General features: G+C 40.6%; 7 protein-coding genes and 1 long non-coding RNA gene across 10 annotated transcripts in view; 5 read left to right on the plus strand and 3 right to left on the minus strand.

Annotated features, from left to right (window-relative positions):
• The window catches only part of elof1 (ELF1 homolog, elongation factor 1), a 2,723-nt gene extending 2,157 nt beyond the window's left edge, over positions 1 to 566 (minus strand). Inside the window, exon 1 of one of the 2 annotated variants that reach the window (XM_031748355.2) lies at positions 478 to 566. The gene's annotated coding sequence lies outside the window, so the exon portion shown is untranslated. The remainder of the gene's footprint in view (positions 1 to 477) is intronic. The other variant, XM_039611495.1, reaches the window with a different exon arrangement.
• Positions 567 to 2,685: 2,119 nt separating this feature from the next.
• tmem205 (transmembrane protein 205) lies at positions 2,686 to 5,720 on the plus strand. The gene is made up of 4 exons (XM_031748318.2): positions 2,686 to 2,803; positions 4,196 to 4,303; positions 4,392 to 4,555; positions 4,681 to 5,720. The coding sequence occupies exons 2-4, from the start codon at positions 4,204 to 4,206 to the stop codon at positions 4,981 to 4,983; spliced, it is 567 nt and encodes a 188-aa protein (XP_031604178.1). The 5' UTR covers positions 2,686 to 2,803; positions 4,196 to 4,203; the 3' UTR covers positions 4,984 to 5,720.
• Positions 5,721 to 7,903: 2,183 nt separating this feature from the next.
• On the plus strand, positions 7,904 to 21,663 carry rab3db (RAB3D, member RAS oncogene family, b). Of its 2 annotated transcripts, none has more exons than XM_031748327.2 (5): positions 7,904 to 8,266; positions 10,579 to 10,841; positions 15,843 to 15,961; positions 18,809 to 18,933; positions 19,091 to 21,663. In XM_031748327.2, the coding sequence occupies exons 2-5, from the start codon at positions 10,596 to 10,598 to the stop codon at positions 19,276 to 19,278; spliced, it is 678 nt and encodes a 225-aa protein (XP_031604187.2). In that variant the 5' UTR covers positions 7,904 to 8,266; positions 10,579 to 10,595; the 3' UTR covers positions 19,279 to 21,663. The 2 variants fall into 2 exon arrangements, with proteins under 2 accessions (XP_031604187.2, XP_031604188.2); XM_031748328.2 differs by having other exon boundaries at positions 7,906 to 8,266; positions 10,605 to 10,841.
• An 840-nt stretch (positions 21,664 to 22,503) lies between these two features.
• On the plus strand, positions 22,504 to 28,584 carry epor (erythropoietin receptor). The gene is made up of 8 exons (XM_031748366.2): positions 22,504 to 22,815; positions 22,919 to 23,054; positions 23,268 to 23,434; positions 23,775 to 23,926; positions 24,016 to 24,172; positions 24,336 to 24,423; positions 24,556 to 24,643; positions 24,768 to 28,584. The coding sequence occupies exons 1-8, from the start codon at positions 22,713 to 22,715 to the stop codon at positions 25,509 to 25,511; spliced, it is 1,635 nt and encodes a 544-aa protein (XP_031604226.2). The 5' UTR covers positions 22,504 to 22,712; the 3' UTR covers positions 25,512 to 28,584.
• swsap1 (SWIM-type zinc finger 7 associated protein 1) lies at positions 28,361 to 30,973 on the minus strand. The gene is made up of 2 exons (XM_031748367.2): positions 30,412 to 30,973; positions 28,361 to 29,261 (listed from the first exon to the last, which is right to left on the minus strand). The coding sequence occupies exons 1-2, from the start codon at positions 30,679 to 30,681 to the stop codon at positions 28,701 to 28,703; spliced, it is 831 nt and encodes a 276-aa protein (XP_031604227.2). The 5' UTR covers positions 30,682 to 30,973; the 3' UTR covers positions 28,361 to 28,700.
• A 40-nt stretch (positions 30,974 to 31,013) lies between these two features.
• znf653 (zinc finger protein 653) lies at positions 31,014 to 38,683 on the plus strand. The gene is made up of 10 exons (XM_031748365.2): positions 31,014 to 31,328; positions 31,765 to 31,805; positions 33,093 to 33,410; positions 33,518 to 34,044; positions 34,131 to 34,308; positions 35,264 to 35,348; positions 35,476 to 35,587; positions 35,666 to 35,780; positions 35,864 to 35,963; positions 36,177 to 38,683. The coding sequence occupies exons 1-10, from the start codon at positions 31,024 to 31,026 to the stop codon at positions 36,352 to 36,354; spliced, it is 1,959 nt and encodes a 652-aa protein (XP_031604225.2). The 5' UTR covers positions 31,014 to 31,023; the 3' UTR covers positions 36,355 to 38,683.
• Positions 38,684 to 46,046: 7,363 nt separating this feature from the next.
• On the plus strand, positions 46,047 to 52,154 carry tspan35 (tetraspanin 35). The gene is made up of 8 exons (XM_039610661.1): positions 46,047 to 46,301; positions 48,133 to 48,210; positions 48,635 to 48,850; positions 51,305 to 51,379; positions 51,471 to 51,578; positions 51,667 to 51,786; positions 51,886 to 51,978; positions 52,085 to 52,154. The coding sequence occupies exons 2-8, from the start codon at positions 48,154 to 48,156 to the stop codon at positions 52,142 to 52,144; spliced, it is 729 nt and encodes a 242-aa protein (XP_039466595.1). The 5' UTR covers positions 46,047 to 46,301; positions 48,133 to 48,153; the 3' UTR covers positions 52,145 to 52,154.
• A 14,531-nt stretch (positions 52,155 to 66,685) lies between these two features.
• LOC120439968 lies at positions 66,686 to 69,941 on the minus strand. The gene is made up of 3 exons (XR_005612885.1): positions 69,121 to 69,941; positions 66,899 to 67,017; positions 66,686 to 66,824 (listed from the first exon to the last, which is right to left on the minus strand). It is a non-coding gene; the product is annotated as an uncharacterized LOC120439968 (long non-coding RNA).
• Positions 69,942 to 70,088: the final 147 nt, after the last annotated feature.

Raw genomic sequence — 70,088 nt, forward strand, 5'->3', positions numbered from 1 at the left:
CACATATTCTACTAAACAGAGACGGCTCTAACCCATCACTCACACAGCTTACTGTTAACACAGCAGACAATCCCAGCACGCAGCTGCTTATCAGTAAAAGTTTATTTTCCAAAACAATGACTGCCGCGAGATGTGGGTTACTTAAAATGTCTTAGAAACGATAACCAACGCTGTTGCCCTTGTGTAAACAAAACCTGAAATGTGTTTTATTATAGTCATAGCTTCGAGGTGTGGACACTCCTCCAAAGAGCTAAAATAATAACCGACGGGATGCGGAGATGCTCGCTCTATAAACGCCAGAAAGCTACCGCTATATGTTAGCAGCTAACGCGCTAACATGCTGCTGTCGTGTATGAGGATTCTAACTGACGCAAAAGTTGCCTTCCGAAACAACCTAGAAGGTAATCGGCAAACACGAAGTGCGCTTCTCTGCACTCTGCTTTTGACATTTGAGCGCCAACGTGACGGTTGTCTTACCAACGAGATGTCTTTCGGCAGAGGATGCTCCGCTCTTCAACTTGGTACAGATGCAGCGTCTCACTGAGAACGCTTCTAATTGGTTAGGTGGGAGTTAAGTCAGGCTTTTGATTGGCTGTCTTCTGAGGGTCCAATAGTGGATCTGCCTCCAGATTGATAAACAAGCTGATACTGTAGATTAGGGACGTCAAACGTAAGCCCCGGACTCAACAACCGGGCCAACAAAGGACTCTGGAGTGCTTTGTAAAATGTGAAGGAGGGCTGAAATTTTGGACTTGTACCTGTATTTTCGTAAATTTTACAGCTTTCCTTCCTGATAAAGACACCCCACCGTGACCATTAAAACCACACCAACGTAATTAAATAATAGATCAATACTTAAATGGCAGAAAAGTTGTTTATTATCATTATTATTATTATTATTATTATTATTATTATTATTTAATCTACTCTAGAAATGTTGGGTCCACAGTATAAAAATGACATTTTACATGAATTAGAAATACTTTCAGTTTTACAAAGGACCACCTAGGCTATAAGAAATTAGCAGATTTTTGTTTGCAGTTTAATCCCAACTACAATCATGCTCGCAGATTTCTTTCAATCACTTTCAATCACTACTGTTTATAGGGTTGAGGGAAACCTTCAGTCAGCTGAGGCTGAAGAAGTCACTTGGATGAGTTACGAAACGTTTTTCCCACTTAAAACGCTACCTACAGATGAACAGAATCAACTACAGCAATTTCTCCGTCATGTAGAAAAATGTCTAAATTGCACTTCTTTTTCTGATATTAGGATATCCCCGTGATTAAAGCTTTTGTAATAGAAAGAGGAGTTTCATTGGTCGAGATGATAGTGGGCCGTATGCGGTAAAATGAGTTTGACATCACATATGTAGACTACAGTAGATTACATGCACAGGCTTCTTCATATAGTTCCGTATATGAATCGGTAAAGTAACTTTTCACTTACCTAGAACATGATATTAACTGTGTGGCGCTGCTGGGATTTGCACCCAGCGTCTCCTCTGTGCATTTTAACCCCCTATGCCACAGCACCTTCTACAGATTACTTTACACTGGTCTCCTGGTGCTGAAAAGTGTCCTTTAATAAAAGTAGGTTTACTTCATTTAAAATATACTCTAGTAAAAAGCACTCCAGTACTCATGAAAGCACTCCAATCGAAATGTACTCTGAGTAAACATTACACATTACATCCTCCAAAGGGTGTTGAACACTACTGCAAAGAAAATGTGAAAATATGTAAGAAGTTTTAATAACGCCTGACCATATCACTAATAAATTAGAGGTTGCTAATGTGGTTACTAAAGAGTGCATAATCATTAAATTCTGTATGAGCCACAGCAAAGCTTGTGTCCAAACTGACAGTAAATCCTTTCCCTGTATAAAATCGCTTGTCTTCTGTGGAAATAACTGATTATCGTTATCAAATATTTACCTTCCTGTCTCAAATTCGTTTAAAAATTATTTAAGGTGCAACGTTTTCAAAAGGCTTAGCATTAGGTCGCAAAGGACAAACTCTCAGATCAAACTGCTTCACAAATCGTCCAACATAATAGCCCTAATAGTGTTACACAGAAAACTGGGGAACACACACCCTCAAACACCCACTCAATCAAGCTGCATAAATTACTATTCAATTTTACAGAAAGAACAAAACAGAAAGTCAACATCTTCTCTGTTATCATAACCTACTGATCATATTGATCCATACATCAGTGCATAAAGTATATTTCGTCCACTATAATTTTGATATGTGAACTGTAAAAGGAAGATTCTGTTATTTCTAGCTTCCAAAGTTGCAAAAGAATGATTATACACGCACTGTACACATCAGATAGTAAATCTTCAATCCACGATGGCCTTTAATAATTATTCTATGAATAAATAAATAAATCAGTCAATTCAAAAATATATAAAACACAACTGATACATCTATATTGTAGTGCAAGTTCAGTAACTGCTACATTTATTTTTAAACTGACGTTTTTTGAGCCAGCCAAAAACCTGCAGCGTACGCTGGTCCAATCATCCTCCCAACATCTGCAGGGCACACTTGTGTAGCGGGTAAGTACAGGGGAGGGGCCCTGAATGTAAACATCACAGGGGAACCAATGATAAACACGCATATCATAAAATGTTGATTTTCATAGACTACCATTGGCTCGTCTTCTGTGGAGGGGCGGGGCCTGTAGGCAAGATAAGTAGACAGAGGAAGTGCCTGATGACCCGCTGAAACTTAGAGTCCATTGACATTATTAGTTGGTCCTTTTCATTCGGAATAACGCAGAGGAAAGGAAAACAGGTAAGTGCAGGTTTGTGTAACAAGTAGTAAGCGCTTGTACCTGTCACAGTGAGGTCCAAAACGAAGCCAGCACCGCCGCTGATATAAAACTTATGCAACTGTTTGTTAGCTCCGAGGCTAAACCTGGCTAGCTTGACATAACGTTAGACTTTTGCCTGCTGTTATCGGAGGACATGCTGCCTGCTTCTCTGCCGTGTTGTGTTCTTTATCGACGTCTTTTAAGGAATTTTTGCATTCGGGCTGCTCATTTGTCAGTATACTCTGATATGTATTTTTCGTGCTCTGCCTCTCCTGCCATATCTTAATCTGTGGACTTTATCAGGGCTGCTGCATATTGGAGAACCACCCTGAAATGACACATTTATCTCTCTGTCGCCATTTTATTATCACGGATGAATATTTGGACTCCTCCAGAACCTTGGACTCTATAGCTCAAAAGAAGAAAACCTAACAATATATTATAAAATGAATGCGACGCCCAGTTGTATGTTTATACATTCGCTTTCAATGAGTCATACTTTCTTAGAATATTTATTTATTTTAAGTGGTCTTGAGCAATAGTTCTCCAGAAACTGTTGCTCAGTATTATTGAAGCAGTGAGGGATTATCTTGACAAAGAACAGTACAAAAGACAGCCAATATCCACAGAGGAGCTGTGAATGTCCTTGGAGAAGTCTGGAAAACTATTCCTGAAGACTACTTAAAGAAATGACTAGAGAATTCAGACTTTTTTGAAGAATAAAATATTGACTTTCAAGCTTGTTAGAATTGTACAGACTCTGTTTTTGCATTATTTCTTTAATGATTTCCATGTTTCAATAAAGCACTGCACCCATTTCCCATTTTCCAAGCAATATGTAAAGAAAGTAGGGGTGATGCAACATTTTTGCACAGTACTGCAAGAGATTTGCTTGTAAAACACTCTGGCTGTGGAACACTGTATATTGATTTCCATAAGCTGCGTCTACATTTGTGATCATATATGGGACCTATATAATCATATGAGCATGCGTCTGTGACTGCTTTCATACAGCAGAAATCCTAAATAAGACTTTAGATTTATGTTATTGGAATTGTGTCTTTTCTGTTTTATTATCTCAGTCAAATGCAAACTTGGTTTGTAGCACAGCGAAAGGCTCTAATACATTTTTTTTTTTTTTTTTAATATAAATTTTAATAAAATCAGAAGGAAAAAAATTAAGTCTTTGCGATTTTCCCAACACTGTGTTAGTTTTTTGTTGCCAGGACCTCATTTGAACAAGGGTGGAGTGTTATATTATCTTTAGCACTGAGTAGCAGACGGTTAAAATACTAGAATTTCACTCATAAAACCTGAAAAACAAACACCTTGGCTGGACTGTCTCACACAGCATGTCTTGTCTTTTTTGAAAGGTGACACCATGGTGACGGAGGGGGAGCCAACAGATTTTGTCAAAGTGTTGCACCTCCTGGTTCTCTCTTTCACCTGGGGCATGCAGCTCTGGGTTTCCTTCATTGCAGGTAAGTGGGCTACAGAGCAACGAGGCACAGCTTCAACAAAATGCACGCGTTCCTGTTTTGACACTGTGTTTAACATCTGTGCCTGCAGGCTTTGTGTTGATTCGGCAGGTAACTCGGCACACCTTCGGCCTGGTGCAGAGTAAGCTTTTCCCGGTGTACTTCTACTGTGTGCTGGGAAGTAACTTTGTCAGCCTGGCTGTGTATGCTGTGTACCACCCCAGAGAGTTGCTGGACTGGCATGAAAGTGTACAGGTGAAATATCACACGCTGCTAGGAATGAAAAAACTGAGCACTTTTGATTGGGGGGAAAAAAGAAAATTAAACATTTTGTGAGTGAATCATCATCGAGCTGCAAGCTTTCCCTTTTCATCTTGCAGATGCTTCTGTTCTTCGTGGCGCTGATCACTGCAGGTCTGAACGCCCAGTGGTTTGGCCCAGAGACCACTGAGCTGATGTTCCTGATGAGGGAGGTAGAGAAGGAGCACAACCTTGGGGAAGAGATCGGCCTGGGCAGCCAGAAAGAGGCTTACGCCAAGCTCAAAGAGCAGGATCCCAAGTACAAAGCCTACAGGAGCAAGTTTGGCAGTTACCATGGGTTGTCCAGCCTCTGCAACCTGATAGGATTCCTCTGCACCACGACTAATTTGGTCTACACAGCTTTGAATTTAGCCACCATTTAAAGACAATGTTTTAGTTATTAAAGAACCAAAACGCCGTGCACACTTTTGTACTTTGTTATCTAACAGTCTTTCTGGTTCAGAACACTGATAAATGTGCAGGATTTGTTGGTTCTTTTATCACTTTATGATACAGTAGGGTTAGGGCACACACTCATACGACTTGGATGGGAAGTACTGTAGTTTATGAAAGTCATCTCGCCAACTGTTTCTCTATCATATCAGTGTTGAGTATGAAGTGTGAATCATAAATAGCAGTATTTGTGACATTTTGCAAATGTAATTACAGAGAATTCTGCATCACTTTATCTGCCCCAAGTGTCCTTATGTGCAAGAACTATCTCCAGTGAGCATGCAGAACTCATCATGTGCTGTTCACTGCTGTCAGTTAAGCACTCTTAACCTTTTTAATTACAAAATGGTTTTTTTAAAATCTTGTATAATTTAATTTTTTTTTTCGTATGTTTTTTTTTTTTTTTTTTTTGTGTATGTAGTTTTATTTCTCAGAAAGCAAAAGCAAAGAAAAGTACCAAGTGACATGGAAGTAATGCACGTCTCTCCCCAGTAGGGGGCGATATTTGGACAAAGCTTTCAGATCCATCGTAGCACACAACATAAATGCTGCATTTCATGTGCACCATGACTTTCTTGATCTTGTAGTGCATTTTAAATTTGCCACCACTGTTTAATGAACACTATGACTGGATGATTAAAGTGTTGTTTTGATTCTTCCATTTGGATCAACTGAGTGATGTCAAAGTCTTTCTGGTGTTTGGCCTAGTGATACGAGCTTTAAAAGCAAACGCTTGTTTCAAAGAATTGGTTTAGAAAGAAGTGGTCCTGTAATCCTTGTGGATGAATAAAGCCAGGCCAAACAGACAGCGCCTGCTTTTGGAATAAGCAGGTTTTAATTAAATTCTCGGTGACGCATGTCAGGTTTTGAGGAGAGCAGCCTTGGATGCGGGGAACCGAGCTTTGCTGGCCAACTACAGGATAAGTGAGGCACCGTTGCTATTAGAATATGAGCACTAATGGACTCTAGTGAAATCATTTCAATAAAAAAAGCATAGGCTAGAGGCTGAAAGTAAATGAATTACCTTTTCCCCAATGCAATTAATGTTGGTCCTTTTAAGGCTGTGATCAGGTTTTTAATGTTTTCTTCCAACCCAATGAAAACAGGATTGTATAAACTGGCAGAATTGCTTTTGAACAAACAGTTTTATCTTACTAAAACACTGATGTGCCATGCAGTCACGTCACAAAATAAACAAGGAAGTTAGTCGAAGAGTCTTGAGGAAACAGCGCAGCTACACATGCCACCCTTTAGAAGAGTGTAAGAGCTTTACCTGCCCATCAGGTTATCTGCTGCAGTGGAATCAGGAAATAAACCTTTTCCAACCAGGGAACAAATTTATCCACTCATCTCTTCAATATTTCTCATGCAGTTACAGAGCTGTTAGTGATCACCTCAAAAACTGTATAATGGTATAAGAATTCTTTGTATAAGGAAAAAAGGTGGACACTGAGAATATGAATGAACACACGATGTTAAAAACAGCCAAAATTCCTCAACTCTGGCTGTGCAAAATAAAACAAAAGGAAGCTGAGAAACAAAAGGAATTGTTGGGGCCTTCTAGCAGACAGGTCCAACCATTCCTCCCTCATTCCTGAGCCACACAAGGAAATGAGTCTGTATTTGTTTCCGAGAAAGTAAGAGTCTCTGCAGCAGTCGCTATTCTGAAAACTCCTGCTTGTGGGGGACTATCATTTGGAGTTGTGATGGCACTGCAGTGCAGCCCTGCAGTAATATAGTGTGTTAAATTAATTATGAGTCTGGAAGTCTCAAGCTGCTTTATTCCATCATGTCTTGTGGGGAAATTGGTCCAATTTGCAATTGTCTGATTTCAGTGATGGATAATGCACCTATGCATCATAAAACACTGAGCTCCTAATAGAACCATCTGTCAAAGGATTCTGCTGCTCACTTTGATACAAGCATTAAGGGCCAGGTCTCACACACCTTCACCTTAGACATGATCAAGTTTTCTGCAGTGTGCACCAGAGAAACAAAACAAGCAAAGCTCCACGTCTTAACTGAGATTTTGTGATAATAGCTGCTGCTGGACATTTTTCCTGATGCCAGTGTTTGCACCATTTAGGCTCTCTTCTAATGTTGAGTATCTATCCTTATACTTAACAGGTTCATTTGTATATAAGGTAAAAGCGCCAATCACAGGAGAAAAAAGGGATGGTAACCTAGACAGGCTGTGATTGTTTGGAAGAATGAATCTTGGTTACAGTGAATACTACATGGTGAACGTTTGGCTCCCCCACCCCCACTATACCTTGACAAGTCAGTCTGGCACTGAGTATAGAACCACAAAGTATCATTTTACTGGCACCAATTGAACAAAATACAACAGTAAGCTTTAAGCCTGACCACAAATAAAGCAAATAAAGATTTGCTTGTTATCCATCCATAGTAGGCTCTTCCTGTACTCCTTTAAAGGTGCTTGTACAGGGATTTATTCATTAAACAAAGAGGAGTTAGCTGTTTACACCCTCAGTTCTAATCTCCATACGTGCAACAGCTGGGGCAGAGTGATGTTATCATCCAACTCTCTGGGGAAAAGAAAAATAACCTAAGTCTTTCACAAAAAAAGGAAACAATTCTTGTAAACATCACAGCGTTACACAGTGAACTGGGGGGTGTTGCCATGTTAATACAGCCCTGCCTATAGTGAAAACATAGGAGTAAATATAATATAATATAATATAATATAATATAATATAATATAATATAATATAATATAATATTCTGAACTAACTATTGAGTCGTTCACGTCTGCGTAAGGATATTAGAAATTGCTTGTGTTGTTTATTCAGGGTGTGTGTGGCTCTCGCGCGTGCACTTGCGCACGCACGCTGGACAGCCCTCTCTCCTCCTCGCGCTGGTGGCAGACCTACACGGTTCGTGGCGTTCAGGGTGCTTGAGTGTCCGCACCAACTCTGTCACAGCAAGAGCCGCGGCTTCAGCCCCAGCTGTCCACAAACCGAGAGCAGGTTGTAGTCCGCGAACAGCGAAGCGAAGGAAAAGAAAAGTAGTTGTTGAGGAAGGGAAACAGGTCGGCTACTGCGGGTGCTGCTGCCGCTGGGGAGGGTTATTTCAGGTGCACTTTGTTAGCACACTTTGATAGGTCGTTTGCTCCGCATATTACCGGACGGAAGATACCAGAAGTAGAAAGGGAACCGAGTTGGACGTTTCCTTTCTTCCGCAAAAAAAGAGGTACGTTTCTCGCTTTCTCAGCTGTTTTCCTGCACAGTGTTTCCTTCATGTCCGACTACTAACTGGGAACCTTTACTAAAACTTCAATGTTTCCTGCTTTCTGGATAATAGGCTTATCCCTACAGAGTAATAATACACACTCTCGTTTTGCAGGAAATATGTTGACATAGACTAAGCTGTTATCTGTTTTGTTTTGTTTTGTTTTGTTTTGTTTTGTTTTCACCCAGTATCGAGATAGTACTGAAGCCTAAGCCTGAATTTTCCATCTGTGTTTGTGTCTCGGTCCTGCTCCTAATGAGAGAACAGATGTGCTGCTGCCAACTAATCGATAATGGTCATTTCCTGTTGGTTCAGGCAGTCTGCTGCCTCTGGCTCAGCAAACAATGCCAGCTGAGGGATCTGGCCGCACTGCCATCAGGCTCTATATACCATAATGGCCTCTATTTGTTTTACTGGGGATAATGACGCTCCTTTGTGCAATAAAGGAGCTCCCATTCTCATCCACTCTGCAGCTCCCTGAATGGCCAGTTTCACTTCATGGAGGATGGCTGGTCTGTGGTATGAGAGCAGGTGCTTGTCTTAGTCTTCCCAGCTGCTCACTGAGACCTGGTCCTGTGGTGATGTTTGAATAAGATGCTTTTATTTCCTTATATTGTTCTACGAAAAGAAGGCTTTATAACTGTCCTGCCTTACAATTGTCTTTTTAAAAAAAAAAAAAAAAGCTAATTTGCATACCCAGAAGTAACTTGACTCTGCAGAACTGAGCAACACCACAACAGGAAAAGCACTTTAAATTCTTGTAATCTCTACAACATGTAATGAACAAGTTTTAAAGTTTCAGTTTCTTAAAATTTTAAGAAACGTCAGCAAGCCTATGTGAGTCTGCTTCTGCCTGCAGGCGTTCTACGCTGCACAGTAAACACAAAGGACAAGTGACACGGTGTACTGCAGCCTTAAGCCGAGCTCAGTAGAGTGGAAGTTAAGACAGTTAAGAAACATCGCTTTAAGGTGATTGAATCAATGCTATGTGATTTCTGAACAGAAAAATGTACCTCAAGTTGCACAGGCATCATGTGATTCAGGGTTTCAGAGCCAGCATCCTGAGAGATTAGAAAGAATTGGGAGACATGGTGTGGGGCCCAGGACCTTTAATACCCAGAAACACATTTTTCCATTTAAAAGGATCGTGAGAGGGTATAGCAGGTGTGCCTAGGGCTCACATTCAGCAGGAAAGAAAACTTGTTTTACTTTCACACAGTTTTACAATACAAAACCCACAGAGGCCATTTAAAATGCTCAACTGAAGTGAGGCTTAAAGTCTGGATTAAAGTCTCCATCTAAACTGCAGCTGCTTTAAAAAGGTGGTCTTACACTTATATACAGACAGAGTTCTTAACAAGTGAAACACACAGACTTGTCCTCTTATGCCCTGTATGGCAATTATTCTGACAGTACAGAGTGAATACTCTCTTTCCTCCTCATTTTGTTTTCTTTAGCTCTCGTGGTAGTGAGATAGATATCTGTGTCGAGCTCTGGAGACCTCCATCTGGCCAGTTAAAAGCTGAGCGTACTGACTGCCTTGACCGCTAATGGGTCTTGCGGGCAGCTGAGTCGAAGTCTGGTCTCCACGGAGACGGGTCTGACCAGAGAGAGGCACGGCTGAGCTGCAACGATTGATCTGCTGTGTGTGTGTGTCTGTTTGAAAGGACACACATGGCCAGCTCTCTGCCCTCCTCCTCCCTGTGTTTGGTTGACTGACAATAAAAGGTTTGATGGCAGGTAATCTCACACCTGCCCCAGAAGAGATTACACTGAGATTAATGGTTATAATGAAGCGATTGGACAGATGGCAGGACGTCTTGTACTTTAATTTAAATGAAATTTTCAGGTTTTTAGTGTCTGTATAAATGACAAATTTTACCTCCATGTCAGAACATACATCAAATGAAAATATATACAATCAGCAATTTCGTTTAGTTAAGTCACAACATCATCAAGTCAACTTCTAGTTGAAGAAGTCATTCAGCGTGCGAACATGCCAATCACTTCCTCCTCTCTGCTTCTTTAAATTAATGATGATTTCTGCTTTTCCTCAGTAGAAATCTGCAAACTAAACATTTTTCTATGTGTGTGAGAGCTGTAAACAGAGGTGTTAAGTTTGTGTGTTGATTGTCTGTCCATGCAGCTGCTGCTTTGCTAGTTGTAACCACTAACCAGTGTGAGGGATGTGATAATGCAGTTGTGATGCTGTTAGATGATTTTGGTAGGATGTTTCCAGTAACTGCTTTAGTTTATCCTGATTTTTCACATAGACTTTGCCCTCTTCTAAATGCTCCAGATGGCATCAACTGAGTCGCGGCTCCAGCAGCAGCCCTCGCAGAAGGATGCGGCCGACCAGAACTTTGACTACATGTTCAAGCTGCTGATCATTGGCAACAGCAGCGTGGGGAAAACTTCCTTCTTGTTCCGCTATGCGGACGACTCCTTCACCTCCGCTTTCGTCAGCACCGTGGGCATCGACTTCAAGGTCAAGACTGTCTTCCGCAATGACAAGAGGATCAAGTTGCAGATCTGGGTGGGTAGATTCGAGATAAATGAGAAGTTCTCTCTGCCAAGCTACAGCATCAGTTCATTCTGCCTTTTTGTTTGCCAGAATGAACAGGAGCTTCATGTGTACTCTGTGATAAGCTGTTGTAAATCAGAGTGGATGCTCCATACTTCTAAAGATGTTATTGCTTTAGAACATGTTAAGTCTTTCACCTCTTACTGAACAGAAATGTTAAAAATACCTTTTTCTCAAACTGTGGTTTGGCAGTTGCGCAAGTGTAACCTGTGAATTGTGTAAATGTAAAAAGCATGACTTCCTCATGTTTTATACGCATTCATACTTCCTATCCATTATCAGGCATCTGCTAAGTGTCAACATTTGTTTAAAGGAGATGGATGGTGGTGCTTACTACAGCTTTAGTTGTAGTTGTAAGCCAGGTTTGCCTGTTTTACCTTAGATCTAGTGGTACTGTGTCTTTAAGAAAAGTTATAGTATGAATGTTTTTTGACACTTTTTTGACCACCTTTTGTATCGGTATGGTGAACGTGTTAGCCTAGAACAGGGACATCAGACTCATTTTACATAGTGGGCCACATTTTGATTTTACGTGGGCTGGACAAGTGGATCTGCCTTTTCTGTCAGTTTAACTACACATTTACATACATGCAATTTCAACAGTATTTCTTAGGTTTTCTACATGCTAAAGAAATGCTCCTGTGGTAAATGAAAAAAATCTGTCCGTACGATTTGGACTTAAGCTGTAAGAGGTAAATGTGTAAAATTACAGAAAAAGTTCTGGTAGCTCAATCTCCAGACTGTGCTGCATTTATAAAACAGAAAGTTTCTGTTAATTAACAGAAAAAATTTCCAAAGCTGTCTAGTGGGCTGGATTGTCTTTCCCGGGTCAATTCTGGCCCCCGGGCCTTATGTTTGACATCACTGCCCAAGCAGATACAATTTCTACTAAATCTTAAGATAAATTTCTGGATACTTAGCTGCTGTTCACATGACTGTTCACTAGCTTTAACTAACTTTATCTGCTGATTACAGTGTCACCTGGATGCCAAGGTGGAAAAGTGTTCTCTATCATGGGTTATGATGTCCTCTTCATTTAAATATAAAATGTGTTTTGACAAAAAACATCAAATTCTAAAAGGCAGGTCCACTTTGAAAACTTGGGACTGCCTCTTGTTCAGTGGTAGCAGAACTGTGGGCACAAATTCCTTCCTCTTTTGCTTCCAAGGTTGAGAAAGTAAGATGTATTCATTGTTTAATTGCTGTACATTTCACGTAGACACTGACGCAATACATTGTGTGCAGCATTTATAGCAGGCAAGGTGCTGTGATGGTGTTGTTTGTAAGTTAAACACCATCTGAAACAGTACAGTAGCTCCACAGTCACATTAGCACATAATGCTTCCTTGTTGTTGAAGTCTTCAGGTGTTGATTCAGCTATTTTTCTGAGCTACAGTTTGTAGTATTGTTGCGTGTTGCGTTCAACAGTTGATGTTGTTGCTGTACTTCACACCACTGTTCCTCTTTGCTAACTCATTTTGTCATGCATGTTTATCACACAAGATCATGATTTTGGAGAATTTGCTATCAATGCTTTTCATGAATTTGTGGCTTCTTTGACGGGCAAGCAGACATTACTTTCCCTAATAGTCATACAGTTAAGATAAAAATATCAAAACACACATAATTAGATTGTGAACAGTTGGATTATTATGAAAAAAACTGTTAAGCCTTACATTAATTGTATAATGTCTACTGTGGGTCAGCACTATAGACTATAACTAAAAGATGTACTGTAGAGCGGACGCAAACTCCGGAAAGGTCTGAAAAGTGAAGTCGGTGAGATTGTCTTTAAATAGAGCTGCTCAATTGTGGAAAAAAATCATAATTATTTTGTTCAGCATTAAGGTCTCGAATCTTTAACACAATAACTCTACATCTGAAAACTTTTTGTTGACCAAAGTCTATCTTTCTGTCGTCTTGGCCATAATCGTTAGAAGTTCTAATTGTAATTTAATTTAAATGTAATTGCACAAACCTGGCTTTCAGGAACTACCGCCGTAGTTGCAAAAAGAAGTCTCTGAAAGAATAACCCTGCTTCTCGCTTGATTTATGACCTCAGGAAACACTTTCCCAATGAGTTTTCCACCTCACTTATTAACTTCAACACAACATTATGCTTGTTTGTTAAATTACAGTTTATTTAGGGTAAATTACATGAAAAAGCATTTTGACAGGTCGCTACTATATGAGGATCCAGTGTCCTCAGCCGGATCCACTCCTCGGCGTAACGACAGCCAAAATAGAGTTGGGGCTTCAAAAGGATCCCCGCTTTTTAAACTCTATGGTAAAATCTGGTTAAGTCACTCAAATTTATCTGCAACATGGTGACAGGATGGCATGGGTGGATTACTAGTTTTTAAAAAATTGATGGGTAGTTGCATTAAGGGAAATCTGGGATTCAGTGTTGGACCAGTGCCGGGGCAAAAAAGTTAGAATATGTCAAGCCCTGTTGTTTCACCCCAGTTTCTTTTTGTTCTTCTTTTAAACTCCCACCTTCAGAGAACTATAATGGGTACCTTTAAATGCCTGTTCCAGTTTTTGAAACGATACTTTTACACCTTTTTAGAGTTAGCAGTGGAGAAACAGCAGGAATCAGCTTCTATGATTGATCAGTCCCACTGACAGCTTTACTAACAAAGTGAACTTTGGAATGGGCTTTCATATTGTAATATAAGGTGTATCCTGGCATCTCGCCCTCCCTCACACTATGCTACAAATCCTGTCTATATACATTGTTTAGGCTGATCAAACAGATGATTCATTCAAACCAACAATCTGTGAGCCACTGTATGATCCACAAACAGTGACCCGAGTGAATCAGCAGCTGAGAGGAGCCCACACCAAAACACACAGTCATCTAGCTGACTAAAACTGTGTCTCTTATAAATGACATGCAGTGTTAGTGGTGTTAGTCTAACAGCTGATGAGGAGGGAGGGAAAAAAACTGCAGTCACTAACTTGACTGTGTACTTTGTATTCAATAATTAGAGGACATTGTTATGGGGTCCTACAGAAGCAGCCTTGAAGTACTGATGGTGCTGTTGGATGACAAAGAAACCTGGTATTTCCTAGGCTCAGGAAGCAGAGGAAGTTCCTTATCAGCATCTGACTGAGTCATAGCGAAGATCGACTGTAAACTCAGTAGTGTATTTAAAGGGTGTGGGAGCAGCAGGCATGTCTTAAAACAAGCCCTCTCTTACATTGTGTTAATATTCAACTCTGTAATAATTCAGGAATGCTAAATTAAAGTTGGCTACCTATAACATAAGAGAATTCACCAGAGCCTTTGACAAAGAGAGTTGCAGATTAAGCCATTGTGCCAGCTGCCAGCCTCACTGTGTGTATCATGGAAAGTAGTCTGATAACGCACCACGTGGCCCTTGCACAGAGCATGAACATACAGGAACTCATGTATAATATGTACACACTGTGCACACACACACTGTGTACATCCCTGCTCTCATGTCATGGAAATACACTTCCTTTCTTTAAGTAAACACACACACCTTTTGCACATTTAGCATAAATACGGCCACACATATGCCCGGGCGTGCTATCCCTGGGGATGATGTCCTGTGTGTGCCACTGCTTCGTGCCGGTCGCTTATATAAACGCAGGTGACGCATGTTTAAAGATCAGGGTCCCAGAGACGTCAGAGCTTCTGATTGTGCACAAGCCTAATTTAAACTCCTCCCTATCTGTCATCGCATATATGCACACGAGGGAGCAGCTTTTGTTTACTGTTTGGGGTTTATTGTAGCAACCTTGGAGACTGACTGTTTGGTTAGTAATGCTATTATGCTGCCAAATATTTGATCATCCCTTCGTGGATGAGATAAAGATGGACCTGGGATATATCACACGTTACTGAAACAAAAATAAACTCTGACAGCACAGGCGCTGGAAAGATTAAAGAATAAAGCTCGAGCGCTCTGCTCGAGGGATTTAAGCAGCAGACTGCCCTCTGTGTTGGTTGTTTCGTAAAGTGAGAAGGATCGCTCTGGTTGTCCACCTAGAGCAGTCCTAGCTGTAATGGAACATTCATAACCTTCAACGGCCTCTGGTTACCTGGACAACCCACTCTTCCTCCTCATCAAAATGAGGAAAACATCAGACACACACAGGCCCCTGATGCAAATTAAGGACTTTAGAAAGGTTACCAGGTAACCACGAGAGTGGCAGCGAGATAATCAACCAACTCAGTCTACCTGTTTGATGTTTTATGCTTTAATTGTCCAAGAAATAAATGGAGCCATTGGCTGTGATATTACACACAGCCTCCAGCTGGTTAGTAATCCAAGCCACAAGTCCCGGTGTGATGAGAAATGATTGTGGCAGGAGCTCGTATCTAAATGCCATCTTCCCCTGGACTGTGTGGTGCAGAGAAATGGCATTTTGAAGCAATGCAGCCAATTGGTTTGGAAGAAAAGAATTACATGAAGGTCTCACAGAGTGCAGCTGAGGCTTGACCTATCCTGATATTTACCAGTACATGTCTAACTGGAAATAAAACCAAATACAAATCTGACTTGAATTTAACTTAAAAACACTTGAAAAGAACTTACCTAACCAGCACTAACAAGAATCATCAAAGCTGGTGAAACTAGGAGTACTAGTAGCATCATCACATGAAAAAACCCTATCCCCACCTTCTGCTTAAAATAGCCATCCCTGCAAGATATTTCTAAATTATAGGATATAAATGCAATTATAGGGCATTAATGCTGTAATGGATGACTACTGAACTTGCTCCACTTGGACTGTGTAGTGTCAAGTCAAAGCTGACACCTTAGATAACTGTTACTTGGAAAGAGTCCAGGGTATGTTTTGGCAATACTGCCCCCTTGTGGTTTAAAATCATATACTGGAGATTTTTAACCTTAAAAATGTAAAGTGAGTGAAACATAGAATGAAGTATTTCATAGACTGTGTATTATTGTATAATTGCAGGACACGGCAGGGCAAGAACGCTATCGTACCATCACCACAGCCTACTACAGAGGAGCCATGGGCTTCCTGCTCATGTATGATATCACTAACCAGGACTCCTTCAACGCAGTTCAGGACTGGTAAGTGTGGAATGAGTTAAAAGCTTTAGTATTAATACTATCTACATTAGATTATGTATTTGTAATTTTGTTTTATCTAAAAAAAACAATTTAAAAAATACGTTCTTGAGTGTTTCATGTAAAGTGTGAAGTTGATGCCAGTTGAAGGAACATGAAGGGGTTTTTGGTGTGTTAGTGCCATCATGTGGTCAGTTGTGAACTGAGGCGTAAACGTGACATCCCTGTTCTTCTTTGTCCTTTTTATATACAGTTGGAGCAATAATATGTTGGACAAAGTTAAGTAGTTTTATCTCTGTACACAACCACAATCAAGATATGATTGAAGTGCAGATTTTCAGCTTTAATTCAAAGAAATGAACAAAAAAAATCTTTAATCGTGTAATAGTAACGTGATTTATAATGAGGCCCAAAGATAGTGCCAGTGATGTCAGTGCAAGTGAGGGAGGCCATCAAAAGGCAGAAAAATAAAAGTAAACCTGTCGCTGAGACAGCACTATTTTAGGAGGAGCCATTCTTCAAAATAATGAATGCAGTGGCCGCCTCAGCAATACCAAAAAGCCTGAAACACAACACAAGACAAAATACATGACCGGAGAGTTCTTTTCACAATTAAGAAAAACAGCCTCACAACATCTAACCAAGTCAAAAACACTCTTGAGAGGGTATCATTGTCAAGGTCTACAATCAAGAAATTCCTTTGTGAATGTAAATATAGAAGGTATCTGACAAGTCCTTCTATATTTACATTCATGAAGGGTGAATGTAAATATAGAACTTCCTGTTCGTCTCAAGAAGAGGAAGTCCAAAAGAACATCTAAAAAGCCAAGATGAACGTACCAGAATAATGGAAAGAGAAAAGTGTGGAGAAGGAGAAAACTGCTCATGATCTGAAGCATACCACAAAGAAATTGGAGATACTTCAAATGCCAAGTCAGTCACATGATCTCAACCTAGCAGAGCGCTTCCCAGTTATTAACTTAAAAGCTGAATGCAGAATGATCCACAAAGAGCAGCTGAAGGTGGCTGCAGTAAAGGCTGAGCACAGCTTCTTAAGGGAGGAATCGCAGCATCTGGTGACATCCATGGGTTCTAGACTTAAGGTCACTGTCTGAAAGGGATTTTTAACAAAATTTAACAAAAGTCTTTATATTTAAATTCATTTTAGTTTGTCCCATTCATTTTAAACATCTGAAAACAATGTCTTGTGTATAAAAATGGCCGAGTTATAGCTGGAAGTCTGCATTTCAATCATATCTTGATCATTTAACACCCACTGCAGTGGTGTACGTGGGCAAAACTACAAAATTGTGTCACTGTCTAACAATGTATGGACCTCAATGTATTTTTTTTCACCAGATTTCCCAAAGAGTTTAGTGAATCTAGAGCAAATAAGCTACTTATCAAATTTGGATGATCCTAAATAAAAATGTTTATTTAAAAACACTGATCAGCACTGGATAGCTGGTTTTTACCCCTGAGCCGTAATGTCGTCACCGTGACGTAGACACCGAAGTTTGTGAATGTGATAACTTTAGAACAAAGGGATGTAGGAGTTTCAAATTGATACCGTAGGTATATCTACTAAAAATCTCAAAAGAGTTCAAAATCAGTGATCCCAGCGTCAAGGTCAGTGGGCAGAGGTCAAGTTTTCTGAAAATCTTGTGAATGCGATAATTTGAGAAGGACGTCACCCAGGATTTAGAAATTGATTCCATAAATGTATCTAGTAGGAGGCTGAGGGGTGCCACCGATCCCCTGCAGGGGTTTAGATTCTTGTGGTTTGGAGTTGCAGCCCAAATTAGATGACAAATGCATTGCCGTGCTATATTAATGCAAGAATTTGTAAATGATGTACAATAAAGTCTATATTTAACTGAAAATAGCATAAAGTACAGTAGACAATACAAAAAGTACAAAGACAACATATAAACTGTTGAAACTGAGAAATCATATAGCTTGTAGAAAAAAATGCTCATTGTAGATGAGATGAGAGATGAGATGAGAGACCAGCAATGCATTTCTGCAAAAGGATGTATATGAAGATGTAAAACAGTGGGATCTATAATAAATTGTTTTTTTAACATATAAATATTAATAGTTGTTGTGACAATGTTTTGCATATACGGTGGTCCCTCGGTAAAACACGGTTCACCTTTCGTGGTCTCTCTGTTTCCCCGATTTTGTTTTTGTGTGTGTGCAATTATGCATACCTTTTTTTTTTTTTTTTTTTTTACAGCGCATTGTGTTCTGCGTCCTGATTGGCTGTAGACTATTGTCAATCAATCTCGTGCCGTGTCTCCTGCACAGTACAGAATGCGTTCAGCTTGTCAAATTTACATAAATCTTCGATCGCTAGCAGTGTGACTCTGAAGTGCTGCACTGTGTGTTTGTAAGTTTTCTCCCCAACAAACAACAACAGTGTCGACGAGACGTCATCACCTGCGGGTGCCTTTGGTTTCATTCTATGATATTGGACTTATTTTTCTGCAAGGTTTGAACTTTGAGAGTTTAAACAAGAGAGAAAAGTGAAAATGTTCAGGCCTGTCTGAGAAAAGTGTATAAAGTGTGTAGTGAGGGGTTTTACAGCTTTAAAACATCTATAATAATTGTAAAAAAAAAAAAAGTTGGCTATTTCGCGGATTTCACCTATCGCAGGTTATTTTTAGAACGTAACTCCCACGATGAACGAGGGACCACTGTATGTTATTTTGATTGCTTCACCTGTTAAGAGATACAGTTCAGATCATTATAGTAAGGTAAGTAATAGTTTAATCAGAGTGTCCTATATATATACATTTTTTCTGCTGTTAATCATGTAGACTTTGCAACTCTGCTTTTGTTTTTCAGGGCAACACAAATCAAGACATACTCGTGGGACAATGCTCAGGTGATCCTGGTTGGTAACAAGTGTGACCTGGAGGATGACAGGCTTATACCCACAGAGGATGGCCAGCGACTGGCTGAGGAGCTAGGTAAAAGCTGTTAGTCTCACAGTATTATTTGTATTTAGCTTAGAGTCTGCAGACAAGTTTGACTTTGTTTTTTTGTAGGTTCTGACATTAGTGCATCTATTTTTCATAGCACATGAACTGAAATACCATTTAGCTTTGTAACTTTGCTTCATGTCAGGTTTTCAGTTCTTTGAGGCCAGTGCCAAGGACAACATCAACGTCAAGCAGGTGTTTGAGCGTCTAGTGGATGTTATCTGTGAGAAGATGAACGAGAGCATGGAAGGAGATGCCAACCTCATAGCCAACCACAGCAACCAGGGCCTTAAAGACTCACCTTCAGAGAGCCACGGAGGCTGTGCTTGCTAAACCATCTGCCTTCTTAGTCTCCCAACACACACACACACACACACACACACACACACACACACACACAGAAGAATAACCATGAAAAGTGCACCTTCCCTTTCACTTGAGCCACACCGAGCTCTGCCCCAACCACACAGCACAGATAATCTTCATCAGCACATCCTCCTCCACCTGTCTTTCCTTTGAAGAGCCCCACTCTGTCGCTTTCTTTCTCTTAAGGGAGACTTTAAGGCTGCAGACTTTAAGCCTCCACATACACCGCTTTGACTGCTGTAGCCCCATTAACTACCACGAGAAATCTAGTGAAACATTTATTCAGTGCATTTAGTTTTCTTAGACAAATATTTTTATAGACAGCAACAAGCTAGCTAGCAGTTTATCTCGAAAATTTTGATTTGATCAATGAACTGTTTAAATGTGTTATACTGTAGAAACCAGTTATGTCATGTTCCAATAGGACTTCTCTTCAGTCTAATATTTATTAAGGTATTGATTTCTGATGGATTTTAGCAGCTCCAAGACGTTTTGTGCTTGTTGAGTCTTGTCCAGGATGCTCCCCTCTAGGGACTGATTAAAGGGAGGAAGCATGAATGAGTCTTACACAGCGTACTGAAAGTTTTCAGCATTGCCAACCCTCAAGGGCAAGTTTGACAAGAACTTTGCTTTCTTGTCAGGAGTAAAAAAAAAAGAAGGTACCACTGCTGCATATGGTAAATAAAGCTACTGCCTAGAGCTGGTTAATTTGGCCAAGCATAAAGACATCGATATACCAAACTTCATATTCAAAACATGCTGATTTTTTTCCCCCACTCAGAATATAGTAAATCAGCTGCAGTAGAAGCGTAATAACTACTGTACAAACACGTGTGACCGATCTTCTCTTCAAACCTAATAAACGTAACTCATACGATTCGTTCAAGTCCAGTCTAGAGCTTCCCTTCACCTCTTCTTCTTGCTGTTTACTAAATGTCAGGTCTGCCACACAGTGTGATGTACCAGTGTCAGCAAGCCCCTCATGTGACATGCCCTCAGTCACCCCATTGTGCCACTCTTTTCTTTAACGCCTTCTGTCTCACACACACAAACACACACAAACACACACACACTGCTCCCTTAACTGTAGCATGGCACTGTGTTTAATAAGTGAGCAGTTACAATGTGGTGAATTATCTTTTTTTTTTTTCCTTTGTTTGTTACTGACACGACTGTTTTGAAGAAGTGCAGCACATTATGTGTGTTTGTGCTCAGAAAGGGGGACAACCACTGATCTGTGAGGACGATAAGTCCGGACACCAACCGTGCTGTTGCAACTATCAGGAGGAACAGTGAGCCGGTGCAGAGCATCACTTTATTCCCCATTACTGTTATAAATCAATGTGAATAAAATGCAGTTTTAGAATGACTCCACATTTGTAGCCAGTTAATTGTATTTTATACATTTTGTTTTGTTCCTGCTGTTTGGACACGATTTCAGTGTTGAAAGGTCAGTTTGACCCTCCTGAAAACGTCATCCTGATGGGAGAGATTGAAATTTGGAGCATCTCTATGGATTTCACCACAAATCAGGGATGGGAAAAAAAGAATTGTGTGGGTTTTTAAAAAAAATCTTTTTATTTTTGTCATATTATTACCATCCATGTGCAGACTGTTGACTGTCAGTTAGTATTAACCATAGCCTCTGTACAGCGATAGCAGCCTCACGCTGCTAACTGCTGGTCAGCCCACTCCCTGCTACTGTACGAGCCTGCGGTCAGTTATCTCTCCTGTCAGCATGTGCTGCTGAATAGTGATATAGTTTGACAGGTATTAGATGTTATCATATCACATGTCTGTGGCACACTGGCTTTGATGCAGGGGTCTAAAATAGGGACGTTGTGTGCAAGATCAGTGATTCATAACACTATTTGTATTATATCATGCAGTTTTGCAGTGTATTAAAATGGCATGCAAAAACCATGTTTCTCTTACTGAGCTTCTGATGGTGACTGCTGCTTGAAACATGCTGTTCTGCTCTGTCCACTGATATCAAATTTTAGTTCATCAGGTATCTGCAATTGTGCTCAGATGCTCATGTGCAAACAGGTTATAACCTCAGCTTTTAGTCCTAGAGATGTTCTTTCTTTCTTATGTTTATAGCCTCTATGTTTTAATGTGTTACATTCCTGATTGATAGCTTTCTAAAAGACGGGAGATCAGATCCTTTGTGCCGTTTACTATATTTTCTGAATGTGCAGGGTGAACCCATTGTTTGGAAAGAAAAAAGTGCATCTTATAAACAAGGACAATGTAGAAATCTGTTTATGAAAATAAAGAATATATTCACTACAAAAAAGAGGGGGAGAGCACAATAGTCTGTTCATCTAAATAAATGAGTCCTGAAACCTGCACACGTGTCTTTGCGGTCATGGCTACATCTAAGGTTTAATTTATGACCAGGAATCACACATCCTAACCCCAAACATCTGTTTTATCTGAAGAAACAGAGAGACCACATTCTGTCCTTGTCCTCCGCAACAATACAGATGTCTTCTTCCTCTTCTTCCTGTCATATGACACAACTACCTTCCCTATACAAGGGAAGCCTCGCCTTCTAAACAGAATTCTCACTTAGCTGACTGGAAGGGATGTGAAACTGCAGTGAGCAAATCTAGCTCTAATGTGTCATCATATAAACGAAACGTAGCTCTTTCTTTACGTCGGTGCCCATCTGACAGTCATCAGGCTGCCCTTTGTAAGTGATGTAAAGACGCGCTGAATCGCATTTAAACTGACGGGGATGGGCTGAGGCTACTTATCTTGGGTGAAGAAACAGGGCTGTCTGCAGCTCTGATAATACTAGTCAAACCAAGAGAACACGGGGGTGCAGTGAGTAGATAAGGAACGGTTTAGGTCTGCTTCGTACAGAGTGTGAGTGGGTACTCCGCGGTTTTTGTTACAAGAGCACATGCAGGAATTAAACTGTCCCAGGAGACAGCAGGGGACTACAGACCACCTCCTCGGGCCAGTCAGTGTCTGCACACCATTTCCTCAAAAAGGGGTTTTATCTATCTGTCCATCTAAATATCCATCCATCTATCTGTCTATCGAACTCTCTATCTGCGCGCCTTTACGCAATACACATCTCAGACATCGCAAACATGTTGTAAACATCAATGAGCGCGTGATTCCCGCCCACCATGCCAAAAAGTTCTGAAAGACTTTATTTGCCCCACCTCTTCTGTTCTCACTCAAGGAGAAAGTAAACAACTCGGCGTATAAGCACCTTATCGCTCACGAGCAGGCGCGTAATAACCGCGCTGCGCTATCCATGGTATCGAAAGACAAAACAAGCGAGAAGAGAGCTGCGGCAGATGTGTTTGTGGCAGGTTGTTTACCGGTGATGCAGGTGGACAATAGAGGGCCGAGGTCGTTCTGTTCCCCGAGAAGGCAAAAGGATGACATGTGAGATTCTGAGTAGACTGTTGGCACTTTGCGCAGTAGCCTGCGTCGCGCGAGCGGGTTCCACCCTCCAAGACGCACGAGATTTCGAGGAGAAAGGTAAGGCATCTTTTTGGGTCTGGACCTTTTCTGGAAGGCGTTAGTGTGCTCCTGTCATGCCATTTCACATTGTGTTCTCACATTTCCAATTTGCCACCCTCAGTGTCCATTCTCCTGAAAGAAGAATCAGAAACCCCCAAATGCTTTGCTGAAGGGAGGAAGGACTTCACGTGCTTCTGGGAGGAAGATGAGGAGAGAGCTGGCTCTGTGGATCAGTATTCCTTTACATATAGCTACCAGTAAGTCACACTTATTAGATAAAATGAGTCTATGTGGTGATTTTTCCTTTTTATTTCTTTTTATCATATTACACAACCTACAATGAAAGTATTTCAGGGTTAGTGGATTTGTGTGGTTTAATTTAAAAAAATAATAATCTTGATTTGTTTACAAAAGAAAAAATAAAATACAATATTAATATCTTAATATCTCATTTCCTCTGTCCTGAGCAGAAATGAAAACAGCAGCAGGTGCCCCCTCAGAGCCGTCCCTACAGCAGGTGGGAAAATGCTGTTTGTCTGTCATCTGAACCGAATTCCGATGTTTGTCCAAATGGACATCCAAGTTCATCGGGAGGGAATACTGATACACAATCGCAGCCTCCTCATCGAACTCGTCTGTAAGTGATGTTTTTTTCTGCAAACGGCGCTACTGCCAACAAATTCTGCCAAAGCTTAGCACTAGATTAATGCTTTTTAAATACGTATTCAGTATTTGTGCCTTACATTCTGCACTAATGTGATTCAAAATGATGGCTAATACGCTATGCACCTGCTGAGTGCCTAAAGTTGTGTACTGTAGGTTGAAATAACTGCTATCATCTGCCCATTTCTACTAAGTATGCATGCAGCATTGCATGCAGCATCAAGGTACCTATAGATTTAGGGGAAGTGTTTCAAAGTGAGACTTTGCGAGAAACAGTCTTCCCTTAACTGCTATGTAACTCTGTCTGTGTGCAGTTCTTCTGGACCCTCCTGCTAATGTAACGGTGAGCAGCACGGGTCAGCAAGGCCAGCTGAATGTCACCTGGGTGCCACCTCCTCTGAAGTATATGGATGACAGCATGATGTATGAGGTCTTCTATTCTCTGGCTGACAGCCACATCGGGAAGGTAAAGCAGCCTCACCCATTTGAACGTTAAACTCTGAGCAGCAGGTTTAATGATGGGGCCGCACATGGACTTTTTTTGGCTGTTTGCAGGTTGAAGTGGCCCGGGCACGTTCAGAATATATTTTGAGAGGCCTGCAGTCCAGTAGAAAGTACAAGGTTCAAGTCCGTGTAAAACTGGATGGAGTTAGCTACAATGGCTACTGGAGTGCTTGGAGTGACCCAGTGTTCATGGAAACTCTTCCTGCAGGTGGTTATTCACATCAAAATGCATAACAAAAATGTATTATGCACCCCAAAAGCACTGGCATCTCATGAAAGGGACTAAACGATGTTTTATGTTTTTTTTTTGTTTTGTTTTTTTACCATATTCAGAGATCTAACACACATTGATCATTCTGTTCCTCCCCTAGAATTTGATCCGCTCATCATCTCCCTGACGCTCATCATCTCTTTCATCTTCATTGTCCTGTGTCTTGCTATGCTCCTGTCCCATCATAGGTCAGTCAGCCTGGCCCACACAAACAGATTGCTTATTGTCTGGTTTCAAAAAATGTTCTTGAAGAATTTTAAGTATCAATAACAGAAAACACAATTTGTGAATTATATCTTGAGAGTGTGTTCCTTTTCTAGGTTCCTTATAAAGAAGATTTGGCCAGCTATTCCAACTCCTGACAGCAAATTTCAGGGGCTTTTTACCATTTATGGTGGGAACTTTCAGGTAAGAAAAATACCAAGAGTCTACAGCCATGCAGACCGAGCCTTAGCCTGACACAATGGCGCTTTGAGCTTAATGTAACATGCTCACATCCACACCTTCATATTCTTTTTGTATTTTTCTATAGGAGTGGTTAGGACAAACCAACGGAAGTTTGTGGTTGACGCCAGCTTTCATCTACTCAGAAGAATGCCCCTCTCCTCTGGAAGTACTCTCAGAACTGAGCCTATGCCCCTCAATGCCCTCCCCGCCTCTGCCACCCAAGGCCTCTAGAGCTTTGAGTGCAGTCAGGAATGAAGGCAGGGAATTGAGAAATGGGCTTGAAGAGAGAGCACTGTTGGTCAGAGACAATTTAGATGGCGAGACAGATGGGGAAAGAGCCGCACCGCACCACCACTTGTTATTGGACCGCTTGCGGGCACTCCATCAGCACCAGGTTCCCTGCTCGCAGTCTTCTCTGCTGGAGTCTCAAGACACCTACGTCACCCTCAGTGCCAACAACAACAGTGACGATGAGCGCGTGGATAGAAACCTCGAGGAAGCCTTGCCCCTTGAGGCTCCTTTTCCCTCTGGAAATACAGCTTTGTGTGAATCTCACTCTGACCTGGGATCAGCGCCTCAAAGCTCTGGATCAGGTTGCATTTCTTCCCAGTCCAGTTTTGAGTACCCAAACCATGCCTGGATGGCCAAAGGCCCCGGGTATACCTACATGGCAGTGGCAGACTCTGGGGTCTCAATGGACTATAGCCCCATGAGCAGAGTTGATGAAAATGGAAAAGTGCCTGTCTACACCAACGAGTACAAGAATGCGATCCCTGCTCACAGGAAACCCTTCTTGGTGAGGCAGTACCCTGTCCATGATGATGGCTGAGAGGAAGCTAAACTGTTTTAAAACAGACCCTGTAAAGGGAATTTGGATATTTACCCAAGGAAACATGGCTTCCCATCAACTGTTACGAAAGTAACTGGTGAGGTGACTGACACCACAGTGTAAGCTAAAGAACTCTGTACAGGACACTGAGGGAGTGAACTTCCTGAGTTTCTCCACCATGAAGAATTTTGTAAAACTTCACGTTAAGGCATACATATTGACCATTACCAGGTTTCTTATTAGCATGCATACTGGTAGCAGACTGGTTCTTTATTAGTCATTATAAAGCACTTTCTGATGCTGCAGTCTGCACCATATACTACAAAAGGTAGTAATTTGCCGTCTAATTACTCCTTATTTATGGCAAATAAGAAAGTAGTTATTCATGACTTACTGCCAAAATAATAGCAGTTTTCCTTTTATAGCATTTAATGAATATGGGGTATTATTTTTGAAAGACCGCAGAAAAGTAAGTGTTAATAGTGTTAAAATAACCAAAAATGTTTATTTTTCTAATTAAGCATATGGCCTTCATTTTCAAGTCTGACAGTTTGACATTGTTTACTCATTCTGGTTCCTCATTCTAAAGTTTCCTCATCTTCACACTTAGCAAATCCATGATAGCAAACAACTTCTGCAATAAACAGAGTAATTGGTCAGGCCTCGGTGGCACAGCCCTTGAGATTGGCTGGCAAGCCCCTGGTAACCGCCAGTTGCTACAGAAATGGTTGGTGAATGTTAGGAGCCTTCCACACTGAAAAACCTGTAGGTTGACAAAGGTGCAAAGGAGCAAGAAGTACAAACTTGGCACAACTAACTCCATTCTCCTTTATTAATGGATAGCATATTTTTGTTATCATATCATGTTTAAGGCATAGAATAAATGTACTGCTTTAACTTAATTTTATAATTTTCAGCTGATAGAGCTTTTAAATTTCTCAGCATGAGGTGCCATTTAGCACCCTAATTCACACATCGAAAAAAGCTACACAGACAGACAGACTGTGCAGCGTAACAGACTTTTAGGTGAACTAAGCAGTAGGAGTTAGCCTCTAGCTTTTATGTCTTCTTGTTAGAAGTAACGCGACTCTCACATTTTTTAGCTTGTTGTAAGCTCAATCTTCAAGTGTCTGCAATCTTTGGTAAATTATATCGTTACCGACAATAAACTGTGAAATAGCACCAATTCAATCATCCAATTGCCAGAAAACTGCTATGAAAATCAAAAACCTCTATTTTGGCAAAGGTGTGTAAATATATTGTGATACCAATGTACAGCGAAGCTAGCACTGTCACCGAGTGCTAATGAAGGCTGTTTTTGCTAATCTTAGCACTAGCATGCTAACATTTTTTTCATTAAGCACCAACTACACCTGAGCCTAATGGGGATGTGATGTGACTTGGTTAAAAAGTTGTTCAGAATGATTCATTAAATTTCACAGCAGCCACTTTGATATAAAAAGTACACAGGTGTACATTCTCTTTTTATGATAATGATCGTAGTGTATAGTATGTATATATGTCTGTATCGCTTCCTTAAAGGGTGGGCCAATCTGTAAAAACTGTGTATAAACATCGTCATACATATAGCAGTTATTAATATCTATGTATACTTTTGTTCAGCTCACCACTAAATACAGAATGAAGGCCTGGTCAAAACTCTGCCAGGGCAGGTTTCTGATGATCATATTAATTAAGGCTTTGTGCAAGAACAAGCTTGTCATCACAGCTGTTGTTACTTAATTTTTCGTCATCACAACTGCTGTGAAAAAGAAACTGTGAAACAGTTGTGATATTTTTCAGTCGGATTACTCAGCATCAAGTATATATTACTCCAAAACTACAAATAAACTTAGCTTGGCTAACATTTGCTAAAACCTATAATGCTCTGTCTTTTTTAAAATAATTACGGCAAATCTGGCAGCCATCTGCAGCTATGAAAAAGCGTGTCATCAACTCTTTCAGTTGATGGAACCTCCATTGTATTATTGTAGGGTCTTTACCTCACATTATAAAGCGCCTTGAGGCCACTCTTGTTGTGATTTGACGCTATAAAAATAAAATTGAATTGAACTCAGTTCTAAAGCTTTAAGTGACAGGTGTACTCAGTCTTTTCTTACTTCTCCTGCGTTTCGGCTTTGCTTTTGATAAGTAATATATATTTTTAATATGTCATTTGTAGTCGTTCATTTGAGGTTTTTTAAATTTCAACAACTTTTGGATATTTTGGATCAAATCCAAGTGTCAAAATCACTGTACTTGTACATAATAATACAGTTTTTGTTTTCTGTTTTTATCACAATTGTTTGACAGAATGATTAATCTGTAAATTGCTGCCATTTCCAAGAAAACCTTGGATCTTGAAGTAAAAGAAATCTAGTAACCACTACTAATACAGGGTGTGTGGGGACATTTTAAGCCAATATCTATTTTCAGCAATCACTCCAAAAGAATGATTTCCATACTTTTACACATCCTTGTTTGCTTGTGTTGTTCAAAAACATCTAGCAACTAAAATTGCAGTTACTCTAAAACCACAATTCTGAACACTGTTGAATTATTTTAGTCCAGCAAAGTGTGATATGGCAGGAAAAAAAAATTTATAGGGCAAAAACTGACAACTCGCTAGCTTTCACAGTTAGTTTGCGAGAGCTTTTCTATAATAAAGTTGTCTTTTCCCCACAAACAGGATCTAGCTCTTTACGAGGGGGAACTCCCCAATGTGTATTTCTTTATGCTTAAATATACATAATAAGAGAAACTTTTTCATTTTGTAATGTATTTCAATCTGATATCAGCTACTGAAGTCTCAAGTTTCACAAATTATGATAAAAGACAGACAAACAGAAAAGCATTACACTGTGTGTTTATTGGAATTTACGATGTGTTTTAGAGACTTTTTGCTCTGTGTCATTTTGTCTTGTTATTAAGGCACTCTCAGCCAAAAATGTTGGAAAACCACTGTTTAGTTTAAGACAATCACATTCCTTAAATGTCTATGTAAAGACTGTTAATGTGTTTGATTAACCTTCATGTCATTTAAAATTCAAACTCATTAAATATTGTACTGCTACAACTGTTATGGTCCTTTTACCTGATATCTGAAAGGAAGAGCTTTTCCCCCCCTTTTTTGATAATCCTGTGACACTGTAATGTTGCTGTGACCACTGTCTCTACACAAAATTTCTCTCAGACCAACTTAAACTCCATTAAACCATCAGGAAAAATGAAGAGCTTCCACTCTTGGGCTACACCTGGCCTGTCGTTATAGTCTTCAGTAAAAGAAGGGTCTGTGATTCCTCTCCCGGAAAGGTAAACGTGCCACACTTCCTGTACTGCAGCTGCTGTAGCTTCATAGCCTCTGTCCTGGTCCAGAGTACAGCGTACCTGGAAATAGCGGTCAAGTACATCAAGGATAGGATCGGTTGCAGATGGATCCCCACCGGCGTTCACCTCAGGCAAGAAAGAGGCAATAATGCGGCAGGGGGCTGAACTTGAACCCCGCTGTTCCAGGACTTGCGTGAGAAAGGCAGCAGTGTCACACAGCAGTGCAGCAATGTGTGCAGCGCAAGACTTCTCCTCAGGGTGAAATCCACTTTGGCTGCCGCCCCCAGGACCAGACAGGAAGCTCTCCAGTCTGTCAACTATGATGAGTGAAGGAGGTGTGGGGGACGTGTTGGTAGGCTCATGAAGGCTGGCCACCTGCTGGAGGAGTTCCTCCACTGTCCTGGGATAGCAAAACTTGATTTTCTTTGACAAAAAATATATAAATAAATAGATTATTAATAATAACAACAACAATAATAATAATGATAAATACATAAACACAAAAAATGAAAAGCTAAATCAATCATGGTAGATTATTGATTTAACCACCTAATTTTATCACACCTTCAACACTTTTTAAATCTGGGGCTACAATTACATTTTTGTTTTAATTGCTGGGTAACTTTTCAGGCAATTTTTTTTTCACATTTTAATAATTGGTCAACAAATTATTATAGCATTGTTGCCTGTGTTGTATTATAATCATAACCTGATCCATAACATCTACAAAGGCTTAAAACACAGTTATAATACTAGTGTTTTTTGCTTTATCCAGCTCCATGTGACATGCGGTGATAAATCATACTTTATATTCATAAAGGGGAATAAATGCTCAATTGTTCAATTACTTGTGATTATATGTGATTTTCTAATTTTCTAACTGCCATCAAACTTTCAAAGACTTTCTATTATCATAGATATTAACAAGTCAGTGACCAGTTACCATAATGCACCATATCCGTGGTTGTAAATGTGTATTAAATTATTATGTACTTTGATTGAGTCATACAGTAATTGTAACCATGGCAGTGGCTGGTGTCTTTCTGCTGTGTTGCAACCCTAAACCACCTTAAACCTAACCTCAGTTATTTCTTATAATATTTCTTTGTTTCCCTGACCCAAAAAAGTCAATAGAAAACAATAAAAACGGGAGTTAAACAAAGATGGGTATTACGTCTGCTCAAATGTCATTTTAAACATCTGCACAGGTCTGTAACGTTTATATGTTCATATTATAAAACGTAAATAGCATTCACGGATTGGATGATCTGCAACTAAATGACTAAATGAGGGGTCCCCAATCCCAGTCCGCGAGGGCCGGTGTTCTGCAGGTTTCAGATCTCATCCTGGGTCAACACCTGAATCACATGATTAGTTCATTACCAGGCCTCTGGAGAACTTCAAGACATGTTGAGAAGGTAATTTATCCATTTAAATAAGCTGTGATGGATCAAGGACACATCTAAAACCTGCAGGGACACCGGCCCTCATGGACTGGGATTGGGGACCCCTGCCCTTTTCTTTTTTAACTTTTGCGAATTTGGGCACAGTTTGAACACAAAACGACCTCTACCTTTAGACTTTCTGGGCTCAGGTTGGGAACACATCTCTGCAGAGACACTGGAAGGCTCTGGATCTGAGTCTGGGTGAAGAACATCACTTTTATGCCCATCTCCGCGGCAGCTGTCACGGAAGCCAAAAGCAGCACGGAGCGGCTGAGGCTGTGGTCTCCGACCACCAGGGTGCTGCAAGTCGTTGGTGACGGAGTAATAACTTTGACGTCCTTCTTTAAACCGGATTGTGACATAAAAGTCCGAAAAACGAGCGTCAAAATATCAGCCATGTCTCATAATCCCACAATCAACACTTTACTGTCCAAAAATGATGCTCTGGCTCAAGCTTCCCGCGTTTGTTTACATGGTCTAGATGGTGTTCGTGCTACTGCGGTCCGGGTGCAACGCATTGTGTCCATTGTACCTTTCCGCTCGGTCCACACGGTTCATATTTCTATTAGCATTTTCACCGATGTCTTCGCGTAGCTTGAAAGGATATGCTAGATATTGCCAACGCAAAGTTTGTGAATCTATAGCGCGAGGAAGACGAGCTCAAAATGCGTTGATATCGGTGTTTCCTGCGAATCCATACACAACTTCCGGCATGTCGGATAATCACAGCATCAGCTGTTATGGCCAAGATGGCGCATCAGCTGGCAGAAGCGGAGGCTCCCCTGGACACAAACCAAGCCGGGGAGCAAGGAAAGGGTGTTTTGAGGCGCTGTAGGGGGCGACCCAGGCTCACAGACTCCGACCGAGCGCAGAGGCGGCTTGAATCCAGAAAGAAGTACGATGTCAGGAGGGTGTACCTCGGAGAGTCGCACAAGCTGTGGAGTGATCTCCGCAGGCGGACCGGTCTGAGCGACGCCGGGCTGGCAGAACATCTCATCCTACTCAACTCCACTTATGGAGAAAAATACCAGCGGAAATACTGCGGGTAGGAATGTGCCGCAGACACGTTATCTAACCAGAGTGGTATATTGACTGGCTGTTTTCTTCAGTCAGACATTGCTCTTCACATTTGTGCTAGTTTTCATCTTAAAGGGCACTTATTGTTATCACTGGCCCCTACGAGGGTATATTTTCATAATTCACTGTTCAAAAATAATCCTTGTTTATGCCCTGTTTCAGTCCCTCTGTTCATTCTCACTCCCCCTCCCCTTAAGCCAACTCTTTTCCAATTTGCTTCCTATAGCAAACAGAAGGTTTGAAGTAAATGTTGCCATTTGTAACATCATATTTAATACGAGTACCCACCATTGTAACAGTATGATAAAAAGCAAGCAAAAGCACAATAGTTCAACTTTAGATAAGTACTGTTTATTTGTTGTGTCTAATCTGAGTTTTCCAAATGATGTGTTTCGGTGTTGCAGGAAGAAGATTACCCCAGAAGTCTCGGCAAAACAGAAAAGAGGTGTGTGGAGCCATTATTACATGGGAATATTTCCAAATGAAGCACGTAGGGTTTGAGGTTGGGAATGAAGTCCGTTTAAAGCGGCTCAGTTATTTGGTGTATCAAACTGGAGCTTGCCTAAATGTTTTCTAGAGAAAAGTGCTTGCATCAAGTTAATTACACAGACAATAAAGATCCAAAATTTCACAAAGATCTAGAAAAACAGTTTTGAGGTTATAACTTAAAAAGAGTATTGTATTACACATTTCTCATTATTTTTCAAGCAGTGTGTGAGGATTTCTTTACTTATTCCAACATAAAACTTGAGTACAGTGCCACGTCCCAACACGAATCCCTATCCTAAAGCGGATATACATGAAATGTTTCTCATATTGTTTAAATGTGAACACAAATGTTACTGCATTTTCTAATGTTTTATAACTAAAATCAAGTTTTCAACATTATCAACATGTTATGAAAAATGAAAAAAATAGTATTAATTACATAACTGTATGTGAAATGTAATCAAAGCAGTCAAACAGCTACAACTTATTTAGGTTTCGGCTGGTCTCCTCTCCTCTCAGTGCAGCTACTATTCTTAGATCACTCCCTGGGTGTCTCGTTCTACATGCTTGCACCCTCCATCTGCAAATTTACCATCTACCTCAAACTTGTGGCATAGAGCAAACATTCATATCTGTGTCAGACTGATCAGACGTTCACCAGTTATTAGAGCCAAGTCTGCAACTCAGAAGACATCTTCAAACATTCGACGATGTCTTCCATGTCAAAGCCTGAGTGCAACCAGGAGCATGCTCATTTGTGTGGCGCTGCAATGTAAATTCCTTCAATAAATATCCTGATCTGTGGCACTTTGGCACTCCCTGTGCCATCATGCTGCTTAGGGCAATATTGTTCTTCATCATCTTCACCAAAAAGAAATTGTAATTGAAGCGTTGCTGTTTTGACTCAGTGGAGGAGATCTAGTGCAAGAGTTATGTTAGACCAGGACTTCCACGGAGTGATCTAAAATAAGCAGCAGTTCTGCAAACGTGCACAAAGAGGTCACCTTGAAGCCAACTGTGACCAAATTTAAATATTTTTGCTTAATGCATGTTTACACTGACTCAACATTTATTCTTCTTCACTGAGAAATCAACTTTTGTGTAAGCTATTACTGCATGTGTTGAGTCTTAGTTGCATGATATGTGGTTAATCTCATTCTATAAACTGTTTATCCAACAAAAATTCATCTACCATTCATCATCTATCAACTTCTCATATGCCCACCCCGACATACACACTCAGGCAGGAAGCAATGTGTGTCCAGCCTCCAGAGCCTGGTGTGTTGGTACCAGCAGCACTCGCGCTCTTGCCCACACGAGCCCCAGCTCAGAGCTCTAGAGACCCAGTCCAACTTCTCCACCTCTGCAGTCTGGCAATGTGAAGACAACCACTCGTTCGTGCAATACCTCTTCTCACCTCTGGGGGAGGCAAGTGACTCTGAGCATGAGGAGGGAGTGAACAGGGACAGCGATGAAGAGTGTGCAGTCAAAACAGATGTGTCTGTAGCAAAAAGTATAGTGAGCCGGAAGAGAAGGAAGGAGGCTCACACACAGTTTAAAGGTGTGTAGAATCGTGCTGTCAGTGTTTGTTTCGTTTTGTAGACTTTAGTAAATCCTACATTTCTTAATGACCAACTTGCCCTTTTATTAATCATTCTCTTTTTGTAGATGTGGGAGAAAATGTGGATGTTTCTGAGGAACATCGGGAAACTGTAAGCCAGGTAGAAGAGGTTGTAGTTCCGAACCCTGAGGCCAGCGTAGTGGCGTCTTCCAAGGATGCTCCGCTGACAGGACAGCCTATGTGGGAAGTGGAGATGGTGCGACAGCAAGGCTCCCTCACAGCGGCTTTTCACTCCGTCCCCACAGAGGAAGAGGAGGAGACTGAAGATCTGAGGCAAGCTAAGGATGGAGGGGAAGAGGAACACCTCAGAGAAGAGGAAGTCAGGACTGTTAGGCACGATTATGAGTGCGTTATGACAGCATCCTTAGCTGATGAACTTGACAAGTCTGATGAGGACCTGGTGCTGTCGGAGAGCCTGAGTGGCTCAGTGCGCCTGGGTGCTCAGACAGAACTGTCAGTCCCACCAACCATGCAAGTCCAAGAGCAGAGCGAACTGTTTGAGCCTCAGACTCTGCAAACGGTGGTGACCGGCTGTGAGATTCCTGACCAGAGGACGGCTTTGGAGGGCTCACAGGTAGGTAAACGAGTATCTCACAGAGATAGGACTGCAGGAGGAGTGTGTTACTCTTTTTCATAAACTACAATTCCCATCGTTCCTAGTTAATTATCATCACTGGCCCCAGCTATGAAGCCCTGGCATCCGAGGGAATCCAACTCAACATGGGAGGAGGAAATGTGGAGGAAGTCACCTGCACTGTCATCGGGGGCGTCACCTACAACCAGGTGTGCACGGCTGACTCGAAAATCAGAACAGCAGAGGATGAGGACTCCATGACAGGTGCGCTACTTTGGAACTCGAAATTCCTGGACTTTCACATGAAATGTTCCTATATCTCTGAATCTTTTGATGATCATTTGATACTCAAAGTGTTCAATCTTATTGTAATAACTAAAGCGTCATTAAAATTATCTGATGTTTTATGTCTAAAATGTAACATTTGTTGCTAAAAAATGAGCATAAAAGCTCTGAAGAAGTTTTGAAGTTGTTGTAAGCTCCTAATAAAAACACAGAAATTAACAGTAAAATATTCGACTGTGCGCATCTTGAAAACTGTGAGCATTTTGTGAAAGTTTAGGCTCTAATAGGAAGCACATACATTCTGGGAATTATTTCCACTTTTAAAAGATGCTTACAGTAATCGGCTTCACTAAGTCTGCAGGCTGACTCTGTCAGAGACTGTCACATGTCCATAACTGACATCACTGGACATGCAATAAAGTGCCTCTTTTTGTTTTGGGTTTATTTACCATCAGCAAACTCAAGAGAAGTATATTTACATAGATTTGAATCATACCTGTTTCATGTAAACATCCCATCCATTGATTTCCATGTGAATAAAACACAGAACTTGGATGTTGTGATATGTTCGTGCTACTGAGATGTGTCAATTCAAGTTATATAAGCATATATATATCTATATCACATGCATTTTAGCGTCACTGCTCGCAGTGGGCATAAACTTTGTAAAACAGGAAGTTCTAGATTATCTGTGTGAATCCATTTTTGCTCTCCTGCAACACGCAGCACCAGTCTGATAGCTTGTGACTAAATCCAGCCAACACCTAATACCAAGAAAGAGTAGCTGAGTGTAATGTGCACTAATTTGCATTTTGTTTTCTTTACACTTTGGATATTAACTTAAATGATTTGAATTTTCTTCGCAGCTCTCAGATTTGACTAATGGGAGTCTTTATGTTTTCTCTAAAATAATTTACCTGTTGTTTCCCTGCAGGTTTGACTGACAAACAACTGCTGCAGCCCAGTGTTGACACTTTGGAGCTGGGCAGTGACAGACAGCTGCAGAGGAGTCTGAGCAGGTTTGAGACTCACGCACTCAACAAATCTTAAAAGCAAATAGAGAATGCTAATGTCATCAGGTCACTGTTCTAAGTTGGTCTCCTTAGTGTGCCGCTCAGTCCACTGTGCCCCTTTTTGCAATGCCAGGTCAAAGAGAAGCAGACGAGGCCCGGTGATCGAGGCTGATGGGATGCTTAAGATGTTCCACTGTCCGTACGAGGGCTGCAGTCAAGTCTATGTAGCAATCAGCAGCTTTCAGGTAAAGTTATTTAGTCGTGCTCTGCATTTGAGCTTTTTCTGTTTCCGCACACGAGATCTAAATGTTTGCTCTCTGTAGAATCACGTGAACCTAGTTCACAGGAAAGGAAGGACAAAGGTTTGCCCCCACCCTGGCTGTGGAAAAAAATTCTACCTGTCGAACCATCTGCATCGCCACATGATCATCCATTCAGGTGAGTTCACAAAAGACGCCCCGGTTTATTGCCTGCATGTCTTCTGCATATACTCCCAAATGTAAACATGAATATTCCTACAGGCGTTAGAGATTTTATCTGTGAGACTTGTGGAAAGTCATTTAAACGCAAAAATCACCTGGAGGTTCACAGGCGGACCCACACAGGAGAAACACCACTCCAGTAAGTCACTAATGCTTCAAACAGATCCTATTGTTACTCTTTTTAGTAATTAAACCCTCAGAAGTTCAGATCACTGTTGCTTTATATTGGAATTAAAATGTGGAGCAATTGTTGAGTCACTGGTCTCTCTGGGAGCTAAATTTATTACATGGCCCCAAATATTAACATTCTCACGTACATCTTATCACCCACGTCATCGTCATCATCTGTCAGATGTGAAATCTGTGGCTACCAGTGTCGCCAGCGTGCATCCCTGAACTGGCACATGAAGAAACACACTCCAGAGGCCCACTACAACTTCACCTGTGAGTTCTGTGACAAGAGGTTCGAGAAGCTGGACAGTGTCAAATTCCACAAGTTAAAGAGCCACCCAGACAAGCAGGCAACCTGAGGTGCACAAGCATTGCTGGCTGGACACCTCTGAGACCAAAGGAAGTCTTCCAGTGAAGAGAGAGACTTTGCCGCGTCTGTATTGCCTTGCACATCCAAAGCGATGAACATCAGCCGTGTTCTTACAGGCTGAGGATGAAGGCAGGAGCGATTCGGACTAACAGCTGTGCAGGACGCATGCTGTGTCAGAGGCTAATTTCCTCATTTGGTAAAGAGTGATCCCTAAATATTTCAAGCAACTGTTCACTTACCAGACTTAGCAAAATCAGTCAGAATTAATTTGGTATGTTTTCTGCTTTTGTTTTGTTTTTCAGGACAATTTCCAATATTAAAAAAGAAGAAGTGATTAAACATAGCTGTAAACATTAGCAAGGCTCGTTAACTAGCTTGCTAGTAACTGTTGAGCTAGTTGTGCTTTGTTACATGTTCATTTTTATTTGGGGTTAAAGATTAAGTAAAAGAACCGGTCACAATCATGACCAGCCCACACACCGTGTAGTATTTCCCCACTCTGTGGGAACCAATTCAGGATGCTGCTAGATCTGAGATTTGGCTAATTTTCTTCAGCAGCCATATTTGTTTCCAATTGCGTGGGCAGACAGTCATGTAGTAATACATGTTTTTGTAGGCTCTGGAAAGTGTCCTGCAGTTACGTAAGGGGCATATTGAAAACATACAAAAAAATTGTATTTTTTTTAACTTTAGTATGATCAGTTCATTAATGTGTAACCATGAAGATTTCTGTTTCCTTAAACAATTCAGTTCAGTGTCATTTATATAATGCTAAATCCCAAAAGCTGTCACCTCAAGGTGCTTTATGTGGTAAAGACGATATAAAGTCCAACAATCACATATAAGCAAGCACTTAGCAAAAGTGGGAAGGAAAAACTCACTTTAACAGGAAGAAACCTCCAGCAGAATCAGGCTTAGAGAGGGGCGGCCAGCTTTAACTGGTTGTGGGTGAGCGGAGGGAAACAGGACAAAAGACTAATGGTATAGAGCTAAAAGATCAAAATAGTGCATCATGGGAAGCCCCCAGGAGCTTAGGTTTATCACAGCTTAACTAAGGGATGGTTCACTGTGCCCTAGTTTATAAGCTTTATGAAAAAGGAAAATTTGGGTTGCCGGGACAAAAATACTTCATTGGTTTCTTGGCTCTGCTCATTAAAAAGCAAAATCGTCAGCTGATTTAAATATAGCTAAACTCAAATTCAGTCCTTTTCCGAAGCACCATTGCTACGTTTGTATTGATCCCCGGAAGTCTCATTCTGACAACTTACATCTGCGCTCCGCTATAGGACCTCTGGTAAAATGGACTTTTTGTGTGAAGATGACTAAGAAAGTACTTTCAGCTCCCTTGTTATTTTCCAAGTAGATGAATCTGCAAGTTTTAATTTAGCACAGATATTATGTGAGGTTGGTGCAGCTCTAGCATATATCTTGCCTTGGGAGCAGTACTGAGGCTGGGTTTGTGTCTCCTCCTGGAGTTGATTTGGTGATCTTTTGCACATAAGATGAATGTGCTAGCCACTACACCATGGAGTCACTAGACTGACCTATGAGTCATAACTGTTAGGAGAACTGTATTTCTGCCTGTGACCTGGAAACCAAACAACCATTTTCAGCTTACTTTGTCTTTACAAGTTAGAGTATAAAGTCCTGAGCTATCTGATTAGTTGGAAATGGCCTCCTCAAACACAGCAACTATTGTTTGCTCTCCGTCAGTGCAGTAAAATTCAAATTTTTATCCATCCTGACAAAGTTAATTCACAACCCTTCTACTTGCTACATTTGGCTTCCTGCTTATTCGCCAAAACTAAATTCAAATTGAAGAGAGTGGTTTTGGCACGTTTGCAGAGAGGAGTGATTTGCTTTTTATGGGCAGAATCACAGAACTGATGGATCCAGGTAACATAAGTGGTCTGTATGTTGTGTCTGTCTACACTGCATGTACAGATTCAAATGTAGGCTTTTCTGTTTCAGTCACTCAAAGCGACCATCAACTGCGTTGCTCAGGAGACGGTATTTATTTGACCACCCTAGTTTTTCCAACTCCCAGAGTCCAATGGGAAAGCATGTGAGATTGATGTGACAGTTTCTCAGGAAATTCACCTTTGTCCTCTTGTCCTGTGATTTTTTTTTTTTTTTTTTTTTTTTTTTTTTTTTTTTAAGAAAATGCACTTTTTCCTCTCTTCTATCACTTTGGCTAACTGGTGAATTAGTAAAAAAAATATGTCACTATGACTCATGTTTGTGCCATTTCTTTCTTTTTTCTTAATGACACCTATTCGACACATGATTAATATGCAGGCTGTTTGTGCCTGTTACATAATGCAGCCAGGGTGTGTGTATGTGTGTGTTTTTGAGTGGGTGTGCATAAGGAGTAAGAAGTGTCATGAAAACCATGCAGATGACACCTAGTTATGAAATCTTTTCACAGGATCTGGACCCTGTGAGTCAGAAGAATATTGGACATTAGAAAATGGTTTCAGTATAACGTTTAGCTTGGGGCACATTAGATTCCTCCTGGTCACATTAAAATACTGAGATAAGATGCTTAGGAAAGAAATGACAGGTTTTCAGAGTGAAATATGAGGTCATCCAATAGGCTACAAAGATTTATTTAGCCTTCAAGTCTGCTGCACCTTAACTCAACATTTTTAGAGTGTTTTTGATCTGTTCTTCTTTCTTTGACAGTTTGAGTGAGTGGTTTTTGACCCTCTTTGATCTTTTTTTATTAGGTTGTGTGATTTCCAAGTAAGCAACATGAGGCCAAAGTCTCAGGAGCAGTCATCTTGCTGAGTACTAACTTTCCATTTATTTAAAGTAAACCTATTATGCTTTCATATACACTCACTCACTGATTTATTTGATACCTTGCTCGTACTGGTGTGGTTCCCATTACAACACATCCCAAAGGGGCTCTATTGGACTGATATCTGGTGACTGTGGAGGTCATTTTAATACAGGAAACTCATCGTCGTGTGCCAGAAACCAGTTTGAGGTGATTCAAACTTTGTGATGTTGTGTGTTAGCAGCCATCAGTGGTCATAAAGGGATGGACACGGTCAGCAACAATACTCAGGTTAGGCTGTGAAGTTTAAACAATTCTCAGTTAGTGCTAATTTGCCAAGAAGCTGTCCTTGGCACCATTACAGCACCACCAGCCTGAACTGGTGATGCAGCAGAAATCAAAACTCATGAGACCAAAACTTTTGCAAAGCAAGTACAGGACATGGCAAACAGCAACACCTGTAAAGGGAAATAAAAATACCACCCACTCACAGATGCACAGTTTCCATTCACTCTGTAAGCACAAACACATCATCCACAGACACCTTGGTAGGACTACTGAACGTAGGGTTAAAGATTTTGTAATGAAAACCATTTACTATTTGAATTATGAAGGAATATGATTTAATGTGTGTATGTGTACAAACACAGCTCTATTTAAATGTCAAGAAGCAGTCCTATTGTTCTGATAAATATCAAAGAGAATAGCCGCTCTTCTGATGTTTGTGCAAACTGGCACTCCCTCGCCACGTCATCAAGGTAAACAGCTTCTTTCACATTAGAGTAGAAAAGCACTGTCCCTCTTTCATAGGTGGCCTGCCCTGCTCAGATGGAAGAATCGGGTTTCCCAATTGAGCATAAGATACAGATCTTTTTGTTTTTCTTTTGTTTGTTTTTCCAATTGGGAAAAAGCTCATATTACTTTGGTATAAAAATCACTGTTAATGATTAGTGAGCTGATAGTTAATTGAAGTGCAAATGGTTATTTCAGTGTTAACAAACACTAAAATTCAGAAAGTATTCAAATTTGGTTCATTATGTCATTAGTTTGTATAGTAAAAGAAATTGACTGATGATGGATTACTTAATGCATCAACCCATTAAAAGCTGGATTCAAAATCACACCAAAAGTCAAAGTTAAGTTGATTTGTACAAAAAGAAATGGCTTGTAATGGACAGTGACAAGGTTATTGATAGTTACACGCTTATCCAGTAAAGAGGATATATGTTGCATCACAAGACAGCTGAACAGTTTGTTTCACTAACTCATCTACACAAAGCATTTTGTAGAGGGCATAACAAACGTGGCAGTTTGTCTTGAAACAACATCAGTAATCTCCACACTTTGGCTGCTTTCTCAAAAATAGTTCTTTGACTTTTCTCTAAATACATTTTTGACTTGACTCTCTAAATTTCAACTTTTTTTCCAAAATAATCAACAAATAATGTTTTTTCTTAATGTGGCCCTAATACTCCACACACACACACACACACACACACACACACACACACACACACACACACACACACACACACACACACACACACACACACACACACACACACACACACACACACACACACACACAACAGAGATGTTCACAAAAATTTAAGCGAGTAGGTTTGGTGCCTTAACCTTTAACCTCCTAGGACCTGGCGTCCACATATGTGGACATCACATTTTGCGTTGTCTTGACCACAATAATACATTTTGCTCTACAAGGGCCTGATATCCACGAGGACATTATACTGCCACTGTTCTATCGAAATTTAAAACAAATGTTCTCATATGTGGATATCAGGCCCTTGTAGAGCAAAATCAGGTAAAAAGATAATTCTTTGTTTTTACATTCATCAGGTCCCAATCAGCCCAAATAGCAAAGAGAAATAAAAAATCCAATCATGAAAGAGTTCGGGTTAAAGCAAGTTAAACCCTTTGTCGATTCTAAAGTTTGTGTACGATTCAAGACGTAATAAATTATCTTGACCTTACCAGGTCTTAAAATGAGGTAAATACAACCTCAGATGAACAACAGCATGTGTGTTATTCTTTATTTAACAAAACCTAATCCAGCAGCAGAGTGGGGAAAGTATATTTTATGATTCAATAGCTTGTAGAATCACCTTCAGCAGCAATAACTGAGCAGTTTGTAATGAGGTGTTTGAGCTGATATGCTGTGTTTGGTTTTCTCCAAATATGGCGCTGTGCATTATCGCCAGCCATCTCCACTTTGGTCTCGTCAGTCCAAAGGATAGTCTGGTGATTTGTTCAGATGCAGCTTTGCAAACCTAAACCGTGTTCGTTCGTTTTCTAAACAAGTCACACCTTTTCACTCTGATCCTAATTATACTGTCATCAGCTTTAACATTTAATATGCAAACTGAGGCGTGTAGAATCTGAGAGATAAGCCTTGTTTTTTGGCTTGCTTTTTTTTTACAGGTTGTCTGAGCATTGCACGGTCTGATGTTTGGAAGATTACGATATTGTGTTAACACACATGTGAAAGCTACAGAGCAGCAAACTGCCAGAACTCCTGCTTTTATAGAGGTGCTCACACTTAAGCGACTGCATTTGATTATCAGCACCCGGTCGCTACTTACCCTTTTAATTCCTATGGAAGCTGTAAGGGTGTGCTTAGTTTTTCCACACACTGCTACTGCATTTTACTGCAAATAAATAATGACACAGCAATGTAATGTGTTGTGTTGCTATTATACCCTGGTATGTAAAAACCTTAGAACTGAACATTTTTATCCTGAACATGAATAAAATCAAGAAGGCCTCTGAGAACACACCATGGCAGCTCCACAGTCCGGGCAGTATTTACTTTTATGGGAATCATTTAGTATTTTGTATATATTCATTTTGTTTTTTCTTTGTTTCTTTTAAGTGTAGGAAGTTTGTAGTGCAGCAAAAATCAGATACGGGTAACATGACAGATGTTTATACAGGAGTAGGTAATGGATCATACTAGGTTCTAATTTATAATTAACTGGGTATGAATAACTTGAGTTTACTATATAATATTATACTGCATTATAATATTAGCAGCTCATTCTGTTTCTCTTACTTCTCTTCTTTAACGCATTTTTTTTTCTAACGCCAACGTGAAAGAAAGGAAGACGTGAAGTTAGAGGTCAAATGTGTGGCATGATGTTTGGATGCCAACTACATAGTGGGATATTTAGACATCCCATATAGTAGTATCATTTCCAAAGTCTTGCCAATACAAACAAAGGTGGCAGAATGCGAAGCAAAGTTTTAAATATAAAAAAGACATTCTCTGAACATTTGACCTTGAAGAAGAGGTCAGAGGTCAAAGGAATATCATATTTATAATCCCTATATGTCACTCTCTATTTGTCTATATACTGTCAATACAAACGATGGCAGTGCTAAACATAGTTTTACAAAGCTTTATGTAGTATTGCTGTCACTAACCGTCAGATTAATCTACTGGCCTTTGAGAAAAGGTCAAAGGTCAGATGTGACATGATCTAAATTCTAAATAAATTCTATCTAAACCCTTACTTTTTTCTTTTTTTTATTCACGTTTTGGTCTGACAGCAGAACATAAAAAAACATGGACTACAGGAATAGTTATTACCATACACAAACGCGAAAACAAAATCACAAACAAAAATTTAAACAAAAAAAGTAAAAACAGAGTGCCTATAAACTTAGCTTGACCTCTGGGTATACTAAACATTTACATCCAATACAAAACACATATCACAACATCCGTCTAAACAGACGTATCCTCTATGTAGTGCAAGAAGGGACCCCAGACCTGATTAAAGATATCTTCTCTCCCCTTAACTCTGTAAGTTACTTGTTCATTTTGGTTCAGTCCATTTTCCTTAACGCAGCAAGAGTTAGATGACTTCGAGTGTCTCAGTATTATCCTGCACCCTGTTATGGCGGCCAGACGCACCCACAGCTTCTGTCTTCCAGATAGATTAATGCTATCTGGTAACAGACTCAGGACACACAAAGCTGGAGACTTCAAGAGATCAAGTTGAAAAAGACCTTTCAAAAGGTTAATGATCCCATCGTACATGTAGACATTTTTTTCACATGCATACAGCATATGAACTCAAGTCCCAGCAGGTGTCTTTGTCAACTAAATTCAGTCTGAATAGTTTGCTAGGGGTCCAATAGCTTCTGTGGAGTAATTTGTACTGGATAAGCTGTGATTGCTTTTCGCGTGAGCAACCATACCAACATGCAACCAGCTTCTTCCAACTATCCTCTGAAATCTGGAGTCCCAAATCTCTCTGCCAGCCCAGCTTCAGCCCCTCTAGACCAGCAGTCCCCAACCTTTTTTGCCTCACGGACCGGTTTATGCCCGACAATATTTTCACGGACCGGCCTTTAAGGTGTCGCAGATAAATACAACAAAATAAAACTAGTACCGGTACCGAAAAAAAGAAGATTTATTCATAACACACGTGAAAAGACCCAGGAAAACCGAGTTAACGATAAAAACGATAACAAAATAACGCTGAAAACCGATAAAAACCCTGAAAACCATACATTTCACACCTGAGCCTCAACTCTCGCGGCCCGGTACCAAACGACTCACGGACCGGTACCGGTCCGAGGCCCGGGGGTTGGGGACCGCTGCTCTAGACGGGCGATCGTGCCTCTCTGAAGATCCCACAGAATTTAGACGCTTTGATTCTTTGGTTACCAAATAAATCCCCCAACTTAATTCCTGCACTAGCCCACGCATCCCACATGAACGGTTTCTTACCAATTAATAATTTCTTATTATACCAAATAGAGGCTCTAGAGGTAAAGATGAGGACTGGTTTTAATGAACTGGTGAGCTCTAAACCAAGTCTCTTGTATAAAAGCCAGTACTGGTCTTCCCCTCTGAGTGAAAAAAAGTGTGGGAGTCACTAGGCTTTCCTCAGTCACTACCCAACACAGCTTCCACTCAGGAGAGTTATTTATCTTAGCTAATTGGGAGAGAGAAAACGTATAATGGTACCAGTCCATCTTGGATATTGCTAATCCACCACTATCTTTGACAGCATGTACTGTGGACCAATTAAAAGATGGCTTTTTGCCTGCCCACACGTACCCTTCCACAATTGTATTATAAAGCTTTAACAGGTTGTGTGGAAACATTATAGGTAACTTAAACAGATTATACTGGAGCTTTGGGGAAATAATCATCTTTACTCCATCTTTTCCTCCAAGCGGGAGATTCTGTTCAGTTTCATTAAGAGACTCAATTCCACCTTTCACCGCATTCATGTCATGAACTATCTGCTCCAGAATAGATCTTATGGAAGTCAACTCAGCAGCCACGTTATCTTTGGATAAACCCCTAATGTCAGCTCCATCTAGTGACTCATCTATTCTGGATAACGAAGTAGCCTAAGAATTGTTGGCTTTGCCACTCTGCCAGGTACGTGTGAAATAATGACTTTTCTAACTCATTCCACTGCAATTGCAGGACCTAGACCAAAATAGAAAAAATCTATGGACTTTAACTTATTTTTTACGAGAGTTTGGGAGGAATACGAGCTCTGCTCCGACTTAAGCTGCTATCCTGGGCGGGCGTACCACGTGACCCTTATCTAAACTCTTTCTATATGTTTACAGTACACACAACACTTTTCAGAATAATATTAGTGATAAGGCTTTTTTTTACTCATAAATCATTGAGTTAACCTTAAAGACTTTGGTGAATGTAAAGCAAATTTTGCAGCTGGCAGAATGACAGACACACAAAAACACACATGCGCTACATGACCTCCTCTGCGGAGGTAATAAACAGGAGGTGAATTCAGACACAGACCACAGTCTCTGGGTTCACAGCATGTGTTATATCCCACCTGCCTCTTGATTCCAAGTTGGAACATTATGATAGCCATCTAAGTAATGGGTGAGCGCTGTGACTTACAGAGAAGTGTGAGGAACTTTAAAGCTAAAGATATTCTTTACACAACTAAATTACGATCATTCAGAGAAATATGCCCTAAACCAGTGTAGGGCACTTCCCTTAATCCCAATGATACATTCCTGTGTGGAATAAAACATCATCAGTGGTCCTCCAACCTGCATTAAGATCTGACAGGAAAATAAAAAAGATTATTGTCTGAAGATCAACAGCAACTTTCACTGGTTCTGATTCTGTGATATGATGTGCTGTACGTCCCGACTGCAAGGAGGTACAGGTCATTTGCAAAGCTTTTTCAAGGATTTCAGGGTTAGGCTGGATATTGACTTATCCTTGAGTAAAATTCCTGGATCGAGAATACACATATGACCTGTCCTACTTGATAAGCTGAGTTCAGTGATTGGAAATGAGCCAGAACCAGCCGTGGAAAGGATAATTTTAGATTTGCATACCACCTTTTTCTTTCCATTTGGTTTCATATTTTCTTGAAAGCACACGCCTGTAAAGTGTACCATGGGGCCTCGCTTCCTTTGGTCCATGACCTTTTCAGGAATGAGCTTATTTGCTTGTGTTTTTCATTGTTTACAATGTATTACTTATATAATGTTGAAGTTAAACTCTCAGAGAGATGCATATAGATACATCTGAAACCACATTAGACATTTTCTTTTGTGTAGAGAAAAAAAAATTATTTACAGTTTTCAGTAACTTTAAGATCAGCCTGTGGTTATTGCAAATTCTTACAACTGGTCACATAATTATGCCATATTTACATGCTGTGCTCAAATTAACACCTTGAAACAGAGCAAATGTTGAATGGTTGCTGTGGCCATGCACAGGTGACACAGGTGATCTTTATCCCTCCCTCATTTTCCTCCTCCCTCCCTCCCTCCCTTGGGAGCTACAAAGCTAGATCCATGGTGATGTGCTATTACTCAGCTGCGTTGGTCACACCCACCCTCTGCCCTCCCCTCCCTTCACTCTACTTATAATCAGCCAACAGCTCTAAAATAAGAGCAGAATGCTGAAAAAGTCTCTCGCAAGTTGTTTACACATAACACAGCGCCACAGCCACAGCAGCGAGACGTACGTTTCACAGTGTGGGTCATTTTTGTGAAGACAGCAAAACAACAAACCCCTGTGCTCCTGTCACCTCACGGTGTGGTCCCACAGCAGCAGTCTGAATCACAGCAGTGAAGGCAGGAGCCGGAGAACGTCCTCGGATAACACTTGAGAAAAGGTAGGCCGCTTCACTTGGATTCGTTGCTGTTTAACTGTTCTATGAGGCTGCTTCTTGTGAGCGTGTAAGTCTGGCTGTTTTGTTTGAGAACTGTGTCCGCACAGGGAGAGATCCACCCAACAATGATCCTTTGTTTCCTGAGACCTGCCTGCAATTATTCTGTTCAATGGCATCCTTTGAGATTTTTCCATCTGTGTTTTCTTTGATGGTGGTTGTCGAGTTGGAGACAGTTTAGAGGTTTCATGATGCGTTATGTTTGTGTTTTTAAATGAAACCTCTAAACTGTCTCCGTTTAACGCATAAAGTGTAAAATATCTCACCTCCAGACAAGACTGCTACTTCCAGTCAGTACGCCGTTAGGTCCTTTTACAGTAATCGCTGAGGCATTTTGAGATTATTCTGTGACTTGGGCTCATTAATACATCACCAGGCCCACTCCTCAGTGTCAGAGTGCAATCACTGACCTTAAGGAAGCAGGAAGAGCTTAAAGGAGTGAACAAGCTGAAGTTTGGGGGAGTCAAGGCAACAAGTCATTATGCTTGGAGCAGTATCCTGGCATCTGAATGTATGATTAACTTGATGACAACCAGCTTTACTGTAACAGAGCAGCAGAGCTAAATTAATAGAGAAACTACTTCCTGTTGTTGGTTAATGTGATATGTTTGGATGAATAGATGTTTGGTGTAAGCTGATAGGGAATGAAAAGAACTATAAAGGCTGCTGTGGTTTAAATTTTCCAAGAGAGGTGATGCAGAGACGAGGGCACAGGGAATATCCAAATTCCAGGAAGACAGCCTGCTGCTGTACACAGGCGGATTCTGCTCAATCATAGTTGTTAACAACTTGTCTTGTTTCCTAACACCACACAAAGAGCGCTGTTCCCATTCTGGGAACACACACACATGGACGCACACACACATTTGTAAGTGACAATCTTTAAGTGACTCAAAACAGAGGGTGGTAGGAGAAGACTCAGCGGCAGCATGCTGTCATCTGTGTGCCTGAGTTTGATGGATGATGCATTGGAGTAAAGAGCCTTGTGCAGAGTCTGCTCGAGGTAGCAAAAGGGTTGTTACACTACACCTAAGTTCAGCCTAAACTCAAACACCAACTCACCCCCACAGCATGTTTAGGGGATGGTGTGCTGGCTGGCGACAGAGTTCGCTGAACATGCAAATACACACACTGGTGTCTTTACTAGGATCTATACCCTCTTTATTCTTAACATTTAAAAATATTATAAAAGGACATAGCAAGTGCAGTGTTTTCCGTTTCAATGGTGAGATGGAAAAAGTCCACACAGAGGAAACATTTGCTTATCAGTAGTGTTCATCTCCCGAATTTGGTTCCTCCCCTCCTTTGCATGCCGACGGGCTTTTTTGTTTTGTTTTGTTTTGTGTGGTGACAAACTTTCCAGTATAGAGTGAGATTTACTTCCTCTATCGTCACCTCTCTTCTCCCATTACTGCTAAACCAAAAGCGCTCACTCAAGTTCCCCAATAGGTCACATGTGCACCGTGAGTGACCTCATAGTGTAAATGACAGGTTCAAGTATTTAAGATAAGCTATTAAGCTCGCAAAGGCTAAAAGGTGACAAGCGTTTGAGGCTACCCCACCCTGTGCCCTCCCTGCTCACAGAGGAGGCAGCTCTGGTAATTCATTGGCTAATTTGCTTCTTCAAGGAAGTAGTGAAACCCGAGACAACAGGTGAGCAGGATGATTAATGCTCTTTACAGAAAAATACATTCATGCAGGTAAAAAATAAGTGCTCTTAGTGAAATTAAACCAGACCAATGTTGACAAATGTGTCTCTTTCTTCGTCTCACTGTAGGTAGAAATATCAGCAGCAAAAATGGGATGCTTTCAATTCCTCAAATTCATGATGTTTGCGTTCAACGGCATCATCTTCGTAAGTAAAGACTCTCATTGTTTAAGTTTGAAGGACGCTGACAGTTACTTACATTTTTCTTTAGTGTGACTCAGCAGTGCTGTGTAGTCTGAATGTTGTACAAAAGCATACAAATACAAATAGAGATAAGGTCACATGCTAATTCTGTAGTCACACTGAGTCACTAGTTATTTTTACACCACCAACAAGAGTTGTAAACTGTAAATTGCACATTACAAATATTTTCAAAACATTCACTATTGCACTTATGTATTTAAAGTTATTAGAGTAAAAATGCATTTTCTACAAGACATTCTCAAGACAAAACCCTCTCTGCCTAAGTCTTCACAAACAAAAGCATGGTAGCAGTCACCCATGACAAAAAAACTAACTGTCTGTGACGTGCTCTTTTAACTTCTCCACCCTCCACGTGTCTTTTCTTCAGCTGGCAGGTGTTGCCATCTTGGGTGTTGGGATCTGGGTGAAGGTGGATAGCGGTTCCGTCCTTAACTTTCTCGGGAAAATTGACAACATGCCAACAGAGCTAAGTCAGGTGCTCAATGTGGGCTACCTGTTGATTGCAGTAGGGATCCTGCTGGTCATCATCGGCTTTCTAGGCTGCTGTGGAGCCATGAAGGAGAGCAAGTGTATGCTACTGCTGGTAGGTTGTTGTCTGCTATTTTACAGAGACTTAAATAAATACTTTGACATTTTGGTGCACATTCTTGATTGTAGAGCCCTTGAAGATCAATAGGGCAGTAATTTTTATTTTACACAAGTACAGTACACAAGTCATTTATCTAGTACAAATGTAATAATTTATTGTGTAAAATGCATATAGCCAACAAATAAGTGAAAGAACTCACCAGCCCGGTTTCAGTTCCATCTTTCAGTGTCATTCGAGGAAAATTTGTCGCTCTTACATAGTCACACCATTTCAAGTTCTCTTTATGATTATGTGTGTTTTGTAAATCTAAAGTCATTAGAGGTGCATATGAAGTTACAGTAAGTAGTCTAGTGCAGAAAGGGTATTTTATTCAACATTTTCCTAACTTTGTTTAGACTGTTTTATATGTAGAGCACACAGCAGCGTAAGTATGCCAGCAAATCATAAACATGAAAGTGCAGTTAGGTTTTCTGCAAAACAGTAAAAAATGTGTACCAGTGGACCATAGACTGTATATAAAAATGGAACAGTGCTAGCAAAAGTTTTAGGTTCCATAATTTGAAACCTTAAATTTACAGCTGTTTTTTGGGGGGTTTTTTTTGAGTTTGAGTTTGAGTGACAACACAGAGGTTAGGATATAAAGGTTAAGGAACTATGTTGTCATTTATTGCTATCAAGCTTGGTTAGCAAGCCACATCTATAAACTCTAACAGAGAATTTTTGGCACAGCAGTTATGACCTTTAGCAAATGTATTTCCCTACACAGAGCCTACGCAGTGCAGTTTTGGTAGTGTTACTAAAAAAAAGTAATGAATCACACATTGCTCATTAGTTTTCTTAGAAGTAATGAAGTACTTTATTTATTTACTTGCCAGAGAAAGTAATTACTCGTTGCATTACTTCATTGTTGGTCTATAAAATGACTTGGATTGTACATAATTACCAGTTAACAATATAAGCCTTAGGCTTCAGTTCTGCTAATAACACAAATCCCTATCCTTATGAAGACACATGTAGGATCTTTCTTTTAGTATTATAAACACAAAGCCAACAACACAAAGCAAAGATGAAGACCAGCCCAAAGAGACTTCAAAGCGATCACCACAGTGATTCCACTTTAGAAACATAAACAGGTAGAAACAGAGGCTGGAGCCTGACTGTTCATCTGTTTATTACCTGCTGAAGTTCAGGGTCTGGCTGCTGGGCTAGGGTCAGCAAGTGCTACACTTTAACATCACTCAGGGTTCTTGGCTAGCTTTGCATTAGCGTGTTGTCCATGTAGATGATTGCAAAGACCCGAAGTTGTGTTATCAGCATAATGTGGTTGTTTCTGTCCTGGATGCAGTTTGCACTTTACCATTGCACTCTTGTCCTTGTGCAATAAGAATAAAAGTAATGTCCATATCAACAATGCAGACCATCATTTTCCTCCTCCTGTACACAAACTGAAATCAGCTTTTCTCTACGGTCCACGGTTCTCCAGGGACCAACAACTCAAGCTACGGTTGCCCACAGGCTGGATGTTTGCGACACTGTTCCCCAGTGTCAGTAAACAACATGTAAACAACAGGTTGCAAAACTTTATTCTAGTCTGTGGACAAAGGCACTAGAGAGCAATGGTTTAACTTTAAAAGGAGAAACAGACAAACACAGATACCTGGTACCTGCTACTTAGGCCACATGTTACTCCCAGCTATAGCAAGTAACAAGTACAGTCAATCCAGTAATAGTGGAGTGTCTGATTTTTAAAGTAGAATATGTAGCGCCATTTATCCAACACTAGCTTGACCTGGAGTACAATCCATTGCCTTTAATCTTCGTACTAAAAACACAGCTGCAGCAGGTTAACAGATAAAGCTTGGTCCGTGCTCTGTGTATGGCTAATTTACCAAGAAAAATACACAACAGTGGCAGGACAGATTACAAGTTTTTCTGCTTACACCCACTTCTGCTATCTTGGATTGTGAAGCTAGTGTTGGTGTGGCTGCTCTGACCGTCAGAGTAGGAAGTCGGACTTCCTGATCGTTTCAACAGCAAACTCATGATTCCTGACTTTCCACCTCGAATGGATCAAAGCATAAGTAACAAGATGAATAGCTGTATTATTTAATCACCAAAATGAAGAACAAACATTTTTGGAAGTCCGTGACAGGGGAAAGAACTTAATTGGTTTTCGCACTTCAGCTTTGGCTTCATGTTCCACCTTCTGAGCTCCCACACCAACACTATAAAGACATTATTTTTGCTAAGCTAGCCAGTTGCTGACTATATCTCCATGTTTGTTTGTAATTGTTTATGCAAGAAAGATAATTTATTGATACTTTGTGAAAATGAAAGGTTAAAATTATTACTGAAAATACTCTCTCAAGCAATTTTTTTCTTTTATTTTTTTAAGCTACACTTTAAACAAACCCATTCCAATAATGGATATTCTTATCTCCTCAACAGTTTTTTATCATAGTCTTGCTGATCTTCATAGCAGAGGTAGCAGGAGCAGTGGTTATTTTGGTATTCAGACCGCTGGTAAGTCTCTAAAGAACTTACAGAGATAATCTTAGTAGCTGCATTATCATGACTATTTGAATGCAAAATTTGCTTCATGTGTCTATGTTAGGCTGAGGAGCTGTTTAACAAGGTTGGCCAGGCAGCAGTGAGCAACATCAAGCAGGACTATGGGAACAATACTGACGTCACAGGACTGTGGAATTCGACAATGAGCACGGTACAAAAATCTGCTAACCAATGAAGTCAATGACTTCTGTTTTCACCAACGCTTTTGGTAACGTGCACACTTTTTCTGTCTACACTAGTTTAAATGTTGTGGATTCTACAACTCATCAGACTTCAAGGGGTCTCCTTACTATAAAAGCCACAACAATACATTTCCACCACAGTGCTGTTTGAACTCTGGAAGCGCATGCACTAACGGGGTAAGGAAAATTCAAAGTAGTACAAAAAATAAAATAATTCAAAATGTCTTTTTAATTACGATATTTCTTTAATCTACACCTATTACATATTTTCTTTAGACAATCACTGGTTGCTTCCCAAAGATCCGGAAGCTGATTGACGATAACACCGCTGCTATTGTGGGAGTGGCGCTCGGGATTGCGGCTCTGGAGGTATGACACCGCCGTTATATTAAGATGAACTATATGGTGAATGGATGTTTCATTTTTCTCCCTTAGCACCTTTTCTTACCTTATTTTTGAAATTTTATTCCCTCAGTTATGTGCCATGGCTGTCTCGATGATCCTTTACTGCAGGATAAAATCTGAAAGTGTCTAACTACAAATGACAAAGACCTCAGAGGAATCCCTTAAATCACTGGAATCTTTCTACTTCTTTTATCACTTCCTGTAATAAAAGTCTTGTGCAATCCGATTAATAATTTAACGTAACAAATCTATTTTTGCTACATTTAAATCTCGCTAATAGAGGCAATTAACGAATGTATTTTATCCATGTAAACATCCATGTATGTAAGTATGCTATCTACTTAATCAGCTAAGCACACTGTATACACACACACACACACACACACACACACACACACACACACACACACACACACACACACACACACACACACACACACACACACACACACACACACACACACACACACACACTGTGTATTTGACCAGTGATTATTTATTATGGTCCGTTAATGAGGAATTCAGTGATTAATGTATTCATTGTGATAATGAAACATAACCTGTCGTCAATATTGGACACTGAAAGGACTGCTATAAAAGGAGCGGGGGTTTTGTTTGTTTGTTTGTTTTTGTTTTGCACAATTCAGCTTGTAAAATAGCACCAAAGTTGATACATGATATGTTTATATGGTCTAAAAGTGACTGATTCTTAAATAAAGTCCACATTTCTGGGAGTTTTTGAACTGGCTGCAAGCATTTGTGCCATTTTAGAGAAGTTCTGATGGTAAGGGCAGGTAAGAAGTGACTAATTTATTATTTATTACACTTTATTACACAAGAAAACACATTTGTCATATAGAGGTTACCTTTTACTTTTTACTACAGAGTTTAACTTATCTGAAACCATTAAGACAGTAAACATGAGCTCAAATGTGAAATTCTACATGTTAATTTATAACCTGGAGCAAATGGAAGCTTTAATTTGAGGAGAAGGCTTCTTTGTTTGACTCAGGCAGCATGAATTACCTACATAGAAACTGTTAGCAGAAATGAAGTTTCTCATCCTGGTTTAGTTGTGTATAAATTTGGACTCTGGCTTCATTGGACACTTAGAGTCTGGACAGAAACTTCCTGATGCTGAGTGAACAGTTGATCTTTGGAATTTGCTGGTTAATAAAAGTACAGGATAAGGGTTAAATGACTTGTCTGAGACAATTTGCCTCCAATGATTTCCACCATGTAATAAATACACTTAACGGCCATTATATTAGTTACACCTTGCTCTTGTGACAGGTTGAAGGACTGCTGTTGAAGGACTACTGCATATAAAACTGTTCACTTAATACTAATTCATATCAGTTGATATAAGGACAAAAATAATGTAAATATGGCAAGAAAATGGTTAAGAGTTTATTATTTTTCATGTTATATTAATGGCTTTCATGTTACTTAAGAGAACTGGAATCTATACATCAGTGATCGGCTAGTAAGCCTTTTCTGGGATCGATTAGTAGTGTCTCTATTCTCCACTAGGGGGCTTTCGCGCGTTCTCCTCACTGCAATAAACGCTGCATGAGAGACGCAAGTCAAAATCACTCTCGTGATTCTTTTCCCCCTGTTTTCAGGGGTGTAACATTTGGAGGCACCGCTGGGATAGCTGCTTAGATGTCCGGTGTCCACAATCTGCACATCGTAGTCCAAGCCAGCTAAATCCCCCCCCCATACAACCCAGGAAGACTGCAGTGAGGAAAGTGTTGCTGTCGAGGCGAGCTGGTAGCTGTGTTTTAGCGGATGTTTCCTGAGGCCAGCCAGAGATCATCAGGGGCTGCAAAAACGACTCAGCTCGGCGTCACCTGTACATGCAAAATTCTTCCTGCCTACTGCCACAATGTCTTCGGTGGAAGAGCTGCGAGAAGAGGTTGTGCGTGAAATGCACACTCTGTCCAAAGATCAACTAGTGTCAATCTGCGAGTTCCTTGGCATTGCAGAGAAAATAGATGTTAGCAGAAAACACGACTGTCACTGCTAACACACATCCAAATACACATTGAAAGAGAAGGTATAACAGTACTTGAGGATGAAGGAATGTCAGAACTGTTGTTGCTTAATGATAAGATTGCTGAAGTAATGAAAGAGACAATTGTTGAGACTGAACCAAATGCAAATGAAGGGGATTATTCAGGGCACAGAGATCAACTAAACACTGCAACCTCACTGGTAACAGAGACAGCTAATGCAGTTAACACAGCGGTTAGTTCTCACTCCCAAGCTAATCGCTCTGTCCCTAACTCATCTGTGTCAAGTGCCCCCCAACGACCAAGCCCTTACTGGCAGAGAGACTTCAAAATATCAGGCCAGATTGGCGAACCAGGTCAAAAGACAAACTGACATTTTCCAGTCTTGCTCACCAGATCGAAAATGGACTGAGCAGAGGCTACTCAGAGCTTGACATTGTAGATGCTGTCATCAGAGCTATCTTGCCAGGTCTACAACTACGTAGCTATTTGGAGGGAAAAGCTCAACTCACCCTTCCGACTCTACGCCGCATCCTGCGCTCCCATTTCCAGGAGAAGAGCGCCACCGAACTCTATAAACAACTTGCCTCTGAGGTACAGACCCCGAAAGAGACTGCTCAAAGCTTCCTGATGAGAGTTTTAGATCTAAAGCAGAAAGTCCTATTTGCTTCCCAAGAATCAGAGTCAGGACTCAAATACGACCCAGCTTTAGTCCAGCGTGTGTTTACACACCATACTCACAGGCTTCCAGAGTGACAGTGTCAGGATAGATATGCAGCCACTCCTGTTAGACTCTAAGACACCTGATGAACTGCTGTTAGAGAGGTTAAATATGGCTTGTGCCAATGAGGCAGAAAGGAAAAACAAGAAAAGATGTTTAGCATCACAGACTGCTACAAGTGTGAGTGCAGTGCAGTCAGATGATGTGTCGCCTGCTAAGAACCCTGTGAAAGAAGTTAAAGCTAAGATACCACCCGAGCTTTTAACTGAGTTAGCGGAGCTTAAGACAGGTGTAGCCTCCCTGAAAGGTCTCAGTGCAGAGATAGCTCAGATTAAAGAGACTCTACAACAGCCTGTGCCTGGTCCTCAGTCCTATGCCCCACCACCAGTTATGCAGTATGATAGGGACCAGCAGCAACAGCAGTATTATAGCTTCCAGGACCCCCGTCAAAGACCACCACCCCCTCAGTATCCTGTACAGCACTACACAGGTAGTCCAGCCCGCCGTGAGAGGAGGTGCCACATTTGCCAGCAGAATCGAGTCAACGAACGCTGCACACACTGCTACCTCTGTGGGAGTAAAGAACACTTTCAGGCTGGATGTAGAAGCAGAGGTATGAGATCATATAAAGAGAAACATTTAAACCAGCAATGGTTACCACCGAGGGACGAGTGTTAACCATGCCCATCATCCACAAGTCCCAACATTGCTCCAACTGTAAACAAGAAAAGTCAGGCATGAGACGGTGTTCAGCATGTAAAAACGCACTTTATTGTTCAAAAGCATGCCAGAAACGACACTGGAGACAACATAAGAGACAATGCACTGGTTTAAAGACTAACAAAGACAATGAAACTGTTCAGGTACCACTGCCGCCAGCTCATGTAAACACCCGTCACAAAGTCACATCTCTGGTGGGCAGGCAATGTCTGGTTGAGTGTCTCCTGGACGGCCAGAGGCTTCAAGCTCTATGGGATTCAGGCTCACAGGTGTCGATCATCGATGAGAAATGGAAAAAGGACTATTTGCCACACACAGAGCTGAGAGATGTAGCCGATATTATGGACACATCTGAACTCACCCTGACCGCAGCAAATGGGACCAACATGCCCTATCTTGGGTGGGTTGAAACAACCTTCCAACTTGTTTCCAGAACTGAACGAACGGAGAAATTGACCATCCCTATGTTGGTAATGAAAGGTTTTCAGCTCACATGCCCTATTATAGGTTACAATGTCATTGAATACATTGTGAATAAGACTGACCAAGCTAAACTGTACAGCACAGTGAGGAAAGCATTTCCCAGCCTCAAAAGACACAAGGTGAAAGCTTTTATACAGGCTGTTAGTGCAGATACGGTTGACGAGTACAAAGTGATGACGAAGAAAGACTGTATTACTGTACCTAAACAAAGCCACATGCATGTTGAGGGTCGTATAGCAGCAGGGCCATTTAAACAGGACATGGTCATGATATTTGAGCCAGACTTAAACCCTCAGTGGCCAGACAATCTTGAGTTTTTGACACTTTGGTTAAAGTTAAGAAGGGTACTTTACCAGTCATAACACTAGGTGTCTCTAACCCCACTGACCATGAAATTGTCATTCCAGGCCGTACGTTAGTTGGCTCGGTTCAGACTATTACAGCTGTTTTACCTGCCCAGATGTTTGAAAAAGCCACATCTGTAGCTACTGTTAACCAGACAAACACACAAGCCCAGTGTAGCTCTAGTGAAGAGTGGGACCCACCTGTAGATCTTAGCCACCTGGGTGAAGAGCAGAGAGTATTAGCGAAACAGATGCTCAGAGAGGAATGCCATTCTTTCTCCAAAACAGACAATGATATAGGCTGTATTGAAAAACTGAAAATGACCATCTCACTCAAAGACAACGAACCAGTCAAACGCACATACCTGTCTGTGCCACGGCCGCTCTACCAAGAGATGAAAAGTTACCTGCATGATTTAATAGCACAAGGCTGGGTCAGAAAGTCAGACTCGTCATACTCCTCACCAGTCGTTTGTGTTAGAAAAAATGATGGTACTTTAAGACTGTGCATAGACTACAGAGACCTGAATCGGAAAACCCATCCTGACCGCCAGCCCATCCCACGCGTTCAGGACATTATGGACAGTTTGGGTGGAAATTCCTGGTTTTCGCTTTTAGATCAGGGGAAAGCGTACCACCAGGGGTTCATGTCAGAACAAAGTCGTCCACTCACTGCTTTTGTGACCCCTGGGGATTATATGAGTGGATTCGCATCCCTTTGGACTCATGAATGCCCCGCAGCATTTCAGCGCTGTATGGAAGAGTGCCTGGATGGGCTGCGCGACAACATCTGCATCCCCTATCTGGATGACACATTAGTTTACAGCAAAACGTTCAAAGATCACTTGGAGGACGTGAGAAAAGTGCTCCAGAGATTGAGAGGTTTTGGCATAAAGCTTAAGCCAAGTAAGTGTGACATGTTTAAGTCTGAGGTGCGCTATTTGGGCAGAATAGTGTCTGCAGAGGGCAGTAAAGTGGATCCTGCAGACTTTGAAGCAGTCAAAGCACTCAAAGGTATAAAACCACAAAATGTTGGTCAGCTCAGAAAAATGTTAGGCCTTCTCTCCTACTACAGACAATACATAAAAGACTTCTCCAGAAAAGCAGGTTGTTTGTATGAACTGTTAAAAGCTGACAAAACCACAGAGGACTCAGACACCACAAAAGGGCCAAAGGCAAGACCAAAGAGAGCCAGTCAAGTTGTGCCCTCCTCAAAACAAATCATGTGGACTGACCAGCATCAAAGTGCACTTGAGGAACTAATAGACTGTTTGCTCCACCCACCAGTGCTGGGATTCCCAGATTTCACACAGCCGTTCATCGTACACACAGACGCCTCACACAAGGGGTTAGGTGCCGTGTTGTACCAGAGACAAGATGGTAAGCTGCGAGTTATTGCTTATGGCTCCCGTACTCTAACAGCAGCTGAAAACTACCACTTCCATGCAGGAAAACTAGAATTTTTAGCATTGAAGTGGGCTATCACTGACAAGTTCAGAGACTATTTGTACTATGCCCCGACATTTACTGTCTATAGCAATAACAACCCGCTAACGTACATTTTGTCAACAGCCAAACTGAATGCCACCACGCCAAGATGGGTCGCTGAGCTCGCTGATTTTCACTTCACCATTAAGTACAAACCAGGGAAGGAAAACAGTGACGCAGATGCTTTATCAAGAATGCCACTTGATGTAGAAACCTTAATGAGAGACTGTTCTGAGGAAGTGCCACGGACACTATCTCAGCTGCTATCCAGGCCATTGAGGTACAGAAAGACACACCTGCCACATGGACACTGTCAGCTGCAGCAATGTCAGTCACAGCAGAAGGTGAGCCAGCAGAAGCAACATTTACACCCATACCAAAAGAACAGCTTAATGAAGCGCAAAAGTCTGATCCTGTTATAAGCCCTGTATTACAGTGTAAACAGACAGATTCAAAACCACTGCCCAAAGAGCTAAGAACATTTGACCCTAAGACAAAATGCTTGTTCAGAGAGTGGGGCAAGTTGAGGCTAGATAACAATGGCATCTTGTACAGACTCACTTCTGCCCGGAAACAGCTAGTCCTGCCAGATCAGTTCAAAAAGACTGTACTTGAAGAGCTGCACAATAATATGGGCCATCAGGGTGTTGACTGCACAGTGTCTTTGATACGTGAACGCTTCTTTTGGCCACACATGCGGGCAGACATCGAGCATTATGTGACCAACATTTGTTCCTGTGTAAAGCGGAAAAAGCCCAGCCATGAAACAAGAGCTCCTTTAACAAACATTGTAACTACGCAGCCCTTTGAGCTGGTATGTATAGACTTTCTCCATCTTGAAAAATGCAAAGGTGGTTATGAATATATTCTAGTGATAACTGACCACTTCACACGTTTTGCGCAAGCCTATGCCACCACCTCAAAGTCAGGCAAAACTGCTGCAAACCTGATATTCAATGACTATGCCCTAAAGTTTGGCTTCCCCTGTCGCATTCACCATGACCAAGGAGGTGAATTTGAAAATCAGCTATTCAGTCAGCTCAAGAAACTGTGTGGCATGGCGGTTCTAGGACAACACCCTATCACCCAATGGGGAACGGTCAAGTTGAACGATGAACAGGACATTGTTGCAAATGCTTAGAACGCTAACTGAAACACAAAAGTCAAACTGGAAGGAATCTATCAATAAGCTAATGTATGCATATAACTGCACACGTTGTGAAGTCACTGGCTACTCCCCATTTTACCTACTGTTTGGACGGTCACCCAGGCTACCAGTAGATATGCTCTTTGGACTGTACTCAGAAACAGATTTTAGTGATCACAGAGACTATGTTGAAAAATGGAGAAAGGGCATGGAACAAGCATACTCTATAGCAAATGAGACTGCAAAGAAAGCTGCTGAAAAGAGCAAAAGACACTACGACACAAAAGTAAGGAGTTCTGTGTTACAACCTGGCGAGAGAGTTCTGGTCAAAAACCTGACACCTAGAGGAGGCCCAGGAAACTGAGAGACTATTGGGAGGACACTATTCACACAGTAGTCAGACAAATGGGGCCTGACCTCCCTATCTATGAGGTAAGACGGAGAGAGGCAGAGGGCGCTCTAGAGTGCTTCACAGAAACTTGCTTATGTCATGTGACCACTTACCTTTTGAAAAAGTGCCTGAAAAAGATAATCGTACAAGACATGGACAGAAAAAGACTGATAAACCCGTCGCTGTTGTGCCAGATTCTGATGATGAGGGCAGTGTTGATGAATACCGCTGTCATTACGCACCACCTCAACCTGTGTCACAGACATCAGAACAAGAAGTTCTTACAGCAACGTCTCAGCCTGCAGCTTCAGCCCCTGCTCTTGCACCAACACCAGAGCCTCTTGCTGGAGACCATCTGGAGGCGCCTGACTCAGCTGTCGTGGAGACAACTTGTGAGGAGACAGAGCCCACTGCAGGTGACATATCTGCTCCTCCCCCACCTGTTGTACTCGAGAGACTTGAGGAGGAGACACCTCAGCGGCCACAGCGAGAGAGACACCCGCCGAGACGGATGACGTATGACCAACTGGGCACCCCATCCTGCTACAGTGTTCAGCCAGCACCGCAATTGCTTCCTGTGTACCCAGGTCTGGTCCCATGGTTTCCAGCTGTGCAGTCATACTGCACTCAGCCCATTGGTTTGTATGGACTTCAGCAAATGTAAGTTGACACTTTTTCACTGATGACTTGAGAACTGTACTTACAGACTGTCATCAAGAAAAAGACATGAACTTTTCCCCATTTGTGGATTATAACCATAGACAATAGACTTTGTGAAGACTCACATATGGACTGGTTATAGACTTTGTCTTCAGTCACCAGTGATGGACTGTAGTGAAACAGTTGTTAAACCCACAGAATTGAGGACATTGGTTCACTTTACTGTTGATGTCCTGACTACAAGAGAATATAGACTGAAAAGCAATTTGTTGGTATAATGTCGGGACGACATTTTTTGAGTGGGGGAGAGTGTGACAGGTTGAAGGACTGCTGTTGAAGGACTACTGCATATAAAACTGTTCACTTAATACTAATTCATATCAGTTGATATAAGGACAAAAATAATGTAAATATGGCAAGAAAATGGTTAAGAGTTTATTATTTTTCATGTTACTTAAGAGAACTGGAATCTATACATCAGTGATCGGCTAGTAAGCCTTTTCTGGGATTGATTAGTAGTGTCTCTATTCTCCACTAGGGGGCTTTCGCGCGTTCTCCTCACTGCAATAAACGCTGCATGAGAGACGCAAGTCAAAATCACTCTCGTGATTCTTTTCCCCCTGTTTTCAGGGGTGTAACACTCTGACCCAATACCACAAATGGAGACTCATCAGACAAGGCGATATTTTTCCAGTCTTGTTTTGTCCAATTTTGGTGAGCCTGCACAAATTGTAGCCTCAGGTTTCTTTTCTTAGCTGACATGAGGGGCACCCAGCGAGATCTTCTGCTTCAAGGTTTGCTTTGTTGTGCGTTCACAGGTGCTCTTCTGCAAACTTTAGTTGTAACAAGCAGTTATTTGAGTTGCTGTTGCCTTCCTGACCATTCTCTGCAAACCCTAGAGGTGCTTGTGTGGGAAAATCCCAGTAAGTCAGCAGTTTTTAAAAATACTAAGGCCAGCCCCTGAGACAAACGGTCATGCTGCAGTCACTAAGGAGCAGCTGAACAGGTGCTCTGCTGTCCTTCCATGAATCTTGCAATACAGTGGCTTGCAAAAGTATTCGGCTCCCTTGAACTTTCCCACATTTTGTCACATTACAGCCACAAACATGAATCAATTTTATTGGAATTCCACGTGAAAGACCAATACAAAGTGGTGTACACGTGAGAAGTGGAACGAAAATCATACATGATTCCAAACATTTTTTACAAATAAATAACTACAAAGTGGGGTGTGCGTAATTATTCAGCCCCCTTTGGTCTGAGTGCAGTCAGTTGCCCATAGACATTGCCTGATGAGTGCTAATGACTAAATAGAGTGCACCTGTGTGTAATCTAATGTCACTACAAATACAGCTGCTCTGTGACAGCCTCAGAGGTTGTCTAAGAGAATATTGGGAGCAACAACACTATGAAGCCCAAAGAACACACCAGACAGGTCAGGGATAAAGTTATTGAGAAATTTAAAGCAGGCTTAGGCTACAAAAAGATTTCCCAAGCCTTGAACATCCCACGGAGCACTGTTCAAGCCATCATTCAGAAATGGAAGGAGTATGGCACAACTGTAAACCTACCAAGACAAGGCCGTCCACCTAAACTCACAGGCCGAACAAGGAGAGCGCTGATCAGAAATGCAGCCAAGAGGCCCATGGTGACTCTGGACGAGCTGCAGAGATCTACAGCTCAGGTGGGGGAATCTGTCCATAGGACAACTATTAGTCGTGCACTGCACAAAGCTGGCCTTTATGGAAGAGTGGCAAGAAGAAAGCCATTGTTAACAGAAAACCATAAGAAGTCCCGTTTGCAGTTTGCCACAAGCCATGTGGGGGACACAGCAAACATGTGGAAGAAGGTGCTCTGGTCAGATGAGACCAAAATGGAACTTTTTGGCCAAAATGCAAAATGCTATGTGTGGCAGAAAACTAACACTACACATCACTCTGAACACACCATCCCCACTGTCAAATATGGTGGTGGCAGCATCATGCTCTGGGGGTGCTTCTCTTCAGCAGGGACAGGGAAGCTGGTCAGAGTTGATGAGAGGATGGATGGAGCCAAATACAGGGCAATCTTGGAAGGAAACCTCTTGGAGTCTGCAAAAGACTTGAGACTGGGGCAGAGGTTCACCTTCCAGCAGGACAACGACTCTAAACATAAAGCCAGGGCAACAATGGGATGGTTTAAAACAAAACATATCCATGTGTTAGAATGGCCCAGTCAAAGTCCAGATCTAAATCCAATCGAGAATCTGTGGCAAGATCTGAAAACTGCTGTTCACAAACGCTGTCCATCTAATCTGACTGAGCTGGAGCTGTTTTGCAAAGAAGAATGGGCAAGGATTTCAGTCTCTAGATGTGCAAAGCTGGTAGAGACATACCCTAAAAGACTGGCAGCTGGAATAGCAGCAAAAGGTGGTTCTACAAAGTGTTGACTCAGGGGGCTGAATAATTACACACACCCCACTTTGTAGTTATTTATTTGTTAAAAAATGTTTGGAATCATGTATGATTTTCGTTCCACTTCTCACATGTACACCACTTTGTATTGGTCTTTCACCTGGAATTCCAATAAAATTGATTCATGTTTGTGGCTGTAATGTGACAAAATGTGGAAAAGTACAAGGGGGCCGAATACTTTTGCAAGCCACTGTATAAGTTTGGTGGAGATAAATAGGCAGGGTCTGTCAAGGTCTACAAAGACCAGCATCCTATTATCATTAACAAATCCTTTCACAGAAAAAAATATTACATTGAATCAGCTTTGAACCTACTTGGTTCTTACAACATCCATTCATGACTAATGATGGATGGATATGTGAACTCTTTAAAGAGCAGGATGAATGAAATCAGAAAGGCTAGACTTTGAAACAATGAGAAAATGTGTTTAAAAATATGGCACCAAAGCTCATATTGGTGTCGGTACCTCTTCAAATTATAAGAAGCTATATTAGCTTTGGCTTAAATAACATACTTTCCTGTTTTTGTGATGCCTCAAAATTGAAACCTGACAAATTAAAACCCTGAATCGTCATCACTAGTGTGAACTAAAGGGTGTCATCTTTTTATTTTCAATCCATTAACTACCAAATTTTGTAGACTGAGCAAGAAAGGAAGTAAGCTCTTCATGGTGACCCCAGAAATTTTCTTGTATGACTTTTTTTAGCATACAGCTGACACTGCTGGACCTCTTACAGTGCAGTAGAAGAGTCCCACCACCAGGAGGCACTACAGGCTTTCAAACCAACTGTTTCTGTTTCCAAAGCAGCGCCAAACATCACCACCGATCATCGTATTTTCTATATAACTTAGCCTATGGATGTATGTTTGTGTTAATACATAACTTAAAGCCACCGCTGTGAAGGCATTACATTACAGGGGTTGAAAAAAAAACCTTTGCACTGCCTATAGAAGTACTACAACCCGACCTTTTTTAAAAAAACTATTTTGCAGTCCTCTATTTTAGAAGTGTTGGTCTTTATCTGCTAGAATAAAGATTCGGGTAAACACTTGTGATTGTGTGTTTTTAATCAAATATGTTTTATTATTGATATTGAAATGGGTGTTAATCAGGTTGGTACAGTTCTTGTTGTTGGGTTATTTCTTAGTTACACTGTAGCAATGTGACAATAATTAAAAGCTACAGTTTAGCTGTGGTGTGTCAAACTTTTACACTCCAGGCTGAACACAGTCAGTATAAAGGTGTTACATATTTAACTGTTTTTTCACAGGACAAAGAAAAAGCTGTTGTGACAAAGAAAGACATCTGTCAGCACAGCTCTTTAGGCTTAAATTGTAAGAAATAAACATGTAAAATTACAGAAAAAGTTCTGGTAGCTCAGACTGTCCAGTTTTTTTCTTTGTTTGTTTGTTGTTTTTTAAACTCTATAAAAACAAACAAAACATCCCAAAACAAAACAGAAATTTCGATAGTAGGAAGCTAGAAACAGAAACTGTTTATTTATAATTGTTTATTTCTTAATTACTTTGTTTAGTATGAATGGCCATAAGTGAGGATTTTACAAGTAGAAAAAGCTTAAAACTGTAAAAAAAACAGTGAAAAGTTGAACATTTGTCCGTTTTTACAGTGAGCAGCAGATCAAACAAGTTAAGAATTATAAATGGCTTCAAGTCAGGCCTGTGACACTCATTATTTGGATAAAAATACAAGAGAGAGTAATAAAGTGGAAAACTGCTGCTTCCTTTCTCCCTCTTCATGCTTCTGAAGTAGAATCACTGTGGCGATCACTTTAAAGTGTCTTTGTGCTGGGGTTCACCTTTGCTTTGTGTTCATACATAAATGCTAAGATAAACATCATACGTGTGACCTCATTAGGATAGTGATATTATTGTGTGGGACTGTAGCCTAGAGGTTTATATTGTTAAATGGTAATTTTGAGACAATAGGTTGGGAAGTAACAAAGTACAAATATTTTGTTACTGTACTCAAGAAGAATTTTCAGGTATCTGTACTTTACTCCCTACTTTTTAAGTAAATATCTCCAATGTCTACTTTTGAGATTCTAAAAACAATCTAACTACTTTAGGTTCAATGGCAACATTTATATTGCTTATACTAGTGGATTAAAGTGGGCTGGAGTGAATGCAGGTGTCGGTAAGTTGTTGTCGCGCGACTTCTATCTAGCCCTACAGAAGATGAGCGAGCATGAAGGGATTCATTTCAAATGCAACATTTCTATCAGCTCAACAACAGACATCAGTTACATTATTCATATGTTGCATGGGAATACTCTGCATCTTAGTGCAGGATAAACAGGTTAGGTTGTTGTACTGTGATGGATTTACAGGAAAGCACAGTTTTGACTGGTGCACAGTGGCTGTGACGCTCATGGTCAGTGTTACGTTACATCAAGTTTAGTAGTGGTGATTTTGCCATTAATCTGATGTTGCTTAAACTCATTCATTGAATTCAACTTATTAAGATCAAAGAGTTGTGCTGACAGATTTATTTCATTAGCAACCACAGCATTTCTTTATTATGTAGAGAAAACTGTTGAATTTGCACTTCTTTTTCGGATATTGAGATAGCTCACAAATGAAATGTGCAGTTATGTATGTATGTATGTGGGCCAGGATGTAAAAATCAGTTTGACATCTCCGACTTAAACAGTATACTGTTGGGATGGAAATCATGAAACGTGTGTGCATCTTGTTGGATTCAGTTGTGTAAATCCACAGAGAGCAGTAAACCTCAGGTCAACAATAGCAGCAGATCAGCTGATCACAGCATGTATACAGGATTCAGTTCAAGGAGACAGATTATTGTAAGTAGCTCCTTAACTACTTAGTATTGACATATGTTTCTCTGTTTCTCTAAATTACATTAGAAACACATTAAAGCCTCACAGTCAGTGTGACAGGAAACAGGAAACAGAGGCACACAGTTTTAGAAACTCGTGTAACGTGTGCAATATTTCCTCATATGCAGTTTGAGTGTGGACACAATTCTTTTATACTATAAAGCAATAAAGTCATCATTGTTTAAAAGTGTTGTGCCTCCATGTGAGAGTGTAGGATCTCAGTACGCTAATATTTCTACATATGAATGAGTTATTCATATATGCATGTGTGCATATTAAGGACTTGGATAATTCATAAATGGATAAAGAATGAACCATACAATGAAACAATGATGTTTTTTGAGTGTTTATTTTTAAACAGCATAAAATGATTAAATTAAAAACTAAATTTAACAGCTGCTGGTTATGCTTCTAATTTTTGGTTGATATTGTAGTATTTTATTACACTGGATGTGAGACGACTTTAGGTATGAATAACAAGGTCAATTTGAGTCCATCTGATTATATAGCACCAATTCACAATAATTATTATATATAATAAGTAAAAGACCTTAAAATAATAGAGACAAAACCCCAGCAATAAAAAAATCCCCTATGAGCAAGTACTTGGGGATGGTGGGACGGAAAAACTCCCTTTGAAAAAACCTTCGGCAGAATGAGGCTCGAGGACGGGCAAATGGTTGGGGATGACAGAAAAGACAAAATAAGAAAAAAAAATCAAGAGCATACGAGGACAGGACAAAACACATGATGGGAGGAAGAGGACCAACATTACTGACATGCAGCAGTGATAAATTAACACGCTGAGAGTAAAAGACAGAAGTGGAGCAGAAGTGCTCAGTGCATGATGGGAAGTTCAGCAGCAGTTGTGGCCTATAACAGCATAACTAAAGGATGAATCAGGGTCAGCTGATCCAGCTGTAGCTATAAGATTGATCAAAAAGTAAAGTTATGAATTTAATGTTTAAAAGAAGAAAGCATGTCTAGTTACACAGGAGAGGGACAGGAAAGCTGAAGGCTCAGCCTCCCATTAGACTTTTAGAAGCTCAAAGAATCACCAGAGTGAACAACTTTCTCTGCTGCCACACAGCTCATAACTTTTATTCACTCCCTGTCCTGATACTTCTATATCATCTACTATAAACAATAACTATTATTGCAATTTAGACTACAGCTCAAAAGTTTGTTGAGAATTGGAAATGTTTTATTTTCTAACAACAGTAAGATTCTTTTTTTATGTTTTACAAATGAATCGGAAGTATAAAGAAATATCAACGATTAATGATAACATTTATGACAAATCACAAATGAGATTTAGTGGAATATCTACATAGGCGTACTGTTATGAAAACAACAGAATGATGATGAGACACTGTGGTAAAGTTTCACAGGTTTATTTGCAGATAGTTATGAATACAGGATAAACACTGTGGGCTCCAGGAGACGGGCAGAGGTACTGCAGGCTGTCTGAAGGCACACTCAGACACTGTCACAGAAGATTGCAGGGATCCGAAAAAGCTGAAAGGTCTGCACAGAAACAGAGAGTGAGCAAAGACAAGAACTGATGGAAAATGTTACATGACTGTGGCCTGATACATTACCTTGGTGATGCAATGATGTGGTTGTTGAGAAGCCAGCATGAAGACTTCATGAGGAGCAGGGGAGCAATCAGCTGGTTGTTGACAAGTGACTGAACGACAGGAAGGAGGAGGGGCATCCCCTGAAACAGACAAGCACACGGACAGAGGAGAGAGAGAGAAAAGCAGGCAAAGAAAACAGGGCTCAGGGACCATGACATCTACAGAGGACCATTTTCAGCAATAATACCTGTTGTGTTTCAGTGGCACATTTTGTTACCAGATGTCTCTTTAAATCCCAGCGTTTCAGTCAAGACAACTTTTTCCAAAGACATCAGCACAAACCAGCATCATTGTACAGATTAACAACAGTAAATCTGTGAGGTTTGTGATGTATCATCCCATTTTTGCTTTATATTCACATTAAATCAAATTTGCATCTGGTTTATAACCATGTGATCTGTCCATACAGGAGTGATTGATAGTAAAAATGGGCCCATGTATAACTGTGTAGACATTTCCTAACACATCATGACTGATTTACCATAAATGATTCATTAAAAACACATCTGTGAAAACATTACTGATAAACTTCATGTAATATTACGTTAAAGCAAATGTAAATTCATAAATGAAACAAGAATGTTTCAATCTGACCACAAACTTTTGAGCAGTAGTGTGTATTGTGTACATGTGTCTGTATCTGATCAGGAGTTTTTTAGTTGTGTCTATCATCAAAAATTGAGTTGAAGTGTTTTAACTCTGATGGCAAAATCTGCCTAACAAGTCCACTTTATTGCGTGCTCATTTTCTCCTATTAGTGGCTCACAGGTGTCTAACTTTATGCCTGCTTCCTAATCTGTCACGCTCATCAGTGGCTCATGGTTGCTTAAGGCCTATGTCTGTACTTGACCACAGAGGCAGAGCATCATTCAATCCTGCCAGCTGCCTATCTAGGGAGCATTTCAAGGATGACACACTCCACTTTCTCTGCAGCAAGACAGCTCATAACGTTTTAACAGTGTCTCCCTGTCCTCATACTTCTATATCATCTTCTATAATAGATAACTATACACTATCACTGCAATCTACACTACAGCTCAAAAGTTTGAAGTCAATTAGAAATGTCTTGTTTTTTTAAAAAAAAAAAACTCAAATTCTTTTTAATATTTTGTAAATTAGTCAGAAATATAAAGAAATTTCAATGTTTAAAACTCACATTGATCACAAATTATGATTGATGTTTGATAAAATATCTACAGGTGTACAGATGCCCATTTAAAGCCATTAGAGCTACTGTGTACATTATATTACCTACCCTCAGTTTGTCCTGTTAAATCTCAACTTATTAGTGACCAAACCTTTTTCCAAAGATATCAGCACAAACCAAAATAATTTTGTCATCTAATGCAAAATTAAATTTGCCATTTTATTTTTTAAACATCCCACTTTTTTTCTTCCTAAGTTCATTAAAATACATTTGCACATTTATATAACAACAGCTGGATCTCCAGATCTATTAAGCTTTCAGTTTTTTCTCAGTGTCACACAGGAAATAGTTTCCATCTCTTTCAATAAGAAAGCCAAATCTTTAACCAGATCTTTGTTTCTTTCAATCATTCCCATATTTATCACCTCCTGTAATATAATTATATTTAACCAGGGCTTAGCTACTTTGATCTGCAGTGACCTCGGGGCTGTGGATACCTATTTTTTATTTTCACAGGTGCAGAGCCTTTTCTACAAAATTAAAAGTATACTGCATTTTTTAAAAGTACCATTAGCATTAATGGAGACAAGTAACTGAAGATTGAACACAGTGATCAGTAGAGAAGAAAGAAAATAACCCATTTCAACATTTTCAGTTCAGATCAAAATTATTGTTGTGATTAAGGAAACAGTAAATTTTGCCACATTATTGTCTTGATCCTCCAGTTTTCTTTTTCCAATGTTATTAAACCAAATTCAACTTAAAAAAAAAAAAAGCAAGCAGATACACACCCAGACGTTTAAACTTTCTGGGTTTTTTGTATTTTTTATTATCATTTTTAACACATGGTTTAATTTTCATTTCTTACAGTAAGAATCCTCCAACAACCTTTTGAAAGAAACATGTTTTTTTCTTTCCTCAATTTTGAGACCAACTGAACCCCCAAACCTGAAGCTCCAGACCCCAAACTAACCAAATTTAATGTTTCCTTAATCAGCACAGTAATTTTAGCTCTTGGTGTGTGATGTCTACTCACAGTTTTGGTGCTTGCTTCTTCGACTTGATCCACGATTAGCTCCACACCATCTCTCTGCTGTTTTCTCTCTCCTCATGCTTCTCCTTCATGCGTCCTGTCCTCAGATATAATCCAACCAGCTGCCTCCTTGTTTCCAGCTTGACTTGTTTTGCAAAATTTCCAGTTAAGTTAAGATAAATCCAGAAAAGTTTTTCTGCTTCAAAAGCTCTTCCAGCTGCCTGTCTTGTTGTCCTCCTGTTCTTTTGCATTTTTGTATTTGTATTTTTTGACTTCATGTTGCCATGACAACAGAACAGAGAGCATTATGGTAGATTAAATCAGGGGGTTCTGTCCTGCAGAAATGTTGGTGATGTCGTGGGGAGCAGAGGTTTAAGTTTGTTAATGAGGTTTATCTTTAAACAGACACTCACTGATCCTGCAAGAGCAGGAATTAAACTACAAACCCTCATAGTCCCCATCAGTATTGTTCATTCTGCTCTGCAGCAATGGTCACAGTGGCTGGTTTAAGTAGTTTAAGCATGTTTTTATGACATTTTTATGAACAGCTGTCTGCACTGATGTTTACTGGGTACTTGAACATGTTATGTTGACATCCTCGAGTACACAAACACAAAAACCTGTTTTATTCTGAATAAATGTGTGAGATGGCCCTCAGGCCTCTGTGTCCACGTCCAGGTTTGGGGGCTACTTGGATTGGGGGAGTTTTATTTAGAGTAATGTTGAGGCTGTATTTGGCCTCTCTCAGTCTTTCAGGTCATTCGGGCTTATTTGAATGTTGTTTGCTTTACACAGCACAGCAACACACACTACACATTACCACTGAACTGACAACATATTTGACTTTTGTTGGGCTTTTTTTTTTTTTTTTTTAATTTGCTTTTTATGCAGTTGATGTGTGATGTCCATCTTTTGTGGTGTCCGTGTGTGGTGTCCATCATTTTGGCTGATCAAAAATCTTCATAGTGTCA

Source organism: Oreochromis aureus, linkage group 4 (genome assembly GCF_013358895.1).
Source record: "Oreochromis aureus strain Israel breed Guangdong linkage group 4, ZZ_aureus, whole genome shotgun sequence".
In the NCBI taxonomy this organism is placed as follows: Eukaryota; Metazoa; Chordata; class Actinopteri; order Cichliformes; family Cichlidae; genus Oreochromis; species Oreochromis aureus.

Coding starts and splice junctions, on each gene's coding strand:
- swsap1 (XM_031748367.2), bottom strand. CDS start 30,681: ATGGCTGATATTTTGACGCTCGTTTTTCGGACTTTTATGTCACAATCC. Junction 29,262..30,411: donor TGAGCCCAGAAAGTCTAAAG/GTAGAGGTCGTT, acceptor TTTTTGTCAAAG/AAAATCAAGTTTTGCTATCC.
- epor (XM_031748366.2), top strand. CDS start 22,713: ATGACATGTGAGATTCTGAGTAGACTGTTGGCACTTTGCGCAGTAGCC. Junction 23,055..23,267: donor TCCTTTACATATAGCTACCA/GTAAGTCACACT, acceptor TGTCCTGAGCAG/AAATGAAAACAGCAGCAGGT. Junction 24,173..24,335: donor CATGGAAACTCTTCCTGCAG/GTGGTTATTCAC, acceptor TTCCTCCCCTAG/AATTTGATCCGCTCATCATC.
- tmem205 (XM_031748318.2), top strand. CDS start 4,204: ATGGTGACGGAGGGGGAGCCAACAGATTTTGTCAAAGTGTTGCACCTC. Junction 4,304..4,391: donor CTGGGTTTCCTTCATTGCAG/GTAAGTGGGCTA, acceptor CTGTGCCTGCAG/GCTTTGTGTTGATTCGGCAG. Junction 4,556..4,680: donor ACTGGCATGAAAGTGTACAG/GTGAAATATCAC, acceptor TTCATCTTGCAG/ATGCTTCTGTTCTTCGTGGC.
- rab3db (XM_031748327.2), top strand. CDS start 10,596: ATGCTCCAGATGGCATCAACTGAGTCGCGGCTCCAGCAGCAGCCCTCG. Junction 15,962..18,808: donor TTCAACGCAGTTCAGGACTG/GTAAGTGTGGAA, acceptor TTTGTTTTTCAG/GGCAACACAAATCAAGACAT. Junction 18,934..19,090: donor GCGACTGGCTGAGGAGCTAG/GTAAAAGCTGTT, acceptor GCTTCATGTCAG/GTTTTCAGTTCTTTGAGGCC.
- znf653 (XM_031748365.2), top strand. CDS start 31,024: ATGGCCAAGATGGCGCATCAGCTGGCAGAAGCGGAGGCTCCCCTGGAC. Junction 31,329..31,764: donor TACCAGCGGAAATACTGCGG/GTAGGAATGTGC, acceptor TCGGTGTTGCAG/GAAGAAGATTACCCCAGAAG. Junction 35,349..35,475: donor CTGCAGAGGAGTCTGAGCAG/GTTTGAGACTCA, acceptor TTGCAATGCCAG/GTCAAAGAGAAGCAGACGAG.
- tspan35 (XM_039610661.1), top strand. CDS start 48,154: ATGGGATGCTTTCAATTCCTCAAATTCATGATGTTTGCGTTCAACGGC. Junction 48,851..51,304: donor GCAAGTGTATGCTACTGCTG/GTAGGTTGTTGT, acceptor TCTCCTCAACAG/TTTTTTATCATAGTCTTGCT. Junction 51,380..51,470: donor TTTTGGTATTCAGACCGCTG/GTAAGTCTCTAA, acceptor TGTCTATGTTAG/GCTGAGGAGCTGTTTAACAA.